At 42.6% G+C, this 52,305-nt stretch overlaps 1 protein-coding gene across 9 annotated transcripts; it reads right to left on the reverse strand.

Annotated features, from left to right (window-relative positions):
• Positions 1 to 16,390: 16,390 nt before the first annotated feature.
• Positions 16,391 to 46,134, reverse strand: ZDHHC1 (zDHHC palmitoyltransferase 1). 9 transcript variants are annotated; one of them, XM_072117714.1, is made up of 12 exons: positions 46,026 to 46,134; positions 36,769 to 37,149; positions 33,177 to 33,395; positions 31,391 to 31,566; positions 30,974 to 31,075; positions 29,437 to 29,561; positions 25,900 to 26,058; positions 24,253 to 24,368; positions 23,445 to 23,527; positions 22,859 to 22,949; positions 21,453 to 21,564; positions 16,391 to 16,964 (listed from the first exon to the last, which is right to left on the reverse strand). In XM_072117714.1, exons 3-12 carry the CDS (start codon positions 33,393 to 33,395, stop codon positions 16,465 to 16,467), a joined length of 1,683 nt encoding a protein of 560 aa, XP_071973815.1. In that variant the 5' UTR covers positions 36,769 to 37,149; positions 46,026 to 46,134; the 3' UTR covers positions 16,391 to 16,464. The 9 variants fall into 9 exon arrangements, with proteins under 9 accessions (XP_071973815.1, XP_071973813.1, XP_071973818.1 ...); XM_072117712.1 differs by lacking the exon at positions 46,026 to 46,134 and adding an exon at positions 41,174 to 41,314; XM_072117717.1 differs by lacking the exon at positions 46,026 to 46,134 and adding an exon at positions 41,174 to 41,303 and having other exon boundaries at positions 37,126 to 37,149.
• Positions 46,135 to 52,305: the final 6,171 nt, after the last annotated feature.

Here is a 52,305-nt window from a genome sequence, read left to right on the forward strand (position 1 = left end):
GTGCTGGTTTCCCCAATGTACCAAAGTCCACAAGGGCATTCCAGTAAGTAAATCACATATGATGAGCTACATGTTAAATAGTGCCTGATATTCTTTACCTGTAATATTCTTTACCTGTATGTATGTCGGTAAACCTATTGCCTTTTACTATCATTTTACAATTGACACAGTTCAGGCAGGGGAAACATCCCTTAGTGGCTCGGGATAGAAATGTCTGTGTATTTTTCTTGGCCGAACCCAAATCTGATCTAACTGGATCATCTTTTAGATTTCTCAATCGTCTAAAGGCAAATAACGGAGGTTCTTGAAACATGGTAGGGTGTTTAAGGCCATTTTTAAGGATGGGCCAGTGCTTTCTGATAATGCTGGAAATAGCATGGCTAGACTCAGTATAGGTCGAGACAAAGGTAAGTCTATTAGTGGATGGTTCTCTAGTTTTTTTGGATAGGGTGTCTATTCTATCCTTTGTTAATACCTTTCTCCTATGTTGGGTCAAGATATGGGAGGGGTAACCTCTTTGCCGGAACTTATCCTCCATCTCGTCCAACCTCTCCTGTAATTGTGGATCGTTATCAACGATCCTCCTGACACGTAACATCTGGCTATACGGTAGCGACCTAATCATGCGTCTCGGATGACAACTTTCAAATTTCAATAAGTTGTTCCTGTCAGTCTCTTTGACAAACAGGTCTGTGGAAAACCCATTGTCTGCCAGAGATACCTTGACATCAAGGAACTGCATCTCACTCTTAGACACAATATGTGTGAATTTTACAGTAGGGTCAATTTCATTAAGAAACAGATAAAATTCATCCAACTCTGCTTCTGTACCTATCCAGATTGCAAAGATATCATCTATATAACGCCACCATCTGAGAACCTTCTCAAAATGGCGCGATGTATAGATGTATTTCTCCTCCAAGTGACGCATATAGATGTTGGTGTAAGTAGGTGCTACGTTTGAGCCCATCGCCGTACCCTGGGTTTGAACAAAAAATTGGTCTCTAAAAAGAAAATAATTGCAGGTCAGAATTATCCATAATAAGTTAAGTATAAACTGATTACAATCATCCGAAAAACAGGAAGAGATGGATAAGAAATGTTTAACTGCATCAGTACCCCTCTCGTGGTCAATAGATGTATACAAGCTTGTTACATCAAATGAGACTAGATATAATTCCCTGTCAGTGGGTAGGTCAATGTCACTCAATTTTGTGAGGAAATCTGATGTATCCCTCACATAAGATGTAGCTTCTGTGGAAAATCTCCTGAGTAATTTGTCTAGGAAAATAGCAGCGTTGCTGAATATTGACCCAGTTCCGGACACAATAGGTCGGCCCGGTGGGTTATCTAGCCTCTTGTGTATCTTTGGGAGAATATATAGCACAGGGGTTTTTGGAAATTCTATTAGTAGAAACTTCTTGGTTTCCTCGTCTATTATCCCCCCTGTGATTGCTGTCTCAACCAAATTTTTTAGCTTTTTTTCAATCCCGAACCTGGGGTCAGATGATACCTGTCGGTACACTTGTGTATCCATAAGCTGCCTATCAACTTCGGCTATGTAGGCGACCTTGTCCATGACGACGATCGCACCCCCTTTGTCGGCTGGTTTGATGACCAGACTGTCGTCATGGACAAAGGTCTCCAGTGCCTCAATCTCGTCCCTCTTCATATTAGGATATCTGAACTCCGCAATACCCTTAGAGCGAAGTGACTCAAGGTCACGTTTTACTGCAATGACAAACGTATCTATAGCAGGTTCATTAGTACTTGGAACAAATTTACTTTTGGAAGACAGTTGTAAATCTTTATAGGACAATTCAGATATTTTCGGTTGTATATTCGGTACATGATCTGCGAAATGTACCTTCAATTTGATAGACCTAATAAAGGCCTGTTAGTCCAGTTCCGTTTGAAACCAGTGAGTATGTTTCTTAGGACAAAAAGATAAACCCTTATTTAACACTCTAAGTTGTACCTCAGTTAAAGGTTTTGAGGAGATGTTCACTACTAAGTCTTTTTCTTTAAGTTGCGGTTTCTGGTGGTCGTCACGGTCACAGGGAGCTTGGCACTGGGTGATCTTTCTCCTCTGATGGCGTCTACCGCCTCTCCTTGTCGGTCTTCGCCTGGGTCTAGAATTTGTGGAGCATCCTCCAAAAAAGAAGAGGAACCATTATCTACCGAGGATTTAGGTTTGCTATTCTGTCTCTTACGTTTTTTGTCAATTCCTTTAGGTTGGTGGCCGTTAGATTTATGATCGTTAAACTGCCAGTTGTAAACTTTGCCCATCTGGTAATCCTCCATGTCTCTATGCCATTTTCGTCTTTTGACCTCCTCCTGCTCACTCTGAAACTTGGACAACATTTTAGTAAGAGTAGACAAATGTTTCACATAATCATCTTCAGGCAAAAGTGATTTTAAGGTATCATCAATCTTAGATACGCGTTCAGAAACTATCTGTAAGATCACGTCTCTTGCGTATTGGTTTGAGAGTTGCATGAAACGAGTACAGAACACATCATATATATACATATAAATATATATATATATATATATATATATATGTAAACTTACAAGTTGATAATACTGCCATCCAGTGGAATTTCTTTATATTACTGGAGAAAAATGAAAAAATATTACATCCTCATGGTGAAAGTTGATTAATCCAGGTGGATTAAAGATGACCTATTGTGGCTACAACAAGCCAAATTTTTGTACTCAAAAATGATAATGTAATTTCTATAACTTCCTTTGGTTGGGTGATGTTGTCCAAAGATTATAAAGTAGAACAGTGCAAAAAAGGTATATGTTCCCTGTTTGTTATAGGTCACCTTTTGATGATAACCTAGACTAAGTAGCATTAAAGAGGTATTCTCACCTGTGCATTCACATCCAGATTCATTAATCTGCCATATATAAACATTTCTTCATTAAGATGTCACTTAAAAAATGTTCCTGTGTGAAGATAATTTCTCATAAATGTAGGGATATGGTCCCTTAGAAACAAGACTGTGTCCCTGGATACGGCCACCTCTTCCGGAGATTTCACAAGGAAACAAAAAGTTTCTTGTATATAAAATGTCCGGGAGTTACTGCATGTCCCACAGCCGTCCTGTGATAATGAATGCAGAAGCCAAGTTGTCAGACAGACTCTATAGCGCATGTCTGGCCACTGCTGCCAAAATGTGGGGTGGCCGTATCCGAGGAAGCTATCTCATTTCTAAGGGACAACATGGCTACATTTATGGGAATATTTTTTTTTAGCAACATCCAATTGCAGAAATATTTACATATGGCAAATGAATTAAATTAAATTTAAATGCCCAGATGGGAAAACCCCTTTAAGTTATCCATTGCCCTATGTAATCTCACTGCTGCAGAAAATATTTCTACAAATAAATACGTAGAAATTCATGCTTGACACAGGCCAAGTGTGAAAAGTTGCATATTTCTCAGGTAAATAAAGAGAACACTTGATCCAAATTCTTTTTGCAGGTAAATGAGTGATTTCTAAAAGAGGTCAAGTTAAAAAGGATATTACATACCCTTCTATAGGACACTGTTAGTTAAGTGGAGAAAATCTTGGTGAGAGGTTTCTTTTAAAAGGTAGAAACAGAAAAGCATGCCGGGGTGCATGGAGAGGGCTCACCAGGTTTACTGGTGACATGCGGTGACACCTAATGTGTTTATGATTTTTACTAGTTATTTATATTTATATCAGTTCTAGGGAAGGGGGGGGGGGGTGATTTGAATTTTTATGTTTTTTTATCATAATTTTTTTTTAAAACTTTTTTTTTATTTTTTTAGACTGATCAGCGAATTAATGTTATTCCTTGGAGTTGGAATTTTCTCAGTTTTGTAGTTTCTCTTAATTTATATACTTGAAAAATAATTTGGGATTATCTTTGCTCTCAGTCTCTATTTTTGCGGCCTTATTACTCTCCTTACAAGACTAGTTAGCCACATTGGCTTTTTCTTGTTCCACTTATACTTTTCCCCATATGGTATGTGTCTCTCAGAGGCCGTTATTAGAATATTTGTGAAAAAGTCCTTTTCTTTTGGGGGGGGGGGGGGTGAGGGGGGCTTTTGTCTTTGAGGATATAGACCCTGTTTATGCCTAAAAGGTCTTCCCTTAGTTGCTGAAAATTTGTCCTCCTGAAGTTTAGACCTGTGAGGTCTGTTGGTTAGGATAAGGTCCAGCAGTACCCCCCCCCCCCCCCTCTTGTTGGCTCCAGGACAAGTTGCGACAGGTAATTGTCTTTTGTTGTCAACAAAAACCTGCTACCTTTGAAGGACCTGCATGTTTCTGCCTCCCAGTCAATATCTGGGTAATTGAAGTCCCCTATGATAAGTACTTCACCATGTTTTGAAGACATATCCATTTGACTTATCAGCATTTCCTCTGCCTTATAACAAACCCCTAGTAATATTTTATTATTCTTTTTTGCTCTCCTTATCTCCACCCATAGGGACTCCATATTTTCATTTGCGTCACTGATGTCATCTCCCAGGACAGGCTTGAGGCAAGATTTTGCATATAAACAAACCCCTCCCCCTTTTTTATTTATTTATTTATTTATTTTTAAAAATATTATAACCATCTATAGCAGTGATGGCGAACCGTTTGGAGACAGAGTGCCCAAGCTACAACCAAAACCCACATATATGTTGCAAAGTGCCAACATGACAATATAAGCAGTATCTTATTGATCGCTGCAGTAAAAACCGGTTTTAATCATATTGGCATCCTGAGGACACCAATACAATAGAAAGATGGAGAACATTGGATTGTAGCTTTTCTCCAGGTAACCCAGAGCACGAGCTCCATTGACAATCCATCTCTATCCACACTTTCTCGTTGTAGTACTGGCAACCAAGGAAGTTGCTTTAAAATAGCTCTGAGCATGGCATGTCCTGGGCTGTATTGGACCACAGGAGAAAGCATTGAGGCCTATTTAGCAAACTCTGTGTTGGGGTGAAGGCCTGGGTGCCCACAGAAAGGGCTCTGAGTGCCACCTCTGATCTATAGTAACAGCCTAGTCATAGCTACTGTCCAGCTATGTCTCACTGATACCCACTATATCATATTTACACTCCTCCATTTTGTTTGTGGGGCTTCTGGCATTTGTGTACATACACTTTATATGGTTTTCCCTATCCCTGTTCCTTTTGTTCGTATTCCCCAATCTCATTCCAGCCCCCCTTCCTCCTCCATGGACTATGACTCTTTCCAGTTCCCTATCTACACTGTCTATTTGCCCTGCACAAGTGTAGTTGCCCTCCCCCCAAGTCTCTAGTTTAAACACTCCTCCAACTTTCTAGCCATTTTTCCCCCAAAACAGCTGCACCCTCCCCATTGAGGTGCAGCCCATCCCTACTGTAGAGCCTGTAGGAATCCTGCCGAAAATGCGGTCCGGGGACCCTGAGTAAATGTGCCCCACTGTTCGTTATGCACAGTCTTTGTGACAGATTGTCCTGTCTGTTCCCCTTATAATCGAATCTTCCACTACCAGCACCTGCCTGACCTTGCCTGTGCTCACATCCCCCTTCTTACTGGAGCAGACAGTCCCCCGTTTGCTAGAGGCCATGTCTTGCTGCAGCATTGCTACCCCAGAGCTGATATCCCCCTCATCTTCCAGCCTGGCAAACTTATTGGGGTGCACCAGATCAGGACTAGACTCCCTGCAACATTTTCCTTTACCCCGCCTTCTATATGTTACCCACCTAGCTGCTCCCACATTCTGCACCTCCATATTACCATCCCCACACTCATCTACCCCAGAGAGTTTGCGCTCCAGGAGCAACAAACTTTGCTCCATACTGTCAATTGCCCGCAGTCCTGAAACTTGTTCATTTAGATCCAGAATCTGGGCTTCCAGATGAGCAGTTTTCACACATCCCACACAGCAGTATTCCCCCTCGAACGGCTGTTCAGGAAAAGCATACATGGCACAGGATGCACACTGTATGGCATTGTTACTTTTCATAAGTGACAATGCCATACAGTGTGCATCCTGTGCCATGTATGCCATTGTACTAATGGGGAATACAATAGAAATTCCGAAGAAAAGAATTCACACGAAAATTCCGTAGTTACCTACTAACGTCCCTCAAACTTAAGTACCCTAATCCTAAATCCCACTTTGGACACTGTCTCTCACTCACTCGCCAAATAGCTTGCATACTTGCTTTTCTAATTGCTCTTAAATAGGTTATTTGCCACACTAAGCCACTGTGTTCACTGCAACAAGATCTAGCTGCAAACCACTAGACAAACTGACCACAGAAGTATATAAAGGCTGCTAATTAGATAGCCACACCTCACTATTAATTAGGCAGCACCTTTGCTATCCTGTCTAGATAAGCAAGGGTGAATGCCTCAGAGACTTAACCAACACTATACCCCCCACACAATATACAGATTACCGTATATACTCGAGCATAAGCCGACCCGAGTATAAGCCAAGACCCCCAATTTTACCACCAAAAACTGGGAAAACCTATTTACCTGAGTATACAGCCAGCCCACTCTGCCCCCTGTAGTATACAGCCAGCCCAGCCTGCCACCTGTAGTATACAGCCAGCCCAGCCTGCCCCCAGTAGTATACAGCCAGTCCAGCCTGCCCCCAGTAGTATACAGCCAGTCCAGCCTGCCCCCTGTAGTATACAGCCAGCCCAGCCTGCCCCCAGTAGTATACTGCACAGCCCAGCCCAGCCTGCCCCCTGTAGTATACAGCCAGCCCAGCCTGCCCCCTGTAGTATACAGCCAGCCCAGCCTGCCCCCTGTAGCATACAGCCAGCCCAGCCTGCCCCCAGTAGTATACAGCACAGCCCAGCCTGCCCCCAGTAGTATACAGCAGGCCCAGGTTCCCCCTGTAGTATACAGCCAGCCCAGCCGACGTCATACTATGCGCCTGCCTGCAGTGAGATCACATGGCCGCGTCCTGCCGTCTGTTACAGAAGCCAGAAGAGGAGCCGGGAAGCCAGAAGAGGAGCCGCAATGACATCAGGGGAGCTGCGCGGGCATCGGGGGGAGCAGCGCTGTGCATTGGGGACACCGGAGGGTGAGTTATGTAAGTTTTTTTTTAATTGTTTTTTTTTAAAGTATTGACTCGTGTATAAGCCGAGTTGAGGTTTTTCAGCACATTTTTTTTGTGCTGAAAAACTCGGCTTATACACGAGTATACACGGTAAGCAAGTAAAATACCTTCAGATCTACTTGGTTGCAATAAGCTGTGATTGGTTGCCATGGACAACTAGGAATATTCTGACTTTCAGACAGCTTGATAAATCTGCCCCTTTGTCTCTGCATTTTAAAACTCACCACAAAAGCTCTCAAATAGGTTTAATTTACAGCCCTCTGTAGGGTGAATAAAGATTGGAGAGTGGGAAACTGGATTAGTAATATGTCTAGGGCAGAGTGGTTAATATATACATTTGAAAAAATTATTACAAAACTTAATGTGGAAATGGAACTGTTTGGTTTTCTTATGGAATGTGGTGATGGAACTGTTTGTTCTTATCCCTTCATCAGGGATTATATAAGGAAGGACAAGTAATGGCAACTTTTAATACAATTCTTTAGCTACCTGCCAAATGCATTTGGCTTGTGAGCAAACCCATTATATGTCTACTGTTGCAACTAATCACAATTTATGCTGTTAATTTTGACTTACTATTAGAGATGGCCGAATCGATTCTAAAGATTCTAACTTCGGTTAGAATTTTAGGAAAAATTTGATTAGTCACAAAGCCGAAGTCTACATGTATTCGTGGGAGCAAAGTTTTTTTTTCTTCCTCCTTTATCACCAAAATGGGCACGAGTACAACATGTTACATAGGGCAGAGAACTCTGGGAAGGAGAAAGGAACACCCTTGATCACATGTGCAGACCTGTAGGCCTATCAGCAAGCGGCAGGCTTATGTGATGTCACACAGACTATAAAAAGAGGCAGTCATTTTAGAATCTCTGCACTTCACACTGCACTCCAGTTGCTTCTACTGTCCTAAGCTGTAGTGATTTTTGAAGTGTCCGTTTAGGGGGATCTTTATACCCCAAATAGCAGTTCTTTTTTGTTTCTGAAGTGAAGAGGAAGAAATCAGTGTGAAATCCACATACTTTCTGTACTGATTTCTGCTTCGATCCCTGGGTGTCAGTTCTTGTGCTTCTGTATACCCCAAATAGCAGTTCTTTTTTGTTGCTGAAATGAATAGGAAGAAATCAGTGTGAAATCCACATACTTTCTGTAGTGATTTCTACTTCAATCCCAGGGTGTCCGTTTTGGGGAATCTGTATACCCCAAATAGCAGTTTTGTTGTTGTTGCTGAAGTGAATAGGAAGAAATCAGTGTGAAATCCACATACTTTCTGCAGTGATTTCTGCTTCAATCCCAGGGTGTCAGTTCTTGTGCTTCTGTATGCCACAAATAGCAGTTCTTTTTTTGTTGCTGAAGTGAATAGGAAGAAATCCGTGTGAAATCCACATACTTTCTGTATTGATTTCTGCTTTAACCCAAGGGTGTCAGTTCTTGTGCTTCTGAATACCACTAATAGCAGTTCTTTTTTGTTGCTGAAGTGAATAGGAAGAAATCAGTGTGAAATCCACATAATTTCTGTAGTGACTTCTGCTTCAATCCCAGGCTGTCCGTTTTGGGGGATCTTTTTGTTTCTGAAGTGAATCGGAAGAAATTAGTATGAAATCCACATACATTCTGTAGTAATATCTGCTCCTTTTCCTGGGTGTCAGTTCTTGTGCTTCTGTATACCACAAATTTCAATTTGTTTTGTTAAATAAAGTAGATCTGTGTCAAATCAACTTATCAACAAATTAGTCAATTAATCAAATTAACCAATATGTCAGACAGGGAAGTAGCAGGTGGAGTAGGCACAGGGTTCAGCACAGTAAGGGAACGTTGGGGCAGAGGTGGCTCTGTGAGGCCAGAACTGCTGTTGTCATCTAGCGATAGTGTGTTGATAAACATCCCAAAGGTTGTCGATTGGTTGACTGGGTCATCCACTTCCTCCCAGATGGCATCTGACAACCCCAGCCTCCCTTTCCAAGTCGTGGACTCTGCACCCTTCAGAGAACTAATGGCTTGTGCCGAACTGAGGTGGAGAGTTCCAAGCCGCAATTTTTTTTCCAAAAAGGCACTACCAGCCCTTCACCAATATGTAAAACAGAAAGTGGGCCAGTCCTTGAGCTCATCAGTTTCTTCCAAAGTGCACGGCAGTGCGGAGCTGTAACTACGGTCAGGGCCTGTACATGTTCTTTACAGCCTACTGGGTGAATGTGATTCCCACCCAGCCACACCAACATCTTGAACAAGAGACGCCGCTTTCTAAACCACGTTGTGAAAATGCTGCTCCTGCGCCAGTGTCCGCCTCCTCCTTCTCCACCACCACCTCAGCCTCCACGGCACAGTGGTGTCTCGCAGTTCTACACCTGCTTTGCCTGGACAAACGAAGTCACACAGGGGAGGAACTGCTCCGCGTCATGCAACAAGAAAACAATGTGGCTCCGCGACAACTAAAAATCGGAACCATGGTGACAGAGAATGGGAGGAACATGATGTCCGCACTGCACCGAGGAGGGATGGCCCATGGCCCATGCACCCTGCATGGCGCATGTGTTTAATCTGGTTGTCAACAGATTCCTCAAGTCTTCCACCCATCTCCAAGATATTCTAAAATTGGCCAGGAAACTGTGCATGCACTTCAGCCATTCTTACAAAGCCAAGCACACCCTCCTCGAGTTGCAGCCTCAGAACGGTCTACCCCAACATAGTCTGATATGCAATGTTACCACCCGTTGGATTTTTTGATGATGCAAGCGGAACAGAGTACTCCCCAGTGTAACATTGATGTCAGCCACTGGCAGCTCATGCGTGACACCTGCCGTTTGCCTCAGGCCCTTTGAAGAGGCCACGTTATTTGTCAGTCGCCAGGACTTCGGGATGAATAACTTCTCATGGCCACAGAAGTCCGGTGGGGGCTGAACTGGAGGAGGACATTGGAGCACAAGCAGTCTGGTGAAATCAGAGGTTTTTTGACTCAGGTGACAAGAGAGGAGGAGCAGAAGATGAGGCAGATGACCCAGAAGCACCGTGGTCGTATACAGTGGAGATGGAGACTGGGAGTCCCTCAGAGTCACTTTCACAGATGGCCCGCAGCATGCAGCTTTGCCTAACTAGTGACAGTCGAATAGTCAACATCCGGAATAGGGATGACTTTTGGCTCTCCACCCTCTTGGACCCTTGCTACCGGTCAAAAATGGGTGACTTTTTCCAGCTGCTGAGAGGGAGGAACAACTGACATACTATAGAGAAATACTGTGCACACAGTTGGACGCTGCCTATGTGCGCCATTGTCCTTCCTCTGTCAGGTCTGACCGAGGGATTCATGGCAGTCATCACTCACGGCCACGGCTTCTGTGGGGAGATGGGGGTAGGAGCAGTAGCAGCTCCATCAGCAGCAGCTTAAGTCTGGATTCCTTAATGAGCAGCCTACTTCACCCGCCTAGTGAGGGCAGTAGCAGGACATGGAGCAGACCCTGCACCAGCAGACTTGGACAGCACTTTACCACCCCAGGTAGAGGATCCCATGGACTACTGGGCAGCCAAACTTGATGCGTGGCCGCAACTTGTGGAGTTTGCAGTAGAGAAGCTCTCCTGCTTCCGGATAATGATCGAATGTTCGGTGTTGTCTTGGTCTCATGACGCTTGTTTTCAGCTTAATGACCATTTTTCGATTTTTCGAATCTGACGTGTCACGATAATAGGTTATAACTTTGGAACGCTTTAAAATATTTTGAGATTGTACTTCATGATAATTGTAAAATTTTTAAGTGATAAGTTTTGCGTTTCATTCTGGAAAAAACTTAAAAATTTGGTTTCTGAAAATTTGTTAATTTTCAAAGTTTGAAATGTTCTGCTTTTATAGGCAAATAGTTAAACTTCCCAAAAAGCTAGATAACTAATATTTCCTGAGTGTATGCTTTATGCTGGAATGGTATTTTATGCGTCCTTTCCTTTTTCTTGGATGTTCTGAGGCGCAGAACTTTAGGTGCAATTTTACAAATTTTCATGAAAAATCGAGAAAACACATTTTAAGGTACAACTCAGCTTTCAAGTGACTTTGAAAGGCTTAGATAATAGGAAAACCCCATAAATTACCCCACTATAGAAACTACACCCCTCTATGTATGCAAAACAACTTCTATTAAGTATATTAACCCATTATGTGTTTCACACCGGTTAAAACAATAGTGTGATTTAGAAAATTTAGAATTTTTATGGAAAATACATTCATTTAGGCCAAAAATGACACTTTCATAATGAATAAAATTACATATGAAATGCTTTGCAAAGTTTGATGCCCAATTTCTCCCGAGTGTATCGACACCCCATACGTAGTGGTAACCTGCTGTATGGGTGCATGGCCAGCCATAGAATAAAAGCAGCGCCATTCAGAGCAGATGTGTATTGTCACAATGTACAGGCTATAAATAATTATTTATTTATTTTTTTGTTAATGTGAACATATGAGGGCTTATTATTTGTGGAGTGAGATACTATGTATAGATAATTAATTTTGGGGGTCTATAGCTTATTCAGGAGATTTTATTAACTATTTCAAGGGGGAAACAAACAAAATTATCAATTTTTATTTTGGATTTGTAGCACTTTTTTCCCTGCTCGCTATAACATAAAAATAATATTTTATCTTTATTCACTGGTTCACTACGATTACGGTGCTCCCTCATTTATATCGGTTTTTTTTCTTTTGCTCAATTTTAGCAAAACCGATATTGGAGAATATCTAATTTTTTTTACTCTGCACAACTTTTCAGGGGCATAAATTCTGTCTTTTTCTTTTCACAGATCTGTTTGAGCGCTTATTTTTTTGCAAAAAGAGTTGTTCTTTCAGTCGTATCACATTAGGGCACATAACTGTTTTTGATCACTTTTAGAACGTTTTTTGTGTGGGTATTTGATTAACATTGTATATTAAGGGAAGTTTTTTGTGTGTTTTTTTTTTTTTTTTACATCGTTCACCGAGCAAGTTCAGTATTGTTCTAGATTTATTGTACAGATTGATACGGATGCGGTGATACCACATATGTACATTTTATGTGTTTTGGTGTTTTATATACTTTATTTGGATTTTGTATGTAATTGGGCTGATTAGAAGACTGATTTTATTTAATTATTATAAAATGATTTTTTTTTTTTTTTTTACATATTTAAATTTTCCAGACTTGGGCTTGAACAAGCGTTCAACTGTTCAGGCTTGACCATGGCGTGTAAGGGGTTAAACACCCGCTATTGGAGTTTTTCAGATCCCGGGTGTTCGTGCTGGGTCTGAGCTGTGATGTCACAGCACAACACCAGCCCCAGCAAGACCCGATGCCCCGGAATCTTCTTCTAACATGATGTCGTAGAAAGGAGGCGTGTCAGACGAAGTACCCTTAATGAATACCACAAAAAGGCGGTCACTAAGGGGTTAAATACCAATTCTAGTTAAACTAGGGAATTTATTGGGTGATTTATGGATCAAACACCTGTTGTTGTTCTCTAATTTCTCAAAAAAGTTCCTTAACCCCTTCACGCTCCATATATCCGCCATGGACCGCAGTGACTTAGCACTCAGTGGCGGATATATCCGCCACGGCGCTTATGCCGGCTCGGCTCTGGATCAGAGCCGAACCGGCATCGGGAAACACGGGGTGCCGGCTGTAACTAATAGCCGGCACCCCAGTGTAACACCCGCGGTCGGAGTGGGCTCCGATCGCGGGTGTGTAACCCGTTAAATGCTGCGGTCAGCACGACCGCGGCATCTAACATGCCTCTGGGGGTCTTTCCCCCACGATCGGCCCCCCCTGAACCGTTTTCGGGGTGTGCTGATCGCTGCAATGGAAGTGCTGGGGTCCGATCTGGTCCCCAGCACTGCCTGCAGGCACTGCCAGTAAGATGGAGTCTGTGACGTCATCTTACTGGCATAGTGCCAGCCTATGCAAGCGCATAGGCTAACACTGATAATACCCTGCAATACATGATTATTGCAGAGTATTATCATGAACAAGCAAACAGATGATTGCTTGGTCATTTCCCATGGTGGAAAAAGTGAAAAAGTAGAAAAAAAATGTTATTCAATAAAAAATAAAGTAATAAATCAATAAAAATGCCCATAAGCCCCATAACATATAAAGAGACATATAACCCCAAAAAAGTCTAAATCATAACAAAACCCCCACATATATAGTATCACCGCGTCCGTAACAACCCGTAGAATACAAGTAAATCATTATTGAACCCGTACGATGAACGCTGTTAAAAAAAACTATTGAAAACCCACCAAAAATTAACATTTTTACCTATTCAATCTTACAAAAAATGCCATCAAAAGTGATAAAAAAAAACATATGTACTCCATAATGATACTGCTGCAAAGTACAGCATGTCCCACAAAAAACAAGCCATCAACCAGCTCCCAAGTCAAAAAAGTAAAAATGTTATGCCACTTGGAAGACGGCAATGCAAAAATGATTTTTTCCCACATTACGGTTTTATTTGACAAATTTAGTAAAATGTAAGAAAATATATTCAAGTCTGGTATCCCCGTAATCGTATCGTCCCATAGAATAAAGCTAACATGTTTATTAGGCTAAACGGTGAACACGAAAAAAAAAAAAGTCAAAAATCCAGTACAGAATTGATGCTTTTCTACTCATACCCTCAAAAACGAGTTCCTAAATTTTCAACAATAGGTGATACCAACCCCAAAATGGCAACACTGGAAAAGGCATCTCATCCCGCAAAAAAAAAAAATGCCAGCACATGGCCCCAATAACGAAAAAGCAAAAATTTATAGCCTACAAAAGGGACCAAAGAGGAAACTAAAATCCTGGCAGCTGCAGGGCGCTCCTTCCATTCTGCGCCTCGCTGTGTACCCATAAAACAAGTAACGTCCACATGTGGGGGGTCTCTGCACTCGGGAGAAATTGCAGAACAAATTGTATGGTGGGTTTTCTATTTTTATCTTTTGGAAATGGGTAAATTTTAGGGCTAAATGAGCATATAACCGGAACAATTTGACCAATCTAAATTTCACCTCCATTTTGATTCAATTACTATGAAGATCTCAAGGGGTTAACAATCTTCCTAAAAGCTGTTTCTGATAGTTTGAGGGGTGCAGATTTGAAAATGGGTTGATTATATAGGGGCTTTTGATGCTAAATATGTAACATTTCATTCAAAACTGTATTTATCCCCAAAATAGTAAATTCTGAAAATACGGAAAATCGCTATTCGATTTGTAAGCCGAGCGACATCAAAATATATTATCCAGACATTTCAAAAATTATGAAAATGTAAAGTAGACACATGGGAAATGTTATGCAGCAACTTATTTAGGTGGTAAATCTATCTACCTGAAAATGTAATGATTTTGAATTTCAAAAAAGTGAGATTTTTCAAAAAATTCATCATTTTTTTGGAAAATAAACGCAAAACTTATCAGCCAACATTTACCACTAAAATGAAGTACAACATGTGGGGGAAAAACAATCTCAGAATCGCTTTAATAAGTATCAGTGTTCAAAAGTTATAACCATATAAAGTGACGCAAGTCAGAATCCAAAAAATGGGTCTGAGCCTTAAGCTGTAAAATGGCTGCGTCCTTAAGGGGTTAACATGCCAGACTGGCCATTTTTTACCTACTCTCTGTAGTAATAATATACATCTTAAAAGGAAATATACCATTGCCAAAAAGTAAAAAACACCTACTCACCTCATCATCTTGATCCCGGAACTGGTCTTCTCTAATCTTGACAAGCCAGGATCACCTAGAAAAAAAAAAAAGACTTATAAATAGCACGCAAAGATGTCCGGCACCCCAGGCTGCCAATATGAACACCCTTATACCTCCCTCTCTCCTCTTGCATATTAGATGCCTCACTCTCCCATGTTGGAGAGTGAGGCGACATCACGTAAGGGGCGTGCATAATTAGAAGCCTTTTTTTTTTTTTTAGGTGATCCCGGCATGTCACGATTAGAAAAGACAAGCGCTGGGATCAAGATCAAGAGGTGGACAGGTGAGTATCTGTAGGTTTTTTTTACTTTTTGGTATTGGTAGATTTCCTTTAAATGCACATTCACAAATATGTTGCCCTTTAAATGGATGCTGTAATTTGTTTCAAAATAACAGGGCATATCTTAATTCCACTCACCATTACAAAAATATGTTTTGCTAATAGGATAAAAAAAAAAAGAATACATAAACACATCATAAGGAGAAAATTGACAATTGTACCCTTAACAATACTGTAAACTATTAATTCCTGCTATCATTATTTTAGTGACATTTGAGGTAACAGGAGAGTGGAAATGTCACTGTACTATGCTTCCATTTTTAGCCCTTGCAAGTAGCACCCTCACTCTGATTGTTTCATTTCACCATGTTTTCTCTCACTGGTCACAGCATTTAATAATTAATTTTTACAGCAGTTGTGTTTAGTACCAATCCAACAGGGACCAGCTTTGGAACAAGAACATTCCTTTGGCAAGCCGGATAGGTCAGATGAAAAGAAAAGATTTTCAGTTGCAAAAATTTCTAAAACAAATCACATACAAATGAACTCTGCTGCTGGGTCTGTGAGATTAGAAGGAATATAGCCTTCCACTTCTTAACCCCCCCCCCCCCCAAAAAAATACTGAGAAGTAGATGAGTACCAAGAAGAGTTATTAGAATAGTTGGTTATAAGCAGGCAATGGACTATGCATTCTGTAGGACAGCCCATGAGCCCTCTCTATGTACTCGCACCTGACATGCTCCATACTATTATGGCGCGTGTTGTTAAGGGATTAACATATCCAGGTGATTTTAAAATAGTTTTTTCTTGAAATATTGTTTCATGTTAGTTGAATAATTTAAGTGATAAGTTTTGCATTTTGTTCTGAAAAAAAATTAAATTTGAAAAAAATTATGAAAAATTCGGGTGCATAGCATAAGGTCATAGAACTCATGGACCTATAATGGATAGTTGTCATATGTACATTTAGATGGTACAATAATCCTTCTTTAGACCTGGAATAATCATGTTTTGGAGAGACAAAACAGACGATTGGCCTGCTCATATACTGTGAAGTCATGACAACCGGCCATATATCCCCTACTGTATGGAATACTGTACTTAAAGTACAGAATAAATTGCTTAAATATAATAATACTTCCTTTCTGCCAGATGACTGTACGGCTATGGTGAGCATATAAAAACAACATGTCACGTGGTCCACTTTACACATAATAAACTTCTGTTTTTGTTCTGTTTCACTTGCAATGACAGACAATTATACTTTATCAAAGAGAAGTTAATAAATAAAACACAATACTATCAAATATAAAAAGAATTTATTAAGAATAAATGCGTAGAAGTCTTCATAGAAAAGAAAAATCGAACAGCAATAGCTAGTTATTAGAGCTGATGGAGGGCAAAACTCCTGCATTAGTGATGGAAAGAACCTGCTCTCCTTCCATGCCCTTTGCCACCCACATCTTTTTGTAACGTGTCTTGTGACTATCCTGTGCTTTGGGATCATCAACCAGTCCATTGGACATAGGGTTTCCACTGCTCTCACTGACAAATACAGACGGAGTCTTTGGAAGAAGTTCAAACTTTTGTAAAGTGACAGGCCATAGGTAACTCTGTCTAGGTTCATGGTCACAGTCACTCATCAGGTCTTTGGGACTCCTTGGTGTAAGAAACAGGTTTTCGCTCATAGAAGAGCTGCCAAGATGTGTCTGGGCTACTGGAATTTCTTCCATGGACTCAGCAGAATCGGAATGATATTCTGCAGGCGGCCCAGCAGCCTGAACAGGATGCAGATTAATGGGAGCCAAAACCGGTAAAGACCTTGATGGCAATTTGGGAGAATGTATGGCTAAAGCTGGAGGGTCCATGAATACTTCTAGAAAGAAAAGAAAACATTCATCATTTCACAGTGTAAAATTACATTAAAAAGCTGAGTATGTATGCATACAAGGTATATAGTTTAATAGTTTCAAAGTTTGTACAGCTGGAAAGAGACACATATCAGTCAAGTTTAAACAAAGAAGGGAATGGATTGGATGAGGAAGGGATTTAGGGGAAACAATTCTATATAACATAACCATCAATGGTGTATTTTGGTGTAAAAAGGCATCTTCTTGAAGCTCTCTGCTGTCCCTGCTGTGACCAGAGCCTGAGGCAGGCTATTCCACAGATTGACAGTTCTCATAGTAAAAAAAGCCCTATCGCCTCCGGTGATTAAACCTGGTTTTCTCCAGATGGAGACAGTGCCCCCTTGTCTTTTGAACTGTTTCAGGTTATTTTCTCCAATCATACCCAGTTGCCAATTTCAACAAAGCTGTTGTGCCACTAAATAGTATGAACACTAATATGTTTGTAACTGGAAAATAGGAATAAATCCTAATATATGTAATTTCATAGCTGATGCATCATGACATTTGTCCTGCCATCACATAATTTTAATTAGAACACAAAATTCATGAGTAGATTATACTGTACTGTTCAAAACTACCTTGCTTTGGTTTACATTGCTGATTTGTTTTCATTACATTGAATGAATTGTATGAATTTACTGACTTTCATAAGGAGAGATATGGAGATTGTTGACTACAGACTACTCCCTTCAAATGGAGCATTCAGGACCCTTCTCATGATGTTTAGGGATCCTAACAGTCACGCCTCCAATGCTCCAATGAGCATTGCATTGCTTATTTTAAGCAGACCTATGCGTTTCATCTTACGACTTGGTCCCATTATACAGAATCACCTGTTGGATCAGATAAGGATCATGTGATTGATAAAAAGGATGGTTAAGAGTTACTGAACACACCTATGGGCGTGAGATATAAATATCAATCCTTCTCTTATCCATGGTGTATTACAAATACAAATATTATCAAATGTTATAATACAATATCACAAACATTAACATATAAAACATCTAAAATATGGGGAAACCTTTTTGTGATTGCATATATAATACATAGCAGATATTAAAGTTGCATATTTCTGCATATACAATGATGATTTTCTAAATGTACGTCATGCTTACAACTCATACATAATTATTCATTGTATTTACGATACACAGGTATTTTAATCAAAAATATATCTATTCATAACACATGATATGTGCAAACATAGTTTTTCCTCATGTCCCACTGTATTAGAGTGTGCCTATGGATCAAGATTGGAAAATTCATGTTCACATATACCATAAAATCAGATCTTTACTTAAATTGATACCTAATGGCTGTCTACTGTCTAAAATAAAGATCCAAAAGGTCTCCCTATTCCTTCTATCGGTATGTGGCAAATGGGGGCAACAAGAAGACGTCAAAATTCTGTTCCCTCGCACCTCCAGGACATCCCGAGGCAATAGATGGGCTATCAAATCAGCTGGGCTTCGGGTCTGATTTACAATTTTCCTCCTTTATCCATAATTACCAGGGTGCTTCTCAAGATATTTAGAGGATAGAGCGGAAGCCATAGCAATCATCCCATACTGGCCCCGTTGTGCTTGGTTTCCCTACTTCTAGTTCTTTCAAAAGGGAGATTCTGGAGACTACCACTCCGCCCAGACCTTCTTCTTCAAAGGAATCTTTATCATCCTCATCTCCAACACCTGCATCTTATGGCTTGTAGGGGAGTGGAAAAACCTTATACAAGCTGGTGTATCGGACTATGTTGTAAATACTCTATTATCAGCCAGAAAGCCCTCTACTACCGGTATATCTGTTTACAACAGCATCTGGTCAACCTACAAGAAGTGGTGTGGTTCATCTAAACTACCAATGGATGTTTTACGCTCTATCCTTCAGTTTCTTCAAGAGGGGTTTAGCAAGGGGTTGTCTTACAACACACTGAAAGTCCATTAATGCTCAGTTGTCAAAATTCTCTAGCAATTCACTGATCAGGCAGTCCTTCAAAGGAATCAGAATCCTTAAGCCATACGTCCCCATCATGGGACTTGACCCTAGTACTCCAAAGGTTGAGGGGTCTGCCTTTTGAACCAATGCAACAAACAAGTCTCAAATGGATTTCCCTAAAGACTCTATTCCTTACTGCAGTAACTTCAACAAAAAGAATAGGCGAGCTGCAGGCACTGTCCTATAAAGACCCTTATCTACGGATATTATCGGACTGCATTATATTATGAACCAATCCTACAGTATTTTTCGGACTATAAGGCGCATCGGAGTATAAGGCGCACCATCAATAAATGCCTGCTAAAATGTCTAGGATCATATATAAGGCGCACCGGAGTATAAGGCGCACCTGATTATAAAGGATGAATGACCAGCAGGTGGCAGACCTGTGAACAGTTCAAGGCAGCTGTTGTCTGTAAGAACGGTTCATATATAAGGCGCACCGGGCTATAATGGCGCACCTTTGATTTCTGAGAAAATCAAAGGATTTTTAGTGCGCCTTATAGTCTGAAAAATACGGTAGTTTTGTTCCAAAAGTTTACTCGAATACCAACATTAAGAGATATGTTTGCAAACTTTTTTCCCAGATCCTAAGGATGAACATCACAAGGTCCTACATTCATTAGATGTAAGAAGAGCAGTTGTTAACTACATCTCTGCTACTAGAAGTTTCAGGAAAGATAATGCTCTATTCCTTCAATTCCATTGCCCCTCAAAAGGTTGAAAAGCTAGTAAATCTACACTAGCAAGATGGATCAAGGATATCATCAAAGAATACTATCTCTTGTCAGGCAAAGAAGTCCCATCACAAGTTAGAGCGCATTCCACCATATCCACCTCTGTGTCCTGGTCAGAATTTGGGAAAATTCCATTACAGCAATTTGTATAGTGGCTACATGGGCATCACCATCTATGTTTATAAAACACTACAGGTTGGACATCAAAGCCTCAGAGGGTTCGGCCTTTGGTAAAGTGGTATTAAGCAAGGCGACACAAGATCCCACCCAATGAGTTCTGCTTTGTAAGTCCCATTATGTGCTGCCGAATGGACGATAAGGAAGGCAGAAATTTGCTTTCCAGAAATTTCCTTTTCCTTGAGTCCATGAGGCAGCACAACTTCCCACCGTAATAAACATTATTTACTGCTTGGTATTTACTGCCCCCTGTAGTATATAGCCAGGCAGCCCCCCCCCCCCCCCGCAGTGTATAGCCAGGCAGCCCCCCCCCGCAGTGTATAGCCAGGCAGCCCCCCCCCCGTAGTGTATAGCCAGGCAGCCCCCCCCCCCCCCCCGTAGTGTATAGCCAGGCAGCCCCCCCCCCGTAGTGTATAGCCAGGCAGCCCCCCCCCCGTAGTGTATAGCCAGGCAGCCCCCCCCCCCCCGTAGTGTATAGCCAGGCAGCCCCCCCCCCCGTAGTGTATAGCCAGGCAGCCCCCCCCCGTAGTGTATAGCCAGGCAGCCCCCCCCCGTAGTGTATAGCCAGGCAGCCCCCCCCCCCCGTAGTGTATAGCCAGGCAGCCCCCCCCCCCCGTAGTGTATAGCCAGGCAGCCCCCCCCCCCGTAGTGTATAGCCAGGCAGCCCCCCCCCCCGTAGTGTATAGCCAGGCAGCCCCCCCCCGTAGTGTATAGCCAGGCAGCCCCCCCCGTAGTGTATAGCCAGGCAGCCCCCCCCCGTAGTGTATAGCCAGGCAGCCCCCCCCCGTAGTGTATAGCCAGGCAGCCCCCGCGTAGTGTATAGCCAGGCAGCCCCCAGTAGTATATAGCCTGTAAGCCCCCAGTTTGCCTAGCACATAAAAAATAAAATTACATACCCACCTTCCAGCGCCCCTGATGCTCAGAACGGCTCCCCGATGCATCAGTCCCTGCGGCTCCTCTTCTGTCTGCTCTAACAGCCGGGCAAAGACACATCTATGCGCTCTACCGGCCGGCGCACACTATAACGTCATTAGTGGTGACACTGCTGCATCAAAGTTTGCGCCTGCCGGCAGAGCGCATGTCCGCGTCTCTACCGGCTGTTACAGCAGAGAGGTGCCGCGGGGACAGGAGCATCGAGCATCGGGGGTGTTGGAAGGAGAGTATGTCAATTTATTTTTTTTATAGATGCATGTATAACCCAAGTCAAGGTTTTTCAGCACTTTTTTTGTGCTGAAAAACTTGGCTTATACACGAGTATATACAGTAACCTTTACTATATTATACAAGTATAAAAACCAGGATATCACAAGGTGAGAGAGAATTTATGAAGATACCATGTACCTAAATAAAGCATTTATCCTCTCTGACACTGCTTTGCTTTTTTTTGCCTTCTTCTGGATCTGAAACTTAATTCAAAAATGTTCTGGCTATGAATCTAACTAGACATCATAAACAGACATGAATTCTCCCAGCTCCAGCTTCAAATATTTACACTACAGATCAGGAATAGAATATTTACATCAGGATTTTAGACTTATGTCTCACCATTTTCTTCATTGGATGGAGGAAGGACACGGAGGCTTGGTATGTCACCAGAATGTTTATTTGAGTCTTCTGGGGAGATTTTATTGCCTTTTGTCCTTTTCTTTTTCTTCTTCTGGTTGGAGACAAAATCAGATAAATAACTGAATATTCACTTTAAGTGCCAAGAAGGGAAACAGAACTATGCAATATTATAATAAATTAATAAACGGATGTTGTGGAAGATGAAAAAGCACAGGCCAGAGAGTTGGCCCCCCTACCTACTCTCCGGTGTGCATTGACATAGTACACCTGAAGCTCCCTCTAGAGGCCGACAGTAAGAAGTAAAGATTTTATCATATATTTTCTGAAATAAGTACAGCAATAAGACTTGTCTCAAATATTATAAAAACAAAATTCACCCTCATAAAAAAAATACAGAGAGCACTTTTTTGGCGATACATTTCTTTTAACTTCTGTGATATATTTCAATAAATTAAAATTTGTGCACAAACATCAGAATGATGAAGATCCCACAGATTACCCTATTTTGTAACTTAACACCAGATTCACTATAGGCCACATCAGCCTTATGAATGCCTTCAAAAGTGCTGTATACATTTCTACAGTATTAGAGCTAACCCAGTAACATCTGACATGTGTGCAAAAAACATTGTGCAAAAGAAAAAAAAAAACTTCTAGACCCTTGGTTGGTGAAGATCCACAAAATAACAGGTTTTTTTTCCTGCTGTGACCAGGCTGTGATCACAGAATGTGAAAAGTGCTACATCACCGCCTGAGTTCCGGCTTCGATCGATATGCAACGAAGCAGAAACTGTAATGATTACAGTGTCAGCTCTGCTGCACATTGGTTGTTAGGAACATTGTTTTAGCTTTTAGGGTTTTGTGCAAAGGAAATGGAAGATTGTTTTAAATATTTAATGAAAAGTACTTAACCATTAATTCTGTATTTTTATTCACAAATATATCCCTTTGATGACTAAAAACAAAGTAATGCAAACTGAGGAAATGAAAGTCATATTTTATTCCACTGCTTTTTCAGTTTTAAAGGAAACCTGTCAGCAGGTAGATAGGTATGTATACTCATAAAGGAGGTGTGTCGCCTGCAGTCACAGTGGCAGCAGTCTGGCCTTTTTTTCTGCAAGTGGATATGTCTGCTCAGATTAAAAAGAGCCCCACACAGATTGCGCTAAAAATATAATGCATGGGGGTCAAGACCCCCATCTAGTCAAACATCAGTGTCATTTTCTGGCATGTAGAAAATGGGAAATCTATTATAATATAAAAATTACATTTTGGCTTTGTTTTTATTACTGTAATGTTCTGGACAATTTCATTTCCATTTCTGAGATTGTTCTGGGGCATTAAATTAATATCTTACACATAGAAAACTTCTTCCAAGTACTAACCTTCTTTGGTTTTTTCAGTCCTTCTGCTGAGGTGTTAGTTTCAAATTCAGAGTCTCTATTCCCACAGTCAGCATTCATGGGCACCGGTGAACTGTACAAGGATTTCATCAATTAAATCTATTACTTAAAAAGTGCATACATTCCAAATTTTTTTTTAAAAAGTTACATTTAATAAGCAAAAATGGTTTATGTCTGAAAACCAAGAGACACATCCAAGAGAAAGAAAAACTACAGGATTGGCTAAGGCACTATGACGCTCAGGCTAATTTGAAGATTTTTTGCCCCTTTGCTATTATTGATACAGCTATCATTTTTGATTTCTGCATCACAAATGTCAAGCAGAGATCTGTCCCACAGATGCTCTTCCCATATAACCAATATTCCAGAAATACAATTCACGGTCAGAGGAGTGTTTCTAGGTTCAGGATTTTACAGTCAAAACAAGGCATGGAGCAAAAAGGAAAAATATACTTACAGAACGGTTCTCTTTATTCAATCTACTCCTGCTTTTGTGGAAACGCATCTTTTCTGTTAGTGTGTATTCTTATATTACCCAATTATCTATAATAGAGTTTGGGAAACTCACTCTGCATTTAGAGATCCAGAAGAAGGGCCCTCAATTAAAACATCTGGGTTAGTATAAATGAGACTTCCACCGTAGCTCTCATTCTAAGGAGAAAAAAAAACAACACAGTTTTTGAAATTAGTTCCTGTTTATAAATGTAATTTAGGTTATATATTGTATATACTTGAGTATAAGTCGAGTTTTTCAGCACAAAAAATGTGCTGAAAAACCCTAACTTGGCTTATACTCACGCCCCTCCAGCAGGTCCTCCTCTATCCATTGATGCTCCTGCATCAGCTCTGTGTTAACCCGCTGTCAACCGCTCGCCATCGGCACCCAGTATGATGTCAGTGAGCGAATGATGTCATGGTGTATGCAACCGACCCTGCGGGGACACAGAGCCGATGCTGGAGCATTGATGTACAGTAGAGGATCTGCCGGAGGGGCGTCGGAAGGCGAGTAGTGGCTATATACTGGCAAGGCAGAAGTTGATGGCTATATACTAGGGGCAGGGGCTGCAGGCTATATACAGGGTGGGCAGGGGCTGCCGGCTGTGTACTGGGTGGGTAGGGTTTGCAGGTTATGTACTGGGTGGGCAGGGAAATCAGGTAATATACTAGGGGTGCAGGGGCAGCTGGACATGCCGGTGGCAAAAGGCTACATTTATACTGGGGGTAAGAGGCTTCTGTCTATATATCCTGGGGGCATAAGCTGGCAGGCTATACACTGGGGGACTGTGACAAATGCATTTCCCACCCTTGGCTTATACTCGAGTATATACGGTAATTTTAAAACTCTCTTTTAATATTTCATTATTTATTTGGTTTACCTGAGCCCGACCTGTAGGGGGTGTTCCACCAACCTCTGGTTCCCTGCTGTTTGACTTCATTTCCTGCTTCTGGCGCTGGTGCATTATGTATTCATAAGTGCTAAGTTTATTCCATACTGGGATAGATGGACAAAATACAATCTCAAAAAAAAATGTTATAAGAGTACATACATATCTATATTTATTGCAGGAGGATGTTAGCTCAAAGACTACATGAACGTGTGAAACGCCTGGGGCGGACGCCACAGGTGTCTATTGGGGACGTATATACATAGATCCCCATAAAGTTTGTGTGCAAGGAGTCTAAGGCTTTTTATTGTATTTTCAATATTTTTCAAAATGGCAAAAAAGTGGCATTTTCGACTTTGGCCGCCATGAAATTGGGCATTTTCAGTGCTGGCACCGATCGCGGGTGTGAACAGTAAGTCTTTGTTGCGATATGCAGCAAAGACTTACCAGCTATGGAGAGGGCGTAGCCCATGAGCCCTCTCCATGTACCTGCACCCAACGCGTGCCGTTACGGCATGCATCGTTAAGGGTTTAAAGGAAATATACCATCAAGATCATGGATTATAAACCAAATACACTTACATGCTGGTGTGTGCCCCCTTTATCAGGATCTTCTCTTTTTTTTTTTTTTACTTTTTATGCCCTCGATTTGTAAGAAAATATGATTTAAAAACTATGCAACTATGCTCATTTTGAAGCCTTTTTTCATAAAAACAAAGACATAAAAAGCTTAAAGAAGAGTGGTTCCTGACAAAGAGGGCACACACCAACCAGCATGTAAGTGTACTTGGTTTATAATCCATAATCCTGATGGTAGATTTCCTTTAATCTCATTTGTCAGAATAATGAGATTTCTTTTGTAATTTACCCTCCAAGGTCTGAAAATCTGGATGGGAATGAAATTGTTGAATTTCCCCAATCTCTCTATCAAGTTTTTCACCAAGTCTCCCCAAATAGGCTTTTTCAGTCATACAGATGGTTTGAGTCACAGGGAACACTCTGTAAGTATACTCTGCCAAAAGGCATTTTGAATGTCCGTTAGATTAGAGGTAAACTTTCCTTAGAAAACACCCTTTGTACCTCACCCGAAATTTGTTCTTATGATATTTTTTTGGGATAAGAAGTTTGCCATTTGATATCACATCTATCAAACTGTTTGTCTGAAAGCTAGATATCAAAAGCCAGATTGTGGCAGATAGTGAGCATGACCTATAACTGGAGTTCCCTGAAGGAAGGGCAATAATTCTGTCCAAACTGCGGGGTTAAATCCTTCTACCCCCATATTGAAAGAGCCCACCAATATGTAGACAACACCGTTGAGTTGTAGATTTTTAATTTATTGTGCTGAAGTTCATGAATAGTAAATTATTACTTATTTCATTATTACTTATTTTGATCTATACAAATAAAAGTTATGTTTTAGACTAATGGGTTTCAGTGAGGTTCCCATGACCTTTATTGTAATTATACACTGGAGATTGCACAATGGGGCTTATTTACTAAGGGTCCGTGGATCGCAATTCCGTCGGACTGTTCATGGTATTCGGGATTTGTGCCGCTAGGACAGATATTTAGAAGGGGATATCGGGAACATGATGTTAGTGAATCTCGACACGTCCGTGCAGTGGCAATACTTACAGAGGTAGAGGTGAAAGCAGAGCAATTGTCCTATCAGCAGTATAGTGATGAGTCCCATCACTGAAACAAGAGCTGCTAGCCCCAAAACGACAGATGCTTGGGTTTCCACTGGGGCTGCAGGGAGGAACACATACCAGACATCTGAAAGGTTCTGGATGGCTAGAAAAAAAAAATTAAGGAACCATTTAAATACAGGAATAAAAAGTAACCCAACTACATACAGTATATTAGTATACATGCAAAGCCCTGTGTAGGCATTTATACACATATAATCTATACACAAGAGAAAAGGCTGGATCATATTCGTTGTTCACTGTCAATGTTTCTGATTCCACTGGATTTTCTTCCATTACCGCAGCAGATGTGTCATCCACAAAAAAAAAAAAAAAAAAAATTTCAGACCCCTTGGAATCATTGCTCCATCTACGTAGGTTTGTAAGGTAGTGTTGTCTCACCAGATTCTCAGTTGGTCTTTTAATTGAATTTCCAACTCTTGCATTAGTATTCATTTTACCCTATATCATGTTGGCTTGATTTATAGAGACTTTACCTGCCTTGCATTCTATGGCTATGTGCATGTGCCAATTATATGGAGGTTCATGGACCAGATTTCCATTTTAACTTGATGTTTAGTAGCACCCTGCAGATCATGAGTAAGGACTAAATAAAAAAGTCTGAAACGATTGGATCTTTTTTGGTGACCATGCAAGACGTTTGTCTACATTTTTACATGATGGAATAAACTTCATAGCATTAAATAAATTGAATAAGGAGTGCTGGAGTTCAGCTTTTTTCTGCTCTTTGGTCTATATGGTCATCCGACAAGATCTAATTTTGTGCAGCAGCGATTGCAGCAAAACATTGTGACTGGTTCTGTGGAGAAATCGTGAGTGAGCAGTAGCTTTTGTGTTTTTACAACTATATAAATATGTTGAGGAAGATTTTGCATGGCTTATGAGGATCAGCAAATTATATATATGCAAATACTTTAGAAAAATAAGCATCAAATTATTTCCTCTGTGCATGTAGCCTAGGCCATTGCACATTTTAGCAAGGATGCAGAGACCCTACTACTACTAGTATGGTGTTTCTCTGAAAATAACATCCTATTGCCTCTGATGACACAATACCTAGACTGGAGTATTGTAGAAACGCGTCAGGCGGAGGGTGTACAGGCGGAACTTGACAACTGATCAGCAACCTATATCAGTTGAGAATAACAGTTCAGGTAATCGGCACAGTGCCAGTACCCGTAACAGGATCTAGCACGGCTGCTAGTGTTCTAAGCAGCATCTCAGTCAGCATTATAGGGAGATATAAAAGTGACTATGATTCGATATTGTGATCAAATTTCCCTATAATAAATGCTGAAAGCCTTAACTCTGTGAATCTTTAGTGGCTGACGAGTGGCCCTTTTTTAAGGTTTCTAAATAAAGTTTATATTTTTAAGTGTTCTATTCAGGCAGAATCAAGTTTATTTTGGGGGCAACACAATACTACTGCACTTGTACTAGATTCTTTCAAGTTTTTCTTCTACTTCTGTTTTTTTACGATTTGTTTCTTGGGGATACTTTGGTGGTTGACAGAGATTTTAGATAAGGGTTTTTTTTACATCAATAGTCAAATATCTTTGCATCACAAATCTACAGTGGGTACAGAAAGTATTTAGGCCACTTTAAAAATTTTCACACTGTTTCATTGCAGCCAATTGGTAGGATCAAAAAAGTTTTTTTTTTTGCTTTTTAAATGTACACTCTGCACAGAAATGTAGACATTTTTGCTAATTTAGTAGAAAAACTGAAACCTCACATGGTCATAAGCATTAAGACCCTTTGCTGCAACACTCACATGCTGTCCATTTCCTTCTGATTCGCCGTAAGATAGTTCTACTCCTTCATTGGAGTCCAGCTGTGTAATTAAACTTATTGGACTTGATTAGGAAAGGAACACACCTGTCTATATAAGACATCACAGCTCACAGTGTACATTAGAGCACATGAGAATCATGAGGTCTAGGGATCTGCCCAAGGAACTCATAAACAGAATTATGGAAAGGCACAGATCTGGCCAGGTTACAAAAGAATTTCTGCAGCACTCAAGGTATAGGTAAAGAAGAACCCCAAGATCACTGTGGCTGAGCTCCACAGGCGCAGTAGGGAGATGGGAGAAAGTTCCACAAAGTCAAATATCACTGTAGTCTTCCACCAGGCTTTATGGCAGATTGTGCTGACAGAAGACATGTAAAAGCCTGCATACAGTATGCAAAAAAAAAAAACAACAACAAAAAAAACACACACTCTTTGGTGTTAATTCTAAGTGGATTTGGCAGTGCTCATCAGCTGCCAAATACAATCCCAACAGTGAAACATGGTGGTGGCAGCATCATGCTATGGGGGTATTTTTCAGCTGAAGGGACAGAACGAGTGGTTGCAATTGAAGGAAAGATGAATGCGGCCAAGTACAGAGATATCCTGGATGAAAACCTCTTCCAGAGTGCTCTGGACTTCAGACTTCCCCCTTCCAACACGACAATGACCCTAAGTACACAGCTTTTTGAGCAGTGGCTTCAAAACAACTCTGTGACCATTCTTAACTTGCCTGGCCACAGACCTGACCTAAACCTGAGCATCTCTGCAGAGATTAGAAAATGGCTGTCCACCAATGTTCACCATCCAACCTTTTTGGGAAATGGAGAGGATCTGCAAGGAAGAGGCAGAGGATCCCCAAATCCAGGTGTGAGAAACTTGTTGCATCATTCCCAAAAATTGGCTGCAATGAAAGCAAGAGTAAAAAAAATGTAAAGTGGTCTGAAAACTTTCCAAACGCACTGTAGTAGCGATTCTCTTCTTAGTAGTGTTTACTTTCATGTATGAACAACTCAGGAGGACTACACTCACAACAAATAGGATGAGAATTTTGAAGGACTACATAAAAAAAACCTTTCGAACATATTCTTAGAGTTAATAGGTATTTATTCTATAGTTTGGACAATTACCGATTCTGGGGCACAGATGTCACTTTAGAGCAGTGGTGGCGAACCTATGGCACGGGTGCCAGAGGCGTCACTCTGAGTCCTTTCTGTGAGCACCCGGGCCATCACCCCAGCACAACAGACAGATACTTACTTCGCTACTTCCTGCTGGCCCCACGATTCTCTGTGTGCAGAGGGACACTGGAAAGAAGCTAGAATAATGCAAATTTTCCATCTTTCTACTGTGTTGGTGTCCTCAGGAGGCCAATATAATTGAAAGTTGTTGAAAAACAGGGAGCAATAAGTTACTGCTTTAATTTTTGGTGGCACCTCGCAATAAATACAGGAGGGTTTGGGTTGCAGTTTGGGCACTCGGCCGCTAAAAGGTTCACCAACATTGCTTAAACAGTGTAGCCTTGATCTATTTCAAGCAAGCCGCTAGCTACATAGGACATAAGATATTATACATTTATAGGCATTCATACGCTGCAAAGTATTTGTAAAGAAGCCATATGTTTCTAGTGTCTTTCTTTCACACATGCATTAATGAAAGGAAAAAGAATCACCTTCAAAATGTGGGTCGCTTCTTAACACTGATGGATCAACAAAGTAAGCAACAAATACATATGATGAAATTGTGCTCAGCAAGATGGTGCCCAGGAATGCCGATATAAGACAGTTAAAAAATAGCCTAAATTGTTGGGGAAAAAAAAAAGCAAATTCAAACCCCAAACATTGAACAGACACATATACAACACATTTGCAGTCTTCTGACCCTTTCACTTTTTAAATTGTTGCGGACTTCCCCCCTTCTCCCTACACTCTCTATCAGCACACTGACTTCCGAAATTCTTGACTGGAAGAAGTGTGGTACAACCAAGATTCTTGCTAGAGTTGCCTACCCAACAAGTAATAATGTTGTGGATCAGGAACTTAAAAGGACATCTACCACCATTTTCTCAATGGTAGACTGTTCCATATGCCACTCTCATTACCTTATGCTCACGATGGAGCCCCTTTTGTATCTATTCAAATGAGCCAGAGGCGCTCAGGGTCTCGTCCGACAAGCGGCTCCTGGCTCCTCCAAAGGCTAATTTATGCACGCCCCCCCCCACTCATTCGTATGCACCGCTCCCAGCTACCCGCGAGGTCAGACACCGGCACTCTTCTGTCGCAAGATCTTCTGTCTTGCACAGCTTGCAGGTGTCCTGTGTGGCTGCGCAAGAAATCAAAAGTGCCAGATGACGTTGCCGGCTACCTGACTGCACGGGTAGCAGTAATATAAATGATTTGGGGGGAGGGGGCATGCATAAATTACCCTTCGGAGGAGCCAGACCCTGAGCGCCTCCGGCTCATTTGAATACATATAAAAGTTTATTTTGTCCATACCATGGGAGCCCTGGAGGAAGTGCAAAGAGGCTCCATTGTGAGCATAAGGTAATGAGAGTGGCATAGGGGTCAGTCTACCACCGAGAAAATGGTGGTAGATGTCCTTAAGAGGAAGCCTACTAAGGTAGATCTGATGGTTGGTTGCCACCTACATTCTAAACTCTAATATAGCTTTAGCTTTATACAGGCAGTCCCCAGGTTACATACAAGATGGGTTCTGTAGCTTTGTTCTTAAGTTGAATTTGTATGCAAGTCAGAACTGTATATTTTATAATTGTAACCTCAGCCAAAATTCTTTTTTGTCTTGATGACAACTGGGTTTTAAAACTGTTGGGTTGTCATAAGAACCAGGATTAAAAATAACGCTTAATTGCAGACACCTGTGATAACTATTATAGCTGTTTATTGTAACCTAGGGCTAAAGTACAGGAAATTACCAACATCCAGAGGTCCATTTGTAACTAGGGGTCGTCTGCAAGTTGGGCGTTCTTAAGTCAGAGACCGCCTGTATTAGACTAATATTTACACTAAACTGCAGCTTATCACACTAATATGGGGCATGGAGTAGCCTCTACGTGGAGCGTAACCAAAGGCTACTCCATTAGCTTCTGCGATTTATTCATCTTTATGGGTTTTTGCATCAGACATTCAGATTCCTGGAACACTCCTTTAATAATACAGGAGGGTGAATTGATTCAGTCATGTTCTACTTACCAGTAATTTTTTCCTCCGACACAGTTATTAAGCCATTTGCAGTGGTGATCAAAATTACTGACACATTTATTGCATAAACTGCAGTGCTTTGACTTGGCCCCCCTGCGGAGAAAGGACAAATGTGTTACATGCAACAGAAAAAGTGATAGATACAGCCTGCAGCAGTAATAACAGGTTGGAGCCTCTTCGCACATACAAAGGGGAGGGTACACAGGGACATGAAGGATTGTCACATTATGCAAAACAGAACATTGTTGCCATTTAACAAAAAATAAGAGGGAATCGTTCAAAAAGATTTTTAAAAAAAGTAGAGCACCAGGAATTCCAGCTATACATTTCTTTACTGTAATACTGAGGGAGCAGTTTACCTGAGCTGTAACATTAGTAGGCATACAAAACACAAGAACCTCTACTTACACATCCACCTCACAGATGTAACAATGCATGTTTTCAATGACATGAGCATGCTTGGTCCTATCGAATACAGGAAGTGGACCAGGAGAGCTCTTGGCACGTACATTCTCATCTGCTGGATCAATGGTGACAGCCAGAAAATGGACAATACAATGGAAAGTGAAGAGCACTCCCATACACTGTACAAATGTAACTAAGGAAAAATAATCCCAATGTTATTTATCAGTAGACAAGTCCACTATTTTTCAAAGCATTTTGCCATGAAACTCCTCGTCAATTGAGCATGTCTTAAGTTATAAGATACATATTTAGCTCACATTTTGGTAACATTGGGGCACATTTACTTACCCGGTCCCTGCGTGATCCCCGATCCGGACTGTCCGACGGGGATGAACTCTGCAGCGATTCATGAAAATCGTGTGCCCAATATCCTGCATGGGTTGCTTCCCCGATCAGGTCCGCCGGGGTTCACCTTCTTCTTCCCGGTGTATGTAAGTGCATGGCTTGCGACAGAATTTTTAAGTTAAATCCCCCGGTTCGTCCGAATCCGTCGGAGCGTCCGAAGGCGGGATTTCGCCAAAATTCACTCGCGTGCGGCAAAAACCCCTTTTAAATACCTGTCTTAGCAGCACAAAATGGTAATCGGCGGGATGTCCGATGAAAGTGCGGATTAGTAAATGAGCCCCATTGTGTACGAAGACCGTCCTTGTGTGTTGCCTGAGGGGGACAAACACTGGATATTTTCTATTTCTACTGAAATATTGAGAGAAGGAAGCTATCCATTTCCTCTCTTTATGGCAATGTCTTTCTATTAGAATTACTTACATTCATGGGAAATTAGGGGTTGTCCTAGTTACATGTTTATGTTACAAAATAGAATAGAAATTCTATAAAGAACATAATCAGGATTAAATTGAACCTGTCAGGGCGGTTTGAGACACTAAACCACACACAGCTCCACATGTAATCAGAGATCAGAATCATCCTATATGGATATTGTCCAAGCAGCATTAACTGGGTCAGCTACACCTGGCGCCAGAGCTTGTAGGAATGTACAATGGCGCACTCCCCCTTCCACGGAACCACCACGCAGTCACCCAGAGAATCTGTGGCAAAATCCCTAGGAAAGTAAAGTGTTTGTTTTTTAATGCGGCTTTGGACAGCTCTTATATAGAGTGATTTGCTACACTATTTCCCTGGTTAAGATTTCGGGTGGTGGGGGGGGAGCTTAGTTTTTCCAGGAGCCTGTTCGAAAATGACTGAAACCTGTTATAGCTCTGTCCATTTTGATAGTATGTTGGAATTTAGCGGAGACTTCATAATAACACTAATAAAACCTGCTTGCGCTGTCATTGTGGGACTTATCTCCTACCAACCCTTTTTCATCTGGATTACAAGGCAGTTGATTCTAATCAAGGACTGTGACCAATAGCTAGTCTTTAAGATGACATCAATTATTCCTGTTCTCAGCTTGCAAAAATACTTTTGTACTTAGTTCTTACACAGGATGATACATTACAGATGCATGTGCTTTACATTCAGTGCCTGCTCTCAGTAATTCTGTAATATGATGTTATTAAAAAAACACTCCCTTTATATTCCTGATAATAACAGTGTCTCACTGATCATTCAGCAGCCTATAAACCTCAACCTAGAACCTGCCAACCAGGATTCCACAACACAGGTTGTCATAAAACATCCCCGACCCACTGAGAGATTTGCATCATCCAACAATATTCTGTTTGTTTAACCTTATTATCTTCATTTGTCATAGGAATTAGAAGGATACAACATAACCAGCAGCTATCCAATGCCGTGGCAAGAGCGGGACAAGAATGCCAAATCCTAAGATGGTGAACAAAAGATAAGTGAACCAGGCCACAAACTGCAATGGGTGTGGAGGCCAACTCCAGCCATTTTGCCGAGAATGCTGAGGGGGCTCTGTCACAGCACCCTCCCCCTCTTTGTCAAGTCCGGTCTTACCAGATGGCTTCTTGCAGATGGTCATCTAGGTAGAAAGGAAATGCACTGTTATTTTCACATACTTTATTCCAATAACCATGTAATATACATTATTTTAAATAAAAGCATCACATTTGGGAAACTTAATTTAACCCCTTCCCGCAGTCTGACGCAATAGTACGTGCATGCAGGAAGATACTGCCCGAAACCAAACATGAATTATGTTGGGCTTCAGGCAGTGGCTTACAAGTAGAGCTAGAGCCAGAAGCAGTGGGTGTCAGCTGTATATCACAGCTGCCACTCCGCTGTAACACCCACAATATGACTGTCATGTAAGGGGCTTCTCCCTAGGGATCGGACCCCACCGCCCATGTGCCACTTACCAGGGGAAAGGGAGGGGGATCCAATCCTCTCCAGGGCAGCTACAAGTGCCCTGGCGCTGCCCAGTTTGGTCTGACTGTAACCTGTCTGCACATGTGTCTGCACTGTAGTACATTAGTGCCGTGTCTTAGACTAAATGCTAAGCCTCATAACATTAGAAAACCAAGACAACATATAGCAAACGTTCTGGAAAGGTCGCACTAACATTTTTCCAGAAGGGTAAAAATACTCCTCTTACTATTTTTGAGGAGTATTTTTAGCTGAGGAGGAGTATGAAAATTTCGGTAATAAATATATATATAACTCATAGCCATATATAATGTCAATAGACGCTATTTATACAAAAAAAAAAAAAAAAAAAAAAAATCTCCGTACAGACACTCACCGCACGCACTACACACTCGCGCCGCACACAGCCGAGAATCACATAAACGCTGGCCGCTGTGGGCAGGGAGAGCTGGACCATGAAGAGGAGCAGCAGCTTCACAGCCCACGTCTCCCCTGTGGCCGGCAGTCACGTAGCTCCCACAGATTGCTGCATCCTGCGGAGCTACAGGGAATAAATTGCCAAGCGTAACTTTATGCATGCCAATTATTTTGGGAGGTAATGGTGCCTCATCATGCGTCTATGTTGCGTGGGGAGGCGTTAGATTCTGCAGCGCTGCACAGAGTTTGACAAATCAGTCCCCGTCTCCAATGGGGCTCACAATCTAATCAACCTACCAGAATGTTTTGGAGTGTAGTAGATAACCGGCACGGGGGAAACCGGCGCAAACACAGATAGAACATACAAACGCTTTACAGATGTTGACCTGGATGGGAGTTGAACCTAAGATCCCAGCGCTGCAAGGCTGTAGTGCTAACCACTGAACCACTGTGCAGCCCTAAATGAAAGTTATGAATTAATTTGGTTGGTATGACTGTCACAAACCTTACTGGGCACAAGTCATGTCATGTGACCAGAATGACATCATCTCAGGTAATTTGGCCTCTTAATAATAGCCAACTGTACCCCATGCATGTATCTGACCACATGAAGTCACAGCTGCCTCCAGGGACTTCTACTCCTTTCCATTCTCCATGGAGGCTGCTGTGATTTCATGTGATCACATACATGGTGTACAGTCTGCGATTATTACAAGGCTAAAGGACCTGCGATGTCACTGGTCACATGTCATTAATGTAACAGGCACAATGTAAAAAAATTGACACAATATTTCCTGTCTGTACATAAAGCTGTATAGTTCTGTAGTTGAATGTTAGCAGATGGTCCCCAAGAACAAGGTGCAGAGCAGTGATTAGAAGAGACACAGAGCTTTCAGTCAGAATAATAGGGAGTGGTTCACTGCCAGGCTGGGAGAGAGAAGAGTCACAAACCCCAGAAATGAGTTACAAAAGCACACTAGTGGTAGCATAAGATGGACTCTACAAACCCCACAAGTGGCTCAGGCAGTTCCTCCAGGATAGCATATCAATGCGAGTTGTGACAAGAAGATTTGCTGTGTCTGTTTGGTAGTATCCAGAGACTGGAGGTGCTACCAGGAGACAGGCCAGTACACCAGGAGATGTATAGGGGGCCGTAGGAGAGAGCAACAACCCAGCAGCAGGACTGCTTCCTCCAACTTTGTGCAAGGAGAACCAGGAGGAGCACTGCCAGAGCCCTGCAAAATGACCTACAGCAGGCCACAAATGTGTATGTGTCTACACAAACGGTAAGAAACAGACTCCATGAGGATGGTATGAGGGCCCGATGTCCACAGATTGGTGTTGTGGTCACAGCCCAACACCGTGCATTTGTCAGTGAACACCAGGATTGTCAAATTCTGGTGAAAGCAGGTTCACACTGAGCAAATATGCTGGTGCGCTTGGCCCCAGGGTCCCTCCTAATGCAGGACAATGCTAGACCTTATGTGGCTGGAGTGTGTCAGCAGTCTCTGCAAGATAACGGCATTGAAGCTATGGACTTGCCCGCTTGTTTCCCAGACCTCAATCAAATTAAACGCATCTAGGGCATCATGTCTCACTCTTTCCACCAATGTGACGCTGTACCACCGAGAGTCCAGGAGTTGGCGAATGCTTTAGTCCAGGTCTGGGAGGAGATCCTTTAAGGGGAAATTTGCAACCTGAGCCTCATTTTGACTTGTTTTAAAGAGGACCCGTCACCTCTAAAAACGTCACCAGGAGCTACTTACTAAAGTAAGCAGCTCCTAGTGCCAAAACAGACGTAGCAGTGTTACACTGCTAGCGTTATCGGAAACCTCTGATAACGCTAGCAAACACTGATGTGTAGTACAATAGAAATTAGTGTATTCATGAGGGAGGAGGGGGAGATTAGGGGCTTCCAGTGCGGTCTGGCGTTTGTAGTGTACATCGCAGCAGTGTTAGCGTTATCAGAGGTTTCCAATAATGCTAGCAGAGTAACACTGCTGCGTCTGTTTTAGCACTAGGAGCTGCTTGCTTTAGCTGACAGGTCCTCTTTAAGAACTTTGGTTTAGTCTGTAGCTTGTGTTTCCACTTTAATTTTGTGGATGACTCCAAATTTCAGGCCTCTGTTGGTTAATAAATTTGATTTCCATTGAAGATTTATTTTGTAATTTTGTTGTCAGCACATTTAACTTTGAACAGAATAAAGTAATCAAAGATAATATTTCATTCATTCAGAACTAGGATGTGTTATTTGAGTGTTCCCTTTTTTTTGAGCAGGGTATATATACAGGCAGTCCCCAGGTTACATACAAGATACAGTAGGCTCTTTTGGTTTGTTATTAAGTTGAATTTGTATCTAAGCCAGAACATCCATACTTTATAATTGCAGCTCCAGACAAAATTTTTGTTTAGCCCAGTGACATTTGGACTTTCAACATTTTTTGCTGTCATGGGAACAAGGATTTTCAGTAAACTTGATTAGGTCAGGGAGGTTTGTCTGTAAAGTCAAGTGTTCCAAAGTCGGGGACTGCCTGTATATATATATATATATATATAATTTTTTTTCTTCATCAATATATGTTTTGGCTGAAAAAGTTCATGCAACAACTTACCAGAATCAATGTGGTTGTAGGCCTGCAAGAGGAGTCTGACTCGGATTTAAGTTACTGATACTTCTTCCAAAACCAAGTGTTCTGGTTTACGAGCATCGGGGCCTTTGTGGATATTTTGATACATAAATATCAAGGCAGCAGTTTATAGTATTCAGAATTTATAATAAGTAAGAATTAGATTAAAACTGCTGTATCATAAACATTAGTAGAAAAGTCCACACTGGGCAGATATCCATTATTCTCAACAAAAGGTTTATTCTCCACAGACAATAGTGCTTGCTCTGGCCCAGACTGGAAAAAGCGAGGTGTATCCAAAGTTTCCCATGCTGGACTCCAGTTTCAGGATAAACTACTTACAAATCGATGTCAACTTCTGACAATCTAGATATGAAAGAAAAAAAAAAAAAAAAGTCAAGTAGGAGACAACTGTAGCAACAGCTAAATTAAAAAAAGATTTGAAAAGACAGAAGTTGACATCACGAGCTCTCAGAAGGGGTGTGAATAAGTTATATTACAGTGGAGCCTGATGGTGCATATTTGCATATTATATAAACTTATTTTTTACAGAAATGTTGCCACAAAAAGTTATTAAGCTTGGTACACACGGGGTACAGGACAGGGAGGTAAATAATAATCATCTACCATCAAGTAATCTGATGGTAGATGTCCTTTAACCCTTTCACGCTCCGTGCCGTACGTGTACGGTTCAGAGGTGCGGGGGTGTATGAAGAGGGCTCACGGGCTGACCCGTCTTCATACACAGGTGGGGTTTGTTACATAATACAGCAAACCCCCACCGCTAATACCTGCGGTTGATGCCAACACTGATTTCACGTATTAACACAAGACGATAATAATGGTGGAAATTATCTGAACCCAAGCAGCAGGTAATTGTGTATAACTGGCTGCACACAGGGGCTCTGGTAGACCCCAGTACTGTGCCCTGCCTGCAGCTAGCCAGGTATTTATAATTGTTATCTGCTGCACAGGGAGAATTCTAACCTTTTTGCTGCCTGTGGTGAAAAGAGTATAGCTGCTATAATACCGCCCCCTATGTACAAGAATATAACTACTATAATACTCCTCCAGTTCTTGTGCTCCCCCCCCACTGCTGCCCAGAGTTCTAGTCCACCCCCACTGCTGCCCACAGTTCTAGTCCTCCCCCACTGCTGCCCACAGTTCTAGTCCTCCCCCACTGCTGCCCACAGTTCTAGTCCTCCCCCACTGCTGCCCACAGTTCTAGTCCTCCCCCACTGCTGCCCACAGTTCTAGTCCTCCCCCACTGCTGCCCACAGTTCTAGTCCTCCCCCACTGCTGCCCACAGTTCTAGTCCTCCCCCACTGCTGCCCACAGTTCTAGTCCTCCCCCACTGCTGCCCACAGTTCTAGTCCTCCCCCACTACTGCCCACAGTTCTAGTCCTCCCCCACTGCTGCCCACAGTTCTAGTCCTCCCACACTGTGAGCAGCGCTGTTCCGTAGGTAGGCTGTATAGAGAAGCCGGATGGTCATGTCATGTGTTCCCCTCTGTACAGCAGCTGGACAGGTTCTCAAGGACAGTGTGCTTACTGCAGACTTGTTTTATTCCGTTTTTGCCGCAAATCACAGCAAAAACAGAATAGAATTGCGGACCCGATGCTGCTGCACTGGAAACTGCAGGCAGCAGGGCGGGGCCGCAAGCTGAGGGTTGGCGGGCCTTGGGTTGTGCACCCCTGGTCTATAGGAACAACAAAAATAGCCAAGGCTTTGCTATGTGTCGCACAAAAATGAGATGGCAATAGCACAAATTGAAATAGAGAAAATATAGGATATTTAGCATAGATTTAAAGAGAACTTGTCAGTCAAATTAACCACCCAAAACTAAATATATTTTCATAAACTGCCATTAGAAAGCATTGCCCCTTTCCCTGCATTGTCCCTCTACATGCCTGTAAACTTAAACAATCAGGTTCTAATGATGTATGCAAATGACCTGTGAAAGGTCTAATGAGTCATTATCATATTCTGCAGTACAGCTTTTTCATGAGCGTGAGGCACAGCCACACCCCCAGTGCTCGACTGATAGTCGGTATAATGATAGGACACTCCTGGTGCTGGCACTTCTATGTACTTCCTGGTTCCTGTAGCACCCGTGTAGCTCGTGTGTATGAGATACTCCTATACACACGACTGCATCCTGTATGTGACACCCCTGGTGCTGGCTCCTCTCTGTACTTGCTGGTGCTGGCACAGGCACCCCCCACAGCCTGTGTGTAAGAGATACTCCTGTACACAACTGATTGCCTGTATAATGATGTGACACTCCTGGTGCAGTCTCCTCTATGTGCTTCCTGGTTCTGGCACCCTTGCAGCCTGTGTGTGTATGAGATACTCCTATACAACTGCTACAGAATGCAGCCATGTGTAACAGCTTCACATGCTGTTATTCTTATACACTACTTGTGTAGCTAAAGTCTGTGTCTCTAAAACAAGCACTAGCAATTCCTTTATATAGATTACACACAGACATGGGCAAAGGGAAGAGGAGTAACAGGGGTGATATCACTTTTTCTGCCCATGTGACCAGCCTCATTTACGTAATAAAAAAAGATGATTTCAGAGTGATTAATGTATGAATTAACTAGATAAAGGCTGGGATGGAATCCTTGTGAGCTGCTCTGCTCTGTTCTTAAAACCCCTTACCAACATGTGACGTACTACTACATCACATGCCGGGTGCAGGGGTATCGAGAGGGCTCTCCATACAAGGTGGGCGTTTATTGCATATTGCAACAAACACCCATCGGTATCACCCAAAGCATCCAAATCCTGGTGGCACATGGGCACATTGGGGAGGGTGCGGTTGGGGGGGGGGGGTGGTGGTGGTCTAATGCATTGGTTGCCATGACAGCCTCGGGTCTTTATGGAAAATGGACATATCAGGGGCATGATTGGTGTCCAGGCAAATGTATAATAATAATTTTCTAATTTTCTCTAAAAGGCCAAAAGGTCTCGAGTGCAGCATCTGGCAAGGAAAAAGAAGATAAAGTTGGACTATATAAATTAGACTCATTCAGGACATGTGTACATGTATTTAATTTATTTTTTTTTTTTTTGCTTTTTCTGGGTTTTAGATTTTTTTGATTTATCTTAAAGGATGATATATCAGGCATGTGTGATTTCTAGAATGCATTCTCTATTATTGTCCCCAACTTAGAATACAAAAGGAATATTCAAGATCCACCTTCATATGTTAGTTATACACAAAGTCTGCCTCACTTATTAGACAAAGTATATATCCTTTACTATATATACATACTTTTGTTATGCCGAGTATGAGTTAGTTCCAGATGGAATCACTCTCAATTCCATATCTCCAGATTCCTGCTCCTACAGTAAGCTGTGTGTTTCTATGTACAGTCTCTTAGTGACCTGAAGGAACCAGTTTGGGAAGGAGCCCATTGTGTTTCAGTGGTTGGCTTGTTTAGTGACGCACAATTGTTTGGGCATGGTATGAAAGATAACAAAGTAACTTTGTTTTTATCCAGTTTCAGAGCCCGACACAGCCGCAAGGATGGAACCCAGACAAAACATTTCTCTAAATCCTTGCAAAAAAAGACAGACATCACCAATGATTCATGGAGGAAGCCACAGCACCGCAGGGTTAAATCCCAAAAGGCTTTATTCACAAGTTAACAGGCGCAATGTTTCGATTCACAATGAATCTTTATCAAGCACAATCCATGAATTGTGCCCGTTTTTGGGTTTGAGCATCAGAACCTTCAGCTGCGACTACTGACATCAGCAATGTCACTAGATGAAATTTCTGCTTGTTCGATCAATATAATAATGATGCCACTGGGAGCCTGCGCAATGGTGCCACCCCAACAGGTGTTTCGGCTTGAATCGCCTTGGTCTGGGGTGATGGTATAGTCTAGAGGGTCTGTCAAAATGTTAATACTATACTATAATATATTAATATGATATTGTGGAGGATAAGACACTGTACTGTGTGCCGCAGATGGGGGAGGGGCGGTAATAAGATTTGCCTGTATGGGGAGGCCTGCTATACACTATAGTTTATATTCCACATGTGAAAGAGGATTCCTGCATCACATGCAAAGTCTCTTGCAAGTCACTACATGCGACAGATAGACTGCAAGCCTGACAGTGCCTACAATTAAACATGGTGGACACACATACAAGCGACCACCATGGTTTGTGGACATCACAATGCACGATCACCCAGCTCCAAACCTCCGGCGTCCTCACCACTAGTGACAACCATAAGCAGTCACCCATAGCAACAAATTGTACTAATGCGTCTGGTTACCGTGGGTAATGGTGGCAGGTCCACTCTGCACCAGTTCTATCCACATCTCCAGAGCGACGAGATCGTCACAACCTAGTCTGCCGAGGCTTCACTCACCCACGTTCATGGCAGATACCTGCGGAGGTCACTAAAGCAGTATCATCCGCTGTGTACACCAGGACGGGAGCTGCTACAATGCAGTTACCAGGACGAGATGTGATGTCACTGGTCACATGTCCCTCCAGATCATGTGACTGAGGTTATAGAGATGCTTCCTGTTTTCTGCCTGCGTGCAGTGTGTGGAGGGATTGTCAGGGTGAGTACATCATCTGCTCCAGGGGCTGTAGGTGTGTGTGCAGGGGGGTTACACATGCAGAGCATCCCGGGGTCCAAGGGGAGCAGTGTGTCACATTGGGGAGGCTTTAAGGAACCTGTCATCAGAAATTGGCCTGATACACCAGTGCCAATATGTTGCCAACAGCTTCTAGATGATGTTTCTTTCATGACCCAGTGTGGTGGCATCATCCTGAAAATCAACTTTGAAGTTCGATGTATAAATTCATGGAGGCAGAGAGTTTAATATTAAAGTGGAGCTCACCCTGTTTCTGAAACTTTTTACCAGGGGCGTTGCTCGGGTGGTAAAAGATCTGGGGCACGGGCCCCAATGCATTTGTATTAAATTGACAGTAGTGACCATTCTTGTACATGACCCCCTCAAATGAGTTTCCCGCCAAAACCAATTGAAAATTCAGGAGAAATCCCTACTTATTCCATCCATTGCCTGCAGGTGATGTGTCCTCGGACTGTAGTTGTTCTCTATCTTCTCCATTAGCCCCAGCATCACCACGTCTCCTCTTCAGCCACATGTCCTCCCTGTAAAGTTTACCACATAGACATCTTATGTTCTTTATTGTTCCTATATCTTGGTCCCATAACACGGTTATCCTGCTGCTACCTCTAACACTCTACTTCCAAATACTGTAAGAAGACTACACGGAATACACAATTTATAAGCCTAAAATACAGGCAGTCCCCGGGTTACATACAAGATAGGTTCTGTAGGTTTGTTCTTAAGTTGAGTTTGTATGTAAGTCAGAACCATATACTTTATTATTGCAACACCAGTCAAAATTTTTTTGGTGTCTGTGACAATTGGATTTTAAAAATGTTGAATTGTCATAAAAACCAGGATAAACAATAAATCTTAATTACAGACACCTGTGATAACTGTTATAGCTGTTTATTGAAGCCTAGGACTAAAGTACAGTAATTTACCAAAATCCAGAGGTCCGTTTGTAACTAGGGGTCGTATGTAAGTCAGGTGTTCTTAAGTAGGGGACCGCCTGTATTCTAGTTTACACATACTACACTATCCCCATTTTAGCCCCCACAATAACTGACTCTCCACAATAATTTGGCCCCATACGTTACATTACTCCCTCATTGTGCCACCCACCTGATAATGTTCCCTAAACATGGCCTAACATGTAATAATGCACATAATACCAGTCGCCTCTGATAATGCCCCTGCAAAGTGACCCTTTCTAATTATCTAATTTGGAGCCACCGAATAATTCCCACACTAAATAATGCCCCCAAACACTGAATAAGGTATGTCCCCACAGACCCCATTCAGTAATGTCCCCCACAAACCTCCAGTATATAATGTTATATATATAATGGGCAAATAACAATCCCCAAAGAAATTGATGTTCCCCAAAGCCACCCAGAAATTCATGTTCTCTGCAGCCCCCACACCAATGGATGTCCCTGTTTATTTGCAGGGGTAGGAAGCTCCCTGTGCACCCTTTTAAACAAACCGGCGCACAGATGAGACGGACCGCGGCGCGGGACATTAGCAGCGCCGGATGAGGTAAGTACACGTTTATTATTTTTAAATAGCCTACCCCAGGGCGGCCCGAAGTACATTTTTATACCCGGATAACCCCTTTAAACTCTCCGCCTCCCTGACTTCATAAAACCAATTTACATCTAACTTCAAAGTTGATTTTCTGGATGATGCAACCACACCAGTCCATGAAAGAAAAATCATCTAGAAGCTGCTCAGATGCGTGACAACATACTGGTAGTGGTTTATTTGAGCAATTTCTGATGACATATTTGCTTTAAGGTTTGCATATGGATCATAACAGGTATAATAGATGCATATTGCCTCATTGGGGACATACACTATATATAATAGGTACAGGCTGCCACAAAGTCTGTGCTGTATGCGGGGTGCAGTCTGTCACATAGGGGGTATGTCTGCTGTATGTAGGATGTAATCTGTCACATAGGGCATCCGTCTGTGCTGTATGTGTGGTGCAGTCTGTCAGGGGGTCCCCCTGTGCTCTATGCGCGGTACAATCTGTCACATGGGGGTCCGTCTGCTGATTTGGAGGTCTCCCAGTTACATATCTGGGCTGCAGTTTGCATGCGGAGAACGGTGGGGGGGGGTCACATGTGGATCGTCACTGGGACAAGTCAATAGGTCGCATTCTGTGTTGATCTGCAAATATAGGCGCTGATGCTGTCAGGTAGTACAGCCGGACCAGCAAGCAAACCGCGGCAGCATCCAGAGGCAGGACAACTCATCTGCTGAGATGGCGCCAGGAACATCTGTGATCTTACCTCCGTTAGTGAAGGGCACTTCACTAACAAGCACTTTTTTTTATTTTTTTTTATAGCCCCACCACTCATTAAAACCCTTATATTTATCGTGCTCCCCCACTTATAATCCCCTGCCAATCGCATTGTGGCCTCTCTCACCTTGTGACCCCCCACCTCGCCTCCCCCTCCCTCACTCACACTGTGACCCTCACTTCGCCTCCCCCTCCCTCACCTTGTGACCCCCACCTTGCCCCTCACCTTGTGAGCTGCACCTTGCCTCCTCCACACAGTGTGCATCTCCTATTTCTACAATCTACTTATATTACTTATAAGTTTGTATTCCACCCCTCTAGATTCTATTGCATCTTGGATCCTTGATCAAGCCTGTGTCAGGAGAGAAGATTTACAAACAGAGGCCTGCAAGCAGGAGGATGTAAGTATAGCCTCCCTGCTATCACACAGATATATATGTTGCAAACATATGTCCCCTAGAGGCACATTTAAAAAAAAAAAAAAAAGTCTGAGCAAAGTTTTATAAAATAATAAAAATAAATAAAAACTTCTTAAAATCACAGTTTTCTCTTGATTTATTTCCTGTGTAATGCGATCATTGAAAAAGCAACTATTTTTTTTTTTGCGAAGAAGATCTTTAATATATTGTATATACTTGAGTATAAGACTACCCAATTATAAGCCGAAGTACCTAATTTTAATACAAAAAAATGGGAAAATCTATTGACTCGAGTATAAGCCTAGTATATAAGCCTGCCAGCTCATGCCCCCAGTATACAGCCTGTAGCCCCTGCCTCCCAGTATATGGCCAGCAGCCTCTGCCCCCCCTATATATAGCGATTGCCCCCAGTATATAGTCTGTAGCTCCTGCGCGAAGAATGCCCACCCTATAAGAAAGAAACAAAATGTGGACTCGCCTTCCGACACCCCCCCCCCCCCCCCCCCCCCTGGCAGGTCCGCTTCTTTCCATCGATGCCTCGGCTCCGTTTTTCCGTGCAGCGCCGTTGTTTGCATTGTGACGTCAGCTGCTTCCTGACATTCTAGTGTGTGCACTGGCATTGGCACAAACTATGATGACAAAAAGCAAGAGCATCGATGGAAAGAAGAGGACTTGCCGAGGAGCGTTGGAAGGTGAGTACACATTTTGGGGTTTTTACAGATTAAGTTTAAACTGAGTTAAGTTGTTTCAGCCCATTTTTTGTGCTGAAAAACTTGACTTCTACTTGAGTACACACTGTAGTTTCACTGTAAAACTAAAATTAGGTTGTATAAGCTTGGTTTCTTGTGGATAAATATCTGTCTGTGTAATCAGGGCCGGTTCAAGGTTTTAGGCTCTGTCGCCCAGGGGCCTACTTATTGGGCCCCTTGGTGAGCCGCTGTCCAGTAGCCACGCTGCCCCCCTTCCACGCGTAGCCACACTGCCCACCCCCCTCCCCCATGTAGCCACACTGTCCCTCCTCCGGGAAAGAAAAATAACCTCACCTTTCCTCGTTCCCCCCGAAGCAGCGTAGGAACAGCTACCTTCTTTCTTCTGCAAGTGCCGGCTCTGAAGTCGGGTTCAGATTTGGATGTGACATTACATTGTGTCATCAGCAGAGGGGAGCTGAAGATGACACCTCTTGCTTTGGTGGAGAGGGTAAAGATGTGTCAGGATATTTATTTATTTTGTTTACCAAGTTCTTTGGTGGTTGGGGACACACAGCTGCACCTTTTTATTTTTGGTGCACTTTCATTACAGCGTACAACACAATTGTGTTGAGGCACAGTAAAAAAAAAAAGTATTACAAACTAAGAACATGCTCTTTAGGCACAACTGCTTAACGGACGCTGGATTTTTCGCTCATTTCTCGCTCTCTACCTTCAAAAATCCATAACTTTTTAATTTTTCCGTGTACAGAGCGGTGTGAGGGCTTATTTTGTGCATAACAAATTTTACTTTTCCGTGATGTTATTTATTATTTCATGCCGTGTACTGGGAAGCTGGAAAAAAATTCAAAATGTGGAAAAATACGCGGCGATACCTAATGTGTTTGATTTTTACTGTTTTATATCAGTTCTAGGGAAAGGGGGGGTGATTTGAATTTTTAATGTTTTATTAATTTTTTACATTTTTTAAACTTTTTTTGTTTTCACTATTTCTTAGACCATCTTGGGTACTTTAACCCTAGATGGGCTAATCGTTCCTACCATATACTGCAATACTACTTGTAGGGGATCAACTCAAATGGCAACTTCAGTAACAGTCCAGGTAGCTGTTTTATTTCTTTCCAAAACAGTTTAACGAAACAGAATAGCTTGCTTCAGCATATAACAGAAAATACAGTCCATATAAACAGGCTTGACTCACAGTCCTTTGTAGGTTGTGTCTCCATCCAGCAGCATAACCAAACAATGTCACTATTGCTGATCCTTGGCTGTGTAACACCTCCAGCTCTGCATGCAGTATAGCAGAGACTTCCAGACTGCAAACACATCATCCCCCAGCTCACCTGAGCTTCCTGGCTTTATCTCTCAGCCAAAACCTGGCCTGGATATGTGGGAGTAGTCACCCACCCTGCTCTTGACTACTCCAATGAAAGCCGGCCCGGATCAACTGCATAAAGCAGCTTTGCTACATTAATATTGTTAGAAACCTAAGGTTCCTGACCAAACATTAACCGGCTCACTTCACTGAGGCCAGGCACCTCGGTGACACACATCTGCCATCAATAATGGCCCCTTGTACCTTCTCACATACTGTATTGAAACATATGGTGTTTTTGCATATGATTCATTGCAATGAGCCACTGGCCTATTGTAACAAATCTTCTGAAACCATGCAGCCTTGGGTCTGACAAAGACCGGAGGCTGTCATGGCAACCAATCGACGGTCCCTGATGACGTTCGGCGGAGCGACGATCACAAGAAAGATGGTGCCGCACATACGCCGCTGTGTTTTGAGTGCCTCCGGCTCCGCCGTGGGTGTAAGCAATAGATCTTTGCTGCAACATGCAGCAAAGCCCATCTCTGTATGAAGAGGGCACAGCCCGTGAGCCCTCTTCAGACACCCTTCATAGCTCTGAGACGGATATATCCGTCGCTGTGCGTGAAGGGGTTAAAGGACATCTACCACCGTTTTCTCGGTGGTAGACTGTCCCATATGACACTCTCGTTACCTTATATGCTCATGATGGAGCCACTTTGCGCTTCCTCTGATGCCCCCGTGGTATGGAGAAAATAACCTTTTATATCCATTCAAATAAGCCAGAGACGATCAGGGTCTCGTCTGATGAGCCCCACCTGGCTTCTCCGAAGGCTAATTCATGCACGCCCCGCACCCCACGCCTCATTCGTATGCAGCGCTCCCAGCTACCGCGCAGTAAGGCAGCTTGTTATGTCATCCAGCACTCCTGTTGCAAATCTTCGTTTTGCACAGCTAGCAGGTATCCTGTGCAGCTGTGCAAGAAATCAAAATTGCCGGATGATGTCACCGGCTGCCTGACTGCACGGGTAGCTGGGAGAGGTGCATACGAATGAGGCACCAGAGGGAGACCTCATCCTGGTGACTCCATTCTAGCCACCTCTGTAGTGAACAGTCTAGAATGCAGACAGCAGAGGGAGACCTCATCCTGGTGACTCCATTCTAGCCACCTCTGTAGTGAACAGTCTAGAATGCAGACACCAGAGGGAGACCTCATCCTGGTGACTCCATTCTAGCCACCTCTGTAGTGAACAGTCTAGAATGCAGACACCAGAGGGAGACCTCATCCTGGTGACTCCATTCTAGCCACCTCTGTAGTGAACAGTCTAGAATGCAGACAGCAGAGGGAGACCTCATCCTGGTGACTCCATTCTAGCCACCTCTGTAGTGAACAGTCTAGAATGCAGACACCAGAGGGAGACCTCATCCTGGTGACTCCATTCTAGCCACCTCTGTAGTGAACAGTCTAGAATGCAGACACCAGAGGGAGACCTCATCCTGGTGACTCCATTCTAGCCACCTCTGTAGTGAACAGTCTAGAATGCAGACAGCAGAGGGAGACCTCATCCTGGTGACTCCATTCTAGCCACCTCTGTAGTGAACAGTCTAGAATGCAGACACCAGAGGGAGACCTCATCCTGGTGACTCCATTCTAGCCACCTCTGTAGTGAACAGTCTAGAATGCAGACACCAGAGGGAGACCTCATCCTGGTGACTCCATTCTAGCCACCTCTGTAGTGAACAGTCTAGAATGCAGACACCAGAGGGAGACCTCATCCTGGTGACTCCATTCTAGCCACCTCTGTAGTGAACAGTCTAGAATGCAGACACCAGAGGGAGACCTCATCCTGGTGACTCCATTCTAGCCACCTCTGTAGTGAACAGTCTAGAATGCAGACACCAGAGGGAGACCTCATCCTGGTGACTCCATTCTAGCCACCTCTATTGTAAACCAGCGAGAATACTGACACCAGAATGAGACGTCTAAACAGGACAGGGAATACACTACAACTGTACAACGTGAATGCTTTTTTTCTGAATGTTGAGCACACAGACCCGGTGATCACACCACTAACTGTTTATTTCGAGGTAGTGATAGTAAAATGTGCAGTGTGGGTGTTTCCACATTGTGAGGATTCCTTCTCCATGAACACAGTAGAGGAACATATTGGAATCACTTAGTCATATGGCTATAACATCTGCCAAAATGAAGCAGACACATTCCAGTCATTAAAATACACCCCAGTACACGGGGGGTGGGGGTTGAGGTTATTATATATAGTGGAGCAGATTGGGAAGAGAGTGGCTCTTAGACATCTCTAACATTGTTTCCGGGGGCCCTTGGCAGAAAGTGGTACCGGCTCAGAGACGGCTAACAAATAACAAGCACTTCATTCTATATTTTCAGTAATACATGATGACAATAGCAAAAGACTGCTTGAGCCGCAAACTTGGGCAGGAGTAGGTCCTGCTCTAAAATTTGCAGCCCTGCAAGTCGGCTCATGCATATGGAATACCTGCCCATGGTCGTAGGCCCAGGGCTGGTTTTAGACAAAGTGAGGCCTTGGGCAAAACTAAAAGTGGGGGCCCAAAATAAAACTATTTTATGATAAGTCACAGTGAGTAAGAGGCTCCTTTATCCCTGCACAATAATAACACTTTGTAGTTACACTCAGTAGTATGGTAAGGCAATCTGTAAAATGGGATGTACGAAAATTATATAGGAGATATACAGATGATATGTAGATGGATGATAGAAGATAAATATGAAAGATGATATAGATTTCTAGATGCAGAACTACTAACGTAGATTATATATACAGTAGATAGATATGAGAGATATGAGATATTGCCCAATTTCTGAAAAAAAAAATCACGAAATAAAAGACAATCAGAGAGCAAGTGTGTTTTTAGATTGTTTTGCATAGGAAAGGGTTAAAAACATGAACATTAGTTGATATTATCCCTTATCAAAATTTAGTAACATATATTTAGTCAATTTTTTATATTGTTAAGGGTACATTCACACGCGGTATGCCCGCCGTGCGAGCATACCACCGTGTGCTGGCGGTGAGGAGGAGGTGACCCCTCCTCCCTCCATAGGAAAGATAGAGCTTGCTCTATCTTTTTGCGGTGTGTTGCCCGGATCGGTGCCACACATGTGTGGCACCGGATCCCCGCCGTGCCGCTATTGCCGTCTAAATTTGCGGCCGCATGTACGGCCCCGCAGACGGCAGTGTGAATGAGCCCTAATATTGTGTGCAGCATCCAACAAATTCTCCCTGCAGCCTGATGGCTAGGGAATCTGGAGGTGGGGGTGGGGGGTGTACACTTCAGAGGGCTATATCTCTGGCTCTGTGGCACCTAGAAACTCACTTTTTTTCTATGAAAGAGGAGAGTCTCTTCTTTTAAATTTGTGTTTCTAGGAAAACGGAGATATTAACTGTTAAAGTGCTGTCAGGAGTGATTTTTATGTAAACGTGAAGATCTCCGATTCATTTGAAAGAAGATAATCTTCTATTTCAGGGGGTCCTGGGCAAATGTCCAGTTTGGGGCCCAAACCCTGGCCCTGCGTAAGCCCAAAGGGTACATTCAAACAAGCATACGTCAGAGCGCTGGAGACCAGAGGAAGCTCTTAGCCCAAGCGCGAAATGTGTTGTTCTATGAATATTTTATTTCTTTTTATAAATATTTTAATATAGTCTTGAGCAAATAAATCACTTTTTAAATGGGACCAGCCAGCGCCATCTTCTTAGCGTTCGTAAACCGACTTTACCCCTGAGGGAAAAAGAGAGAGCTAGAGACGAGGAGGGAGTAGAACTGCACACCAATCCCCTCTCCATGAAGGAGCGCAGGGTCGGCACCATAACAGAGCGAAATATACACACAGCCCCCAAGTAATGTCCCTCACACAGCCCCCAAGTAATGTCCCTCACACAGTCCCCCAGTAATGTCCCTCACACAGTCCCCCAGTAATGTCCCTCACACAGCCCCTCAGTAATATGCCCACATAGCCTCCCAGTAGGTAATGTGCCCCACACAACCCCCCCAGCAATGTCCTCCACACAGTTACCCCCCATGTTCTTCCCTTCCCTTGGTCCCTAACATGTGCACCCTCACCTCACTGGTGCTGCTCTGTGCACAGGGTTCCCCTGCAGGTCATGTGATCATGACATCATCACAGGTCCTGCAGCCTCTGGGTAGTAATATCCTCCTGGAGGCTACAGGTCCTGCAGGGGAAAGAAATGCACATTCTCATTACGATCTGTGTCCTGAGGACACGGGAGCTACATTATTGCAAAAGAATGGGGGTTAACCTAATCTTGTGAAGGTAAAACATCAGACAACAGATAAACTGAACAGACATGGGATTGAGGTGATTTTATGGCCTAGAAACAAATGTGTGAACATGTCCCAATGACCTAGGACTCAAAAGCTGCAATAATCAAAACCAATAAATTGTAACCATACCAAAATTGGCTTGGAAATAAATATAAAAAATAACTTTTAAAAGATAGGTAATAAAAGGCCATTAAAAATAACCAAAAATAAATACCACCAACAATGAAAAAATACTGGCTGTGGAAAAAGACCTTGCAATTAGTAGATAAATGGTTAGATCTTACCAGCTCAGATGTTACACGGAATGAACAGGCAGCAGGGGTCCTGTCAGGATCACGCCCTATTCTGCAGAACTGTTCCCTATCACCCCATATAGCTCCTGTCCTGACAAGGACAGACTCTGCCATGTGCACTACTGACTCTGTCACTAAGAGAGCAGGGACAACAGGGTCCCCCTCTACATACAGGTGTGATCCCGACAAGTTTCAAGAGGCAGGGCTCTTGCCTCCGTCATCAGGGGATAACTAATCTGTGATCTACACAGTGCCTGTGTGTGGCCGACAGTCTCTTTCAGTGCCTGTGTGTGGCCGACTAAGACAATGGTCTAAATATCCCAGGTAACAACACAGTGGTGTACAGGGTACCGATCGCATGGCAGTACAGTATAGAATGAGTGGGCGTGTTAAAAAGTGTGCCATGCCTGATGGAGTGACCCACCCACTGAACAGAAATTGGTGAGATGTTAGGAACTACTTCCATCAGGCATTTACATACCTCCCAACATCTGTGAAAGGGAAAGAGGGACAAAATGGCGGCACGCGTAGTGTGCCGCGGCGATCCCCCTAAGCCACACCCCCATTCACTCCCTGGCCATGCCCCAAATTTTAGCCATATTATAATAATAAAAATCATCTCAATTAAAAAATAAAAAAAAATGTCCTCATTGGGATTTGAACCTAGAACCTGCAGTGTCCATGAACAATAATAACACAGCGCCTCAACCAACTGAGCTATTAGCTCTGTGATTATCAAGGATTAGAATTTTGGTAACTAACTCCCGGGCTGAGTCCTCTTCATACAAAGGTGGGGGTTTTTGCATTTTGCAGCAAACCCCCACCGCTAATAACCGCGGTCGTTGCTTGCACCGATCGCGGCTATTAACCGGTCCGTTGCCGCCGCCATCTTTATTCTGATCGCCGCGCCCCCGAACGTCATCGGGGGGCGGTGATCGGTTGCCATGGTAGCCTCGGGTCTTCGTTTGACCCGAAGCTATCTGGCTTCTGCAGATTCGTTACAATGAGCCAGTGGCTCATTGTAATGAATGAGCTGCAAAAATGCCATATATTGCAATACAGAAGTATTGCAGTATATAATAGGAACGATCTGACCATCTAGGGTTAATGTACACTAGATGGTCTAAAAAAATAGTGAAAGAAAAAAAAAAGTTTAAAAAAGAAAAAAAATTAATAAAATATTAAAAATTCAAATCACCCCCCTTTCGCTAGAACTGATATAAAACATAATAAACAGTAAAAATCACAGACATATTAGGTATCAAAATATAAAAACGGTTACGGCCGGCGGTGACCTCCTAGGCGGGAAATGGCGCCCAAATGTCCGAAATGCGACTTTTACACCTTTTTACATCACATAAAAAATGGAATAAAAAATGATCAATATGTCGCACAGACCTCAAAATGGTAGCAATGAAAACATCGGCTCATTTCGCCAAAAATGACACCTCATAAAGCTCCGTGCACCAAAGTATGAAAAAGTTATTAGCTTCAGAAAATGGCAAATTTTTTTTTTCTTTTTTGTACACATT

Source organism: Engystomops pustulosus, chromosome 7 (genome assembly GCF_040894005.1).
Source record: "Engystomops pustulosus chromosome 7, aEngPut4.maternal, whole genome shotgun sequence".
Lineage (NCBI taxonomy): Eukaryota > Metazoa > Chordata > Amphibia > Anura > Leptodactylidae > Engystomops > Engystomops pustulosus.

What these genes read in the sequence shown, in the direction of transcription:
- ZDHHC1 (XM_072117710.1), bottom strand. Translation starts at nt 34,196, where the DNA reads ATGGTCCAGCTCTCCCTGCCCACAGCGGCCAGCGTTTATGTGATTCTC. An exon ending in CTGCTTTCACCTCTACCTCT is followed by an intron (nt 24,369 to 25,899) that starts GTAAGTATTGCC and finishes CATCTATCCCAG; the next exon opens with TATGGAATAAACTTAGCACT. An exon ending in CCCCTACAGGTCGGGCTCAG is followed by an intron (nt 23,528 to 24,252) that starts GTAAACCAAATA and finishes TTTTCTCCTTAG; the next exon opens with AATGAGAGCTACGGTGGAAG.